Genomic DNA, 70,104 nt, shown 5'->3' with positions numbered 1-70,104 from the left:
TAAGTAAAGAAATAAAAAAAAGTAGAAAAAATTATGAAAAATGTTATCAATACCCTTTTACTGTAATTTTACTATGATTTCTAATAAAAATCAGTAAGTTTTCCTTGTAGTTTTTTTTTTTTTGGGTAAGATATTTATTTAGTTATAAGTTATAAATTTCCTCTTTTATCCTGGTCCGAAACCCATGGCCCATGCCACTACGAGGAGCATTTCAGTTTTTTCTTCCCTAGGCCCTAGGCCCAACCTGTCACAAGAAAAAATAAAACAAATTTCACTCTTATCTCTCCTTGCCTAGACTGTGTTACTCATCAATCTCCTCGGTCATATTGATATACACGGTGACACGCAACCCATAGTGATTATGCTGCTGGAACTTATTTTTGTTGTGGTACCAAAAAACATTTTGAATTCGTATTTGATTGTTGTTATGAATTGTTCGTCATTGGAAATTGCTAATTGTACTCCTATTTTTACTTAGCACACCCCTTTCTTCTTTTTAAAAAATATTTCTCTTAAATTATCCTCCATGTTGCATCTTCTCCTCTTAAAACACCCCCATCCTCCCGTTTTTTTGGTAAAATAGGGTAAAAAGAAAAGACATTGGTTGCTTGGTAGGAAGGCAATGAGTGAGGAATGAAAAATAAAGTGGTGGAGATCATCTAAAATAATTTCTCTCTTAAAATGGGTAGAAAGAGAAGAAATGAGATATTTTTCCTAGAATATCCCATGTTTATTACTTCCTTATTTATACATGAGGATAATATGGTCTTTTTACCTACACCTCATATTTCTCTCTGCCCTATTATTTTTTTCTTATTTCTCTCAAACCAAACACTCCTACAATGTCTATTGTATTTCTCACTTAATTTCATCCATTCCATTTCTCTCCCCTCTGTTTCTATACACCTTATTTCTTTTTATCCTGCCAATCAGACCCTAAGGAATACTTCATTTAACTTGACATGTTGCACAAATATCTTCAAAATGAAAACCGGGTTACAATGCATAACATTAAATTTGTTAAGGTAAAGTGACATAAGGGTTAGCTTGAAAGGGTGTTTAAAAGAACTTGGGACTCAACGAAAATTTTGAAAATTTTCTTTATGACTAATGACAGGGACGCAACCAAAAATAAACAAAGAGAAACAAAAAACTATTAAGTGATATAATAGTAAAATTCAATAAAAACAAGTTTTTTTTTTCGGGGGGAGGGAATTGAGGGTGAGTAATGATAGAGAAGGGACAAGTAACATCCCAAGGTATCTCAAATTTCAATGTTTTTGGAAGAAGAACCTAATAAAAGAAATCAATGCATAACTCACATTTTCCCTTATCATATATAATGAGAAATTTAACTTAATTGATTAAATGCTTAAGTGTTATAAACTTCTTGATATTATTTTATATTCTTATGGATAAAAAAAATTACAACATTATACTACTACATCAAACATGAGTAATTTTTAAAGTTACCATATTTACATGCTAAATTGGAATTTAAGATATTTGAAAAGCATGTCAAAGTGTTCATCAACGCAAGAATAAATGAAATATGAAAGTCAAGAATAAGGCTATAAAGTGATGTAGTCATTCAGAACACTATAATTTAGAGACATGATTAAATCAAACCTGTTTCAGTTTATGGACCCTTCCATTTCGATTACCCAAAAAATGTATCCACCACCACACACACAGAAACACACAAATTATCAAACCCATTGGTCATTTAAATTTTGGTAATAAGAAAAAAAAAGTGACCAAAAAAATAATCTAGTAATGAGCTATCGCCATGCATAAAAACCACAATTGTAGATCATAAAACTCAAAAATTAATTAGAAAAAAGAAGATATATCAAACAATACATGATACATCGTTTCCTACTCGCTCATTCCTTTTCCTCATATGAAAACATTATTAAAATATAAAAATAGGAATAAAAAATACAACCCATGGTACCACTTGAAAACTTTATTTTTAGATGTAGATGTACAAAATTGACATTAACTAAAAAAAATTCCAAGGTCTCCTCCTCTTTTTTCTTACATAAAAAGAGGAAAGAATTTGTTTCTTTAAGTATAGCTATAGGGATTCAATTTTCTCATCTTGCATATAAAAAAAATCTTGCAATTTTCTGCTATTCAGATATCTTGCTTCAACAAAGGAGAAAAAAAGAAGAAAAAAAAACTATTATAGGAGTACGTATGTTGTAAGGTTTGAAGTAAAACTTTATTGGTATTTTTGGATTGACATAAATGATATACGTTGGAGTCATTAATTGCTCTTTACTCATACGTTACCAAGAAAATTTCGCAAACAATGTGCTACACATTCGACCCTCATCTGCAAAGGCTCTATTAGATTAATTAGCTTCACGGATTAGGTGCAAAAGCGAAGATACAAACCATTTGTAAGACACTCAATTTTGGTGTAATCTGTAAGATATTGTTCAGAAAGGTAAAAATAAAAATAAAAAAGCCAGAAAAGATCTGTCAAGACAATGATGTAAAACTGGATTTTACCATCACTTCTAAAAAAATACATGAAATTAATATGACCATGTTTTTTTTGTTTCTTTATCATTGTTGGATGATAGCAGCTCCTCCAAAACACTATCCACTGTGAGGTCGAGAACTTAAATACAGCAATGAACAAAACGCCATAGTCAATTTTCATTCTCATTCTTAAATTGGCCTTTTTTCGGCTGTTTCTTTACTTAAAGAAAGAAAAAAAAAAACCTACAGAAAATCATAATTCATGCACCACAAAAAGTGTCCATAATCATATAATTAAAAAATGAATTTAATAATAAAAACATGGAAATCGCGATCTAAGGTTCTGTTTGGTGGGCCAAACGCGGATGCCTGCAGTTCTTGAACTTCATCTGCATCATGAGGCAGCAGGCCAACTGGCCACCAGGGCATGAGTGATGGATGGTGGTCCTATAATCACTCGTCCATTTGTTAATGTCACTTACACTTAGTGGGTCCCACTTTCTCTCTCACCCTTCCCACCACCTCGTTTCCCTCAACACCCTCTCTTCATAGATAATACTAACAAACACACCCCACTCTCTCTCACGTCACCCACTTGCTCCGCAGAAACACACTCTCTGCACACCACATTCCCAGAAACATCCTCAACAACACATCCGAAAACAAACACAAAACGCAAAACCAGAGCCTCTCTCTCTCTCTCGCTCTGTTTCTCTCCACAGAAGCAGAGAATGCATCGCTTCATCGTCCTCACCATTCTCCTCTCCCTCACCCTCGCAGGCAATGCTCACCTCTACAAGTTCATTTCTCTCTTTCTTTTCTTTCATTTTTTTCATAATAAAGTTAACACTTTTATCCTACATTGTTTGTTTGTTTCAGATGGAGGTTCCATTGGAGTTAACTACGGTCGAATAGCGAACAACCTTCCCTCCGCGGTTAAGGTCGTTCACCTCCTCAAATCGCAAGGACTGACACGTGTCAAAGTCTACGACACCGACCCAGCAGTGCTCCGGGCACTATCCGGATCCGGAATCAGAGTGACGGTTGATCTTCCAAACCAGCAACTCTTCGCAGCAGCCAAAGCTCCCTCCTTTGCATCCTCATGGGTCGAAAGGAACGTCGCCGCATACTACCCACACACCCAAATCGAAGCCATTGCGGTCGGCAACGAGGTTTTCGTGGACCCACACAACACCACCAAGTTCCTCGTACCCGCCATGAAGAACATCCAAAAAGCCCTCACCAAACACAACCTCGACAAAGACATTAAGGTTTCCTCCCCCATTGCACTTTCCGCACTAGCAAACTCTTACCCTTCCTCCGCCGGGTCGTTCCGACCCGAACTTGTTGAACCCGTTTTCAAGCCCATGCTAGACTTCCTCCGCGAAACCGGGTCATACCTTATGGTTAACGTGTACCCGTTCTTCGCGTATGAGTCCAACGCTGACGTCATCTCTTTAGACTACGCTCTGTTCCGTGATAACCCCGGAGTGGTGGATCCCGGTAACGGGTTGAGATATTATAACCTATTTGACGCCCAAATTGACGCCGTTTTCTCCGCGCTAAGTGCTTTGAAATACGACGACGTTAAGATCGTGGTTACCGAAACAGGTTGGCCTTCTAAGGGAGATAGTAATGAGGTGGGTGCGAGTGTAGACAACGCTGCTGCGTACAACGGGAATCTCGTCCGTAAGATCTTGACCGCTGGTGGGACCCCTCTCAGGCCCAAAGCGGATCTCATCGTTTTTCTGTTCGCGCTTTTTAATGAGAACCAGAAGCCCGGGCCTACTTCCGAGAGAAACTTTGGGCTTTTCTACCCTGACGAGAGGAGGGTTTACAATGTTCCGTTAACGACGGAGGAACTCAAGGACTACCACGATCGTCCGGCGCCGGTGAGCGGCGGCGGACAGCAGAAGGGAACGCCGGCGCCGGCGCCGGTTGTGAGCGGCGGGGTCTCCAAGAGTACCACTGGAAACACGTGGTGCGTTGCAAACCCGGATGCGGATAAGGTTAAGCTGCAGGCGGCTCTAGATTTCGCTTGTGGTGAGGGAGGTGCTGATTGCCGTCCGATTCAGCGCGGTTCCACGTGTTACGATCCTAACACGCTTGTGGCCCACGCTTCTTTCGCGTTCAACAGTTATTACCAGAAGCAGTCGCGCAAGGGTGGTAGCTGCTATTTCGGGGGTACGTCGTACGTTGTCACGCAGGAGCCGAGTAAGTATTCTATAAAAACCCCTTTTTAATATTTTTTCAATTATGTTGTAATTGGGTGTAGTTTAGAATAGTGTTATGTTGGGCTGCTAACTTGAGCGGGTGAGAGAAATGGTGCACGACAGGACAGGTCAGTGGAAAGACATAAAAGAGGCACGTGATAGGGTTGACAAGGGGGAATCTTTTCTGATAACGACGTGGCGTAACTTTATTGGGTAGAGTGTACTATAGGGGTCCATTATAATTACGGTGCTATAGTGTTGTGTTACTTGGTCTATGAAAAAAATGCCTTTTTTTAATCACAATTTTGGTGAACCCTATTCCCGAAGGGACAACCCATAAAGACGGTCAATGAGTCAAACATTGGATTCTAATGACGCCTTTTAAAAATCCTAGTTTGTGGGTGGGGGCTTTAACAATTGTACTTTGTGTTTTTTATTTCTTAATTCATACGAGTATTATGTTTTTGTGAGCATAATTAACCAAAGTTATTATTGTGCAGAGTATGGTAGCTGCGAGTTTCCTACTGGATACTAAAAGCTGAAGAGGACAGAGATATTCCCGCATGAGAATATGCGTCTGGCTGATTTTGCTTTGTGTAAAGTATGTTATGAGGTGTCTGGAAGTGTGAAACTAGGAAGAGAAGATAAATTACTTCTTGGTGGTTATATTAGTTTTAAGATTTTTTGGGGTTATGGATTATGTTAGTTAATAAATGTTGACTTTTCTTCCAGTTGGTGGGAACTGGGAATGGGGTAGCTAAATTAATTTAACGGTTGGGACTAAAGTAATTTGTATCTAAGTTTTTTTTTTTTTTTTTACTTTGCAGTAGACTTTATCTTTATGATTCCTGAAGTGGTCATAGTTGTTCTTCAGGTTTCGTCATATTTTAAGCCAATAGTTTAAGAGAAGTACCTTTTTCTTCCACTGCATCCCATGACCTTTTTAAATTTTTGTTCCGAAGGATTATATGAAAGAAATATTAACTTCCAGCATTTCACTTCGAAAGAAAGTTTAAATTGAAGTAAAACATGTCTAAGAATTATACAAGAGGAGATTCTTTTCTTATTTTTAATCCCGTACATGACTAATGTTATTTAACCACGCATAGGTTGAGACTATTTTTCTCCGTTTAGTTGAACTAGAGTGTATCCTCTAATTGACTAATTGCTTGTGAAGTTAAGTGGCAGCTCTTATAATTATAGGACAGTATACCTACAAATCTACTTATTATTCAGTATATTTAGCTTTATTTGGACTGTGGGGTGAGTCATCCTCGTGGGACCAAAATTCACAACTTGCAGCCTTTTTTCATCCAAGAAAAGAAGTGAGTAGGGTTTGTGAGATAAAAACTAAGTGGTGATCACATGCAGTGTTGCTGAAATTTTAAAATGAAAAATGATTTCCATAACGAATAGCACAAAAGCAAATAAAGCAATAGCATGGAGAGTAGAGACTTCTCACACATGACTGTTTTTTTCTTCTTTTTTCTTTAGTAAATACTTAATTTTTGTTAATGGTTAAAATTGTTTTTAAAATATATTAGGTAACAGTTTTCATAGTTAACAATGCCGTCTGAAGTATTTGTGATGACATATTTGAATCTTAGCTATAATGTATTATAGGTGATATGAAAATCGAAACTGTTGCTTACTGTGATAGTTTAGGCAATGTTTTTTTTTATTATTATTATTATTGTGGTGTGGTTATAAGAGGAAAAATTGTTGCATATAGAAAAAGGCAATGGTTACTTAGAATACACTTGAAAAATTATTATTTATATTTTTAATGATGCTGCAATTTAATTTTAATGATTTTAACTTTTAGCAAAGACTTTGTATTTTTTTTCATGAATTTAAAAAAAAAATGCTGTAGTGATATTACTGTGACTTCGTGCTTTTTCTATACTTGAATTCTTTTATTATGGCTATTTATGGTTGAAGAGACAGAAGCTATAATGATTAATGAATAGCCAGAATACCACTACCTGATTTGTCAGCAGACATGGAAATACGAGACGAAAATAACATAAACAAATCACATTACAAATAAGAATGGTGAAATGTAATTTGGAAATAATATAATACATTTAAATATTCTCATTCTTCTTTTCTTTGTCTCTGTTGGGAACAGGACCATGATAAAATATCGAGAGATTTTTGTTAATAAATCACAAATAAATTATATAAATAAATTTCACATCAGTTAAAAATATTAAAATTGTGGATGATTCTCATTTATATATAACCCAATCTGTCTACTTTTATACGATCTGAAAGTTCATATTCACATTTACAATACTTCAACAGTATTATAATTTCTCTCAATCTCCTATCTTAATTAATAATTTCTAATAAAAAAATTTAACTCGAAATTATTTACTTCTGACCATCTTTATATAACTTAATTATTTTCATGTTAAAAGACTCGTATTTTCTAACATTTATAAATAAAATAATTATAAATAAAAAAAAACTAGGTTAAGAGAATCATGAATTGAATAATCAGGGTTGCAGTGCCTGTACAAACGGCGAGGGAGACAAAGTCAATGGGATGGGAAGCTTTCAAACCAGCCTAACGGCCATAAAAAAGAAAGCAAAAGACAACTCCCATAATATAAGGTAACAGTGAAAGGTAATAGACTGATAATAGCTAATAGTTTCTGTTTTCAATTTAATGATTTGCAGAGTTCATTTTCAACAAATACTGCTAAAAGTAACTATGAATCTCGATTATATCAATTCCCTCTTTCATTTACACAATGAACATGTAGAATATCCGAACCCAGTTCAATCCAACGGATGCAATTGACGAGTTCGAGTGTGCAATGTCCCATATATCATGATTTACCCAAAAGTTTTTTTTTTTTTTTTTTCTGTTTTTACTAGTATAATCTTTAAACTTTTCACTCAAATTATGACTTTAAGTTTTTTTCGAGTGAAATCCAAACACATTAATTGTTTTATCATTTCTTAAAGTATTTTCTCCGGTTCTTTTTTATAAAAATAAATAAAAGTATTATGAATAAAATGCTAGAGATAATTTATAAATGTATAAATTTAAGATAAATTCAATAAGGCTAACTAAATTAATTAATTAATTGAGTCATGTAAAAATGAGGAGAAAGGGTATTAAAATAGTTTATTGTACCAAACAAGAAATCAATTAGTTACTATTTAATTTATTAGTTGAAGGAAGAACTAAACTGAAATCCTCATCATCTTCGGCCTCCTGCAGTAGCTAATGGCAAAAAAAGAAAAGAAAAAGAAACAAAGACGTCAAAAGTTGGCCATAAATTATATACATGACATTCTCTGCATATACTAGCAATTACACAACCAAAAGTGCATCTTCTTTTATATAAGATTTTTCCCTATATGTTTTCGGCTGGGCCCGGGAGCTTGAATCCATGTGAGTAAAGATACATACAGTTAACTTTTGACATTATGTTATGTATGCATCTATGCTATTTCATTTGTGAAATGTGCTAACTTTTTCATGCCTTTTTTTAAAGGGAACTGTGTTACATGTTTGATGGATCATCGTCGTCATCACGTAGATGAATTAAAATGAAATTATTTGTTTAATTGATAATCTTAAATTCATGTCTTAAGTATGTTGTTAATAATGAACATTTAAAAGAAATCTTTTATTGTTTATGCTGATCTCATCAACTCAAACAAAATTAACTTCAGTTAAAAAAAATACACATAGTCTCTAAAAAAAATATTTGGTGGATCCTCATGTTCTGGTTTGTGAAAAAGCCTTCATTGGATGATTATTTACATTTCAATATAGTCTTCAACGTGATGACATAATCCTCTTGACACAGTCTTTTATAATTCTCAAATGAGAAATTAAAATCAAAAGTGTCAATGGGAAGAGAAGCTTTCAAAGTGGCCGTTAGAAAAGAAAAAAGCCAACTTCCAGCAGATAAGGTAACAGTGAAAGGTTACAGCGAATAATTCCTGTTTACAATGTTAATGATTTGCAGAGTTCATTGTCAACAAATCCTGCTAAAAAGTTATTATGAATCTCGATTGAATCAATTTCCTCTTTCATTTATACGATAAACATGTAGAATATCCTAACTCCTAACATACACCGGATGCAATTGACGAGTTAGTACTTAGTATGTGCAATGTTTCCATATATATGATTTGAACACAAGTTTTGTTTTGCTTTGTTTAAGTTTTCACTCAAATTATGATTTTAAATTTTTTAAAGGGAAATCCAAACACATTATTATTAGTTTAACCATTTCTTAAAGTATTAAAATACAGTTTATTGTACTAATTAAGAAGCCAGTTTGTTACAATTATTTATCAGATGACGAAAGAATTAAACTGAAATTCGCATCTTCGACATGCTGCAGTGGCTAATGGCAACAAGTTTTAGAAACAGAGACGTCCAAAAGTTGGCCATAAATTATACATGACATTCTCTGCATCATGCTAACAATTTGTGACAACCTAAAAGTGCACCTTCTTTCATATAATAGTTTTCCCACCCAATATGTCCTTGGCTGGGCCAGGGAACTTGAACCCATGTGAATAAAGATTCATATAGTTAACTTGTGACATTATGTTGTGTATGCATCTATGCTAGTTTATGTCCAAAAAAACTAAAAAGTGCCAACTTTTTAATGCAAATTCCTATTTACCGTTTGATGGGAAATAGATCCTCACATTCTGCTTAGGTAGATCCTCACGTTCTGGTCTGTGATAAAAGCCTTCATTGCATGATTATAATTTAGTACATTTGTATATACATGATGTCTTCAACATGATGACGCAATCCTATTGACATAGTCTTCTATAGTTCTCAAATGAGAAATTATCTTTTTACATCAAAACTATGCAAAAGTTTGTATATTGATCAGAGAGAAAAAAAAAAAAAGAGAAAAGAGAAAGCGAAATATGTTAAATGGTATAATGAAAAGAGATAAATCAAATAATATTATAAAATTTTTGTAAGAAAATTAATATAAATAGTATAACTCTTCTATTTAAGATGCGCATATCATTTAGGTCAATTTAGATTAACTTTTGCTCACAAAAAAATAGTTAACCTTTTAATTTATGAGAAGTTTCTAAACAAAATAAATTTTTTACTTTTAATGTACAATTTTATAAATTTATAACTATGTAAGTGCTTTGTGCTAATAAATAATATTAAAATATATAAATTAATTTTAATTTATATAAGAAATTTAAATTATTTTATTTCATTAATTGATTTTTTTCTATATTAATACTCCTGTTAAAAGCTTTATCTTAATTAATTCTCAACACCATCGGACAAACAACATACTCCTGCCAATTAAGGAGGACTTAATCATTTTCTCCTTTTATTTATCGTGTTAGATTTTTACTGTCACATTTAGTCAGTAATATTGAGTCTTAGGAATGTTAGGTTATTTGCCGAAAGAACTGTTATTCATAATAATAATAATAATAATAATAATAATAATAATAATATCTTAATAAACTCGAATATGATTATTCCCATGAAATATATTTGTGTGTTTTTTTTTTTTCAAACAAAGGGTATGCAGTTGCTATAGCATCACTATAGAAATATGTGTGATGATTCTTTAAAAAAAAAAAAGATTTTTAATGGATCAAAACAAAAGGAGTTCCAACATATCCTAGTTTAACAGTTTTCATTTTCAACAATATGACTCAATTAGAGTGTAAAAAACACTGAGGAAAGTCCACATTCCATTAAAAGTGGACAAATAGAGTAGGTGGTGCGCCACCTGGTGTGTCTTGAAGCTTCAACCACGAGCTCTGTTACAGAAGTCGGTTTCTCTCTCCACCTGCAACCCCAAATTGTCATTTAGCTCTAAGTCACATGCCATGTTCTTCCTCACAGAGATTCCAATTTCCAAACCATTCATTCTTGTTCCATAGTTTCTTGCTCTGAGTCCAATTAGAGTGTACGTATATTGATAAAAAAAAAAAAAAAATCATATTGGGAACTATATACATTGATATTCTACTTCGCATGATCACTTTGACAGCAACAACTCTTTGATGTCATCTTGTGGTTTCGGATTCTATCACTGTCTTGGTATGATGTTTCGAGCATTGGTCATATGACATTTTGTCTACTATGCTCTCCGTCTCTTCTATTCGGTGCGTCCATGCATGTGCTTTTTACATTTTAATTAATCCCCAGGATATTTTTATATTTTGACCTTTTAATATCAATAATAATATTTTTATTATTAATTTTACATTTTTTTTTTGTTGAACATTAATTTTACATTTTAGACTTTCTTCCTTCGCCTTCTTTATAGACAGCAACAGTAGATTACTCAAGAACCAACATCGACATACCACATCATATTTTAACATGCAGACAACAGCAGGCTGAAATTACAGTAAACTTTTTTTTGTTTAGCACTAATAGGAAATGAATCAGTTTTTTTCATAAATTAAAATTAATTTATACTCATCAGCTTCTGGAAAATTAGATGAGATCTTTGTAGTACTAGAGTATTTGAATTGACTGATACATTGCATTATTCCGGAGACCCAGCATAAATTTTGTTCTCTTGCTAGCTCATGATTTTAATTCAAAAGATATTTATAGAAGTATCGACTATGAAGCAGAGAATAAACCCAATTCCTGTTGCCAAGGGATTTATAAATCTACAAAACACACGTACTAATTAGTCTGAAATAAAAAAAAAAAAAATCACATGACATAGAAATCACCAATTGTAGATTGACGACTACTTTTGTGCTGAGTGGCAAAAACAGCACCAATTTGATAATTAGTTTGAAAAGGACCCTCTTTTAGTAAATTGTTAAAATGGCCCTAATCCAGAAAATGACTCTTAACAACTAAATACATTAAGAAGGTGGGGAAGGAACTTCAAAAATAAAACAAAACAAATCCTTACACATACAATTTTGTGGAGAAAACAAAGACCAACAGAAAGTCAGACACTGGTCATACTAAGCCAAGTAGCCATAATCTGTTCCATCCGTTGGGTGTGCATATTGAGAGTGTTTAGTTCCATCTAAAATTCTTTAAAATTATTTTGAAAGATTACTCAACATGATTTTGAATAAATTTTCACAATTTTAGTTTCATGTTAAAGAATTAGTTCTGGATTCATTATTGATTCTAAGTTAACGTAGTGCATGTTTGGATACATAGTTGAATTGATTCCAGCTTCAAAGATTGCGGTGGATAATTGAAAAATTAGAAGCAACTAAGACTTGCTTTACTATGAATTTGAAAAAACAATTGAGTTGGCACCAATGCACCGCGTTCCAAACATACATATAGTTTTAATTTTAGTTTTTGTGTTGGATAAATTTTTTTATAATGAGTTTTGCCGTTAATTTGCTTTTATAATATAAACACTCAAATTACAACACTTCAAAATGAATTCTATAAAATCAATTTTATTAGGACTCATCCAAACACTCACTGAATTGTTACATTTCATCATGGATTTAAGTAAACAGGGTTGCAGCTGGTTAATAAATTTTGACCCAATATATACTAGTATTTGACTCACTATCACAGGAATATAAAGATTTAATTCTATGATCTTTAAAAGCAACATTACTGTACAATGGGAGATACATAATTTGACTTATGTATCCCTGATGGCATGTGAATATACCAATATCTAACATCTATATTGGAACTATACTGTATAATTATTCTGCTTAATTGGCTATTTATATTTATGGCGAAAGGAGAAGGTTATACATAAGATTCAGGGAAAACAGAGGAGGATCCTTCAACCAAAACAACAAAAATGTAGCCAAGAAGTAGAACTTTCTTTGAAAGGTTTTCTATGGCAGAACTAAACATGTAAGCAACGCAAAACTACAGAAACTGAACAAAACGTAAGTGAAGTAAGATCAGCAACAGATCTATGAACACATATGTCATTAAAGACTGATACCGTGAAAATTGACAAGTCTCTCTAGCTTCCCAGAAGGCGTATCCAAATCCATGCCATTATGCATTATCACAATCTAAATATTGACAGTCCAAAAGGTTAGTAATTGGCAAACTGCATGTATATAAAATGTTACAAAGTAGCAAGTAGCACTTATATATGTTTGGTTGGGGATCATGGGATGGTTCAAGTTGCAGTTTCTGTGGACAAAACCCCCGATTTTTTTTGTAGAGTTCCATGAAAGTGCATGGATAAAGCATAATTTAATGTCCCATCCTAGATAAAAGCTTAAATAAGAATTGTATTTAACAAAAAATTATCAGCATCTTCCAGTATGTTTCCAAACTTATTCAACATTTTTAACTGTTGATTGCCAGTTATATCTGTGCATTATGGAAAAGTCTTTCTGCAAAACGTAATCGACACATCCTTATTATCATATCATGTTGTCGTGAACCTTTCTATACCATATTATCCTGTTTTCTTTGAATAATTTAATATTCGTACGTTATGCATATAGCAGAAAGTAAATGGTATAAATATGCTGATATATCGACTTTCCAGCTAGTTATTAAGGTTATTTTCTTGAGAATATCCACTTAATGTAACATTTTTTAACCAGCTTGTAGGAAGTTACCGAAGAATATTTTTAATATTGGGCAATTATAGTATTTTAGATTCATGAAGTCAGGAATCACATGTGATATTATGTAATTTGAAAGATTAAATTTTACATTTTTTTCTTCTTCAGATGAAAAGAATGTATACTAACAGAATGTATTATATATATATAAACCAAAAGAATTATATTGTATGGTCAGATCATTTTACCAAGGGCAGTGTTTACTGCTGTTTTGTCCGTTGAAGAGAATGTATTTGGAGAAGTAGGCTCTTCCACCACCAATTCACGACGAAATTCCTCATCATCATTCACTTCTGTTAATCTTGATATATTAAGACCATCTGAGTGCTTGCGCCATTCTTCAATTTTTTCCTTACATACCACACGGCACCCGCACTTCTTTATTGTTGCCTTACATGACTTAGAACAATTCTCCACAAAAAATATCAATTGGAGTTGGATTTGCTCCCCACTTAGATAATGCTGAATATATACATGATCAGCACTCAAGAATATAATATGGATGTAAGGGTCATTGAGTTTGTAAACCAAGTGTCCAAACTTGGATGCTATAGGAAACTTTGGGTCAGGGTCTCGATCAGGAGCTTTACAGACCCAATAATAAATGCACATTTCCTCATTTCCTGTAGAAGTTGGTCTCACATAAGATCGAGATGAGTCCTCCTCCTCCATATTTGAAGGTTCTAATACTAGGCATACTGCAATTCCCCACCATTTACTTAACTGGCAATCCTTAGGTACATCCACTGTTATTGATGTAACTGAATCACAACCCAACTTGTCATATGGATGATGTGATGAATCAATTGCAAGGCAGTTTTGATTGTCAAACCAACATGGAATTTCATTCCCTGGTATGATGAACCAAACCTCGGGCCCTTCAATCTGTTACAAGGATTTTTTTTTATATAAATTTAACTAGTTAATAAAAAAAGGTTTAACTATTCATTTTGGTTCCTACTGTTGCTCTTTTTTCTTTTTATCTCTGTATAAGAAAACTGTTAGTTTTAGTCCTTTGGTCCATTATTAATATTAATATAAGAGAACAACACTTCATGGTGGTGTAAAACTGGTATATAATTTTTCTAGCAATGATAAACTATTATTACAACAATTGTTCAAGAATTAAATCTTCAATTTTCTTGTACAGGGCTAAAACTTAAAATAATGGCAACTATAGGGACCAAATAAATAGTTTAACCTAATAAAAATAAGACAGAAACATTGGAGATAGAGGAAAGGAGGATGGAGTGTATAACAAACATACCGGATCCATACGTGATTGTGTCTCATATATCTTCCATAGCATTTCTTCATCCAAATTAAATGGTTTCAATTTAGGACAATTATTTGCATACAAGCCTTGTAAATTTGGTGGAAGCACTGGCAAGGATTCAAGTCTTGGGCAATCATTGAAGGACAAATTCTGCAACATAGAAAGATTAATAATGCACTGGGCAGGTGGGTTAACAAAATTGTTACCACTTAGATCTAAATCCTGCAACAATGATAGAGAACCAAGGTGGCTAGGAAATGATTCATCGTTAAGGTCGCAGTAACTTAAATCCAAGGACACCAAGGCAAGTAAGCTGGAAAGAGGAGGCATGGTTGACTCCTTCAGATTTGGTTGCCTCATAAACTTTGAGATCCATAGAAGCAAGTTTTGTGAGTTGGGTGCTAGTTCTTTCCTTCCACCAAAGGAGAGCTCTTTAAGTTTTTCTAAACGAACTTTTGATAAAGTAATTTCTCTTATAGCTGTGCCACTCACATCAAGCTCCTCCAAAGACTCATTTTCATTCAAACCATTAGGCAGTGTTGACAATCTTGAGCAGCCAGAAATGTTGAGTTTTCTAAGAGATTTCAAATTGCAAATAGAATTTGGTAGGCAAAGAAGATTTATGCAATTCTCCACACTAAGCAGTGATAAAGATTTCATATTCTTTCCAAATTCTGGGAGTTTTTTAACCTTTGAGCAGCCAGAAAGAATCAATTCCTCCAAAGAATCCATTTCCAATTTTCTTGGCATGATTTGAAGATTTTTGCAGTTCTTCATGCACAATACAACAAGTCTCTTGTGCTGTCCAACTGAAGGGTGAACCTCAACAAGGTTTATACAACCTATAAGAAGCATTCTTTCAAGACATGGAGCCCCAGAAACTATTGGAGTTTGAATTAGATCTTCAGAATAGCTCAAATCAATGAACTTCAGCTTTGCAAAAGCCTGACCAATCAGAACAAAAAGTAAATGATTATGAGAGAGTATGAAAAATTAATTAGCTTTTCAAGACATTATATATACTAGTATTAAGTTAAAACAAGATCTTAATTGAACTACTGACTTGATTTCCATTCCAAATATTTTTTATTTTGCTGGAATACATTTTCAACTCTACAAGTTCATCTAGCTGCACACCAAGCGGCAGAGTTTCCAAAGAAAAGTCATTCCACTGAAGAAATTTCAATGAACTGCAAAGACATTTGAGGCCACGAGCAAGTTTTATAGGAAAACTTATGATAAGTAGCCGAAGATTATACATCCTTGAGAATGCTTCAGGATCCCAGTTTGCTTCGTCCTTTTCGGGTGAGTTCAAAGCTATGCCTTCAATCGATTCATTTTCCTAGCAGAGGATAATGTAGATAAAATTGAGACATATGATAAGGAATTGAAATATAGAGTAAATAGTGAATGTAGTATAATGGATTTTTACATTATCATTCAATCACAAACCACTAAGATTATTGATTCTATTATAATTACCTTCAATTTCATGGCAATGATCTAACTAATTAAGAATGTAAAATTATGCAGACAATACATAATAATTAAACTCTACAATATAAATGAATTGAAATTTAGTTAAAAAAAAATAATCTTACCCTACTGTATTTTAATACTTGATTTGTGTCCTCTAGAGACCATAACCTACTACGTTTTCCAGCATCTACATGAGATTCTTCTATAACAATTTCCCTTGCTGTTTCTTGAAGCAAGTCATGCATCCCTATAGTAAAGCCATCGTAAGTTGCCAATGATTTTTCAACTAGAAGTTCAATTCCAACTGCTGGATAGCGGTCACAAATTTCTAGAGTTTGTGTTGCAAGCTCTTTTACCCTCCCTTTGAAGAAGCATGCAATATCAAGAAACAAAGCTTTATGACATCGTGGTAACCCATTGTAGCTTATTCTAAGCGATTTCATCACAATATGACTGGCAGAGACTTCTTTTATCATATCCACAACTTCTCTCCATTGGAATTCACTTCTTCCACAAAGAAATGAACCTAAAAGCTCCAAGGCCAAAGGAAGGCCTCCAGCATGTTTGGCTACAACTTTTGACAACTCCAAATAATGCTCTAGAGGTTCATCTCTTTTGAAGGCTTTCTGACTCAAGAGTTGAAGGGATTCATCCGAATTTAAGAACTCAATGTTGTAATTTTCAACTACTCCATGTGATATTAATACTTGTGTGTCTCTTGTTGTGATTATAACTCTGCTCCCACGTCCAAACCATTCTACCCTCTTAGCCAAATTACCTAGTTGGCTAGTGTCATCAACATCATCAAGGACAAGTAAAACTTTCTTCTCGGATAAAAGGTTTATTATTGTGTTCTTTCCTTCGTCCAAATCGATAATTTCTAAGCCTTTTATTGCCAAATGAGACAGAAGTTTTGTTTGCAAGCGAAGCATGCCATTGGTTTCTCTAGAAATCTCTCTAACGTTGTCAAGGAAGCAGCTAACATCAAACTGATCCTTGATTTTCTGGAAGACAACTCTCGCTACTGTTGTCTTTCCAATGCCACCCATGCCCCATATTCCGATAAAGCGAACGTCCTCCGATTCTATGCTTAGAAGTGAATCCATTTTCTTAACTCTAGAGCCAATTCCAATTAGCCCATCATTGAAAGATGGCATTTTAGGACGAAGTTTTGTCCATACCGATTCAACAATATTTTCAATGAGCTCTGTTTGATGCCTGCAGAGTGTGGATGAAGTTTTCATATGTATGTTTCACTAAAACAATGTATATATACAACAGACATCTATCAAGGTTGTGACTGAGACAAATACTAAAATTAAATTATTTCAATAATCGATGTATAATTGATTGTAAGTAGAATAAATATTTATTTAAGAAATTTTACTAAAGATATATTTGGTTCGTTCAAAAGTATGTATTTTATAATGTAAACTAATAATAAGAGATGAAGTTTGCTGAATTTTAAAAATAGAAAGACTTAATTTGCTGGAGAAAAAATTGAAGAGACTAATATTTTACATTATCAAAATTAAAATGAAAAAAAATGTAATTAAGCAAAAGGAAACAGAAGAAGTATAGTTGCTAAAAGAAAAAATAATGCAGGAAAAACTTACTGATAATGTTTGGACTCCCAACCAGGAATTTGGCCAAGTTCCTTCAAGGAATCTCTCCATTTTTGCACCTTTTCTGTGTCTTTCCCAGATCTTCTTTCATGTTTCTTAAAAGCCTCATAAAAACTCTGGGTCTTCTGGTGTTGAACCTCACCAGGACTAACCCCATAGAAGACAGGAAAAACTTCCCTCCCCAGAACTCTATTTGATTCAAGAATTTTGTTGAGCTCATCCAAACACCAAGAGGAAGAAGCATAGTTCTCAGAGAGAATGACTATGGCACCAAGGGACTCCTCAATTGCTTTAGGGAGTTCTTCTGCAATCGCATCTCCTTTCTCGAGTTGTTTGTCATCTCGAAAAGCTATGATTCCCTTTCGCACCAACGCAGCGTACAAGTGATCTGTAAAATCTAAACGGGTGTCTTCTCCTCTAAAACTCAAGAAAACATGGTATGTCCATCGCCAAGAGTTTGAGGAAGATTCTCCACGTAACATGTTGAAGCTTTCACGTTCACAACCTACTCAAGAACAATACTTTGCAGCTTTGGTAACATGTTTTTTGCAGAAAGAAGATGCATGCTTCCCTTTGGCCTGGATTCATCAAGTGTTGTTTAGGTTCACGGCGCGTTGTTCGAATTATATGGTTCTCTAATGTGCACTTAGTCTTCTTCGCCAGAAGAAGAAGACACTAAGCAAGCTTTAAATTTTGTTCAAGAGGGTGGTTAGGTGATGAACAAAAACAACCAGCTTAACTAAACCATTTGATAAGGTCAAATCTATTGATGGACGGCTCATCATATTCTATATCTGAATTTCTTCTTAAAATATTTCTCACATTATTATTGTTATTCTTTTAGTTTATAACTTTGTTATGCGGTTGTACGAGTCTGTATGTTGATGTAGGCACATATCAATGAAAATAAATCTCCATATAAAAATGTTACATGATACTCAGTATTGTTATTTGACATCAAGAGCAAGAAAGAAGAAAAAAAAATATAAAATATAAAATATAATAGAATTTATAATGTGATAAAAAGAGATAAAAATAAATAAAAAAGTATTTTAAAAAATAAAATATTTGTATTATTATTCATTTATGAATTTAACTACCATATTATAGTGAGATGAGGGAATATATAGGTAAAAAGGTAAACGGTGGTTATGTAAGGAAGTTATCAACTGAGAATTCTATTAAATTGATTGAATTGAAGATAATCTCTTGTCTTTTTACTTTGAACCTTGCTTAGAATGCTCGGGAATAGATTGAATTCTATAAATAATATAAATAAATGTGTCTAAATACTTCTATTTAGCTATACTTATTACATTTTTTTTCTTCTTAAAAAGCCATACTTATTACGATACTAGACTACTAGAGGATGAAAGTTTGACTTCTATCACAATTAGTTACAGTAGTTTTTGCAGAGTCGGCAAATGTACTTGGTTGTGTAAGAGTGCCGTCTTCACGAAGTTTAACAACTCGTACTCTTTCGGAAATTATGAGACGATCGATTAATATTAGGTTTTTACTAAAATAAATAAAAAATTATGAGAAAATTCGATAGAAGAAAATGGGTTGGTATTGGAATATCTTTAACTTTCCCCTAAAGTAATTTCTTTCTCATCTAACTATCTTCTTATTACATGATTAACATCCAATTCTCTTGTTTAGCTTATCCTTAATTTCTTGCCAGGCTTTATTCTTAGTTATGAACCAGAATTTCTTAGACGAATAAATTAGTAATTGTACAGTTATTGAATTATAACATTTTAAATACCAATTTAGCATTTGCAAATTTAAATTTAAATTACTAAACAATCCTGAAGAGAGCTCGTCACAAGAGAGCATTACAAACAAATTCAACAATTCAATTCATGTAAAAGAAAACAGAATTTTTTTTATATCTATAAATTTACATTTCAATCACACCATAAACTCATAAAAATAAAAATAAAAACCACACCATAAACCAAATTAATATTTAATCTGTACAATTTATTTCCTCTTGGCTAAAGCTGGTGCCTATATGTACCCCCAGCACCAGAGAGGAGCCAAAGTCACAGCTGAAAATGCTAAATTCATTTTTGTCTTAAGAGCAATCTCATGGGAATATTATGCTTCATAGCTAAAGTTATATAAGTAGTTATTATTATTATTACTTCGGCTAAGGAGGGGGCTACACAGCCAGCTTCAACAATCAACAGAAAATCTTTAATCTGTTAGGATCATCGCCATTCGCTGATGATTCATCGGTAGATACATATATTTCATGACCATAAACCATTGCAAGACAAATGGTAAGAGATTTACAAATATGAAGAGTATAATATGGGCAGGGCAACTGTCGATTCAGTGATAGTGTAATTACTTAGAAACAAACTTAAGATAGATGTTGTAACAGCACAGACCAAAATAGAGTCGAAGTCATCAGAAAAACAAGCTACCCCAAGCTGCTATAAATGCAAAGCCGCCAAATGGAGCCATGGTTGAATATTTTCTGTCTTCAAGAAATGCGACAGTATAACACCTAAAAAATCAACATTTACTTCAATATCATAAAGATGAATACAGCTTAATGGTCATTCGAAATTTTTTACCCATATTTCCTACCAAAAATCAGCATGCAGCAAGACAATATTGTTGTAGGCAATATTGTTGTAGGCTAGTCTAATTTATAGGACAAATGTATTCTATATGCAACAGCTGAAAATCACAGCAGACCACATTCTAAGTGAATTGCTGAACCATCTGACATAAGATACTTCAAAATCTGACACAAAACATGAAAAACCCTTAGAGTGTCATGTTTTTGGTTTCCTAGAGAGATTCAAAGAATAAATTCTTCTTCTTCTCAAGTTAAAAACCATCCAACCTGCTCATCATCAAGTCAAGTAAAAACACTACTGTTGGATAATTCATAACTGCTTCAAACAATGGGATGTAAATTCTAGAACTTTGCACTCCTTGTGGCAGGAAGATAATGAAAGTCAGATCACAGATAAATATGTTAGTATTTTCCAAACTTCAATCAACAAATAATTCTCACTCTGATCTGTGTATTTCATGGGATTACTGGGACTGGGACTCACCAATCATAAATAGGGAGCAAAGAAATGTCCTAGATCTGTTTGCAAACAGCTGCATTCTTCAGTTTGGGCAGTCAATAACTCAAATTGCTAGTTTTTCTATTTCCTTTTCCCCACTAAAAAGCATGCCTTAAGAATCTTAGAACACACTCACATCACCCTTCTACCTAAGTAGACAACCTAACTTTGTTGAGGTATTATAGGGTTGTAAGTCCCTGTAATAATATTTACGAAGTCACATCCCACAGCATTGTCAACCATTTGATATGATATAATTTGAGCATAACTCTGTGAAGATAGCAGGTGCCCTGCTCATCTTCTGAAGCACCAGGTTAACCATCCCTTGGTTGACATCCCAGACTCTGAAGTTAGTGATTTGATTTTTATAGAGTTTGGACCCAGACTTTGATTTAGTAAAAGCAATTATACCTGATTCCATCATTAACATAAATAACTTAGTTTTCCCTTCAGTTCTGAGGACAAAATTATGCAGCAATTCCCTTCCCATGTTGAAATGAATGTCTCACTTCTAATCACTTTGCCATGGATCCCTTGGACCAACAGCTCAAACCTAATACTTCAGACAATATCTGTGATACCCAACCTAGCTTGTATACGTGCAACCAAGACAATGAAATAAACTCTTCATCCTCAACATCAATGTGGCAATGGCTCACCCTTTTCAAAAAATAATCCCCTTATCCCCCTAAATAAATAAATATAACTAGTTCCAAAATAAGCATCACAAATAGTTGGAAGAGAATTCCATGGCACAATAGAAACGTAGTCATTTAAATAGCAAAGGTTGAGATAGCACTTACGTCCCAGAGAAGGCCAAGATACCAGCGGTCAGAAGGCCTCCAAACTGCAAAAAAGAAAATGATGAATTGATTACTGAAAAAAAAATGTTGTTTTTATTTCAAAAACACTCTACACTCTACAGTGACCATATAATAGCAAAAGGGACAAAAAGGGAAGAAAAAGTAGGAAAACTGAGAAATGGGAACTTACAACATTGGGGTGTTTTGTAATTGGGGCGGCAACTAAGGCAGCAGTGTGAACCAAATGGTAAAGCGAAGCTGTGTGCCAAACCTTCAGACAGATTCCAATTAAAACAAGAACAAAAAATAAAGCTTTATGATGTAATAGAAATGAAAATGAATTGGGAAAAAGGGAGGGGTAGAAAGAAAGAGACATCATTGTAAGCAGGGTTTTGGGGCTTGAAGACGTGGGCACCATAGGTTCCCAATCCAAGTGCTGCCACTCCTGTAATGTTTCAGTTTCCGTTTGAGTAAGTTATTATTGTTTCTGAAGAAAAGGGTATGAATTATTATGAAATTGAAAGAGTGAAGACGATGATGACAAAGAAATTGTACCTGAAATCGCAGCAACTTTGTGCCACAACTGAGGATCCATTGACTTCACCGCAAACGCAAACCAAAGTATAATTATGTACTCTGTATGAATTATTTCTTTCTTAAATTTACTTAAGGCAATGGCGTGCCATTAGCTACGAGGAATAGGATATAACTGTTGCTTATAAGCAGTGTTTTTGTTCCAAGTAAATTTTACAGTAGCTTTTTTTAATCTAAATCTTAGTTTTAATTCTTTAGAGTATTTTTTTATTTTGGTCACTAAAAAATTAAAATTGAAATAAAATTTTTTAATAATATTTTGAAATATAAGTTGTATTTCAATATTTTACTTGAAATAACCTTTTTAATAATATCTTGAAAATTAATATAGATCTTTTATTTTTTTTATTTAACTAAAAAAATTATTACATCAATAATAATATCTTATTTCAATCACTAAGATAATCTTTTTTAATTTTAGTATTATATAAATTTTGCAGTACTAAATTAAAAATATTTTTGCAAATAAATGATTATAGAAGCTTAATTATATTTACAATTTATTTTAGTGACAAAAAAATATTAATTAATAATATTTTATTTCAGTCACTAAAGCATCGAAAGGAAAAAAAGCAATGGTATTTTATGAAAGAAAAGATTATTTAATTTGAAGTGATTAAGTTATAATTAAGATAAATAGTATTATAAAATATATTTTATTATTTATTTAGTTTTACTAATTAGCTTATTTCATATTAAAAATATTTTTTAATTATATGAGAAATTTTAATTAAAAACTTATTAACATATTAAGATTTTAAAAGAATTTATTTTTATTTAATCTTTCCTTTGTGAATCCTTAATTGTCCTAACAATCCTTAATTTCTCATTGTAATTTTCCGTAATTATAATACTCTTTCTTCTCTATTTTCTTTCATTTTTATTTCTCTTATTTATTTTGCATTTTAACTAAGTATTAAAGTTTTAACTCTTGGTGAGTTTACATGCACCAAATACAATGTATCCACTTGTATCCCTCTCCAAATTTTGGTGACTCAATTCCCAAACTAGTTCCTACATTTTTACAGTAAAATTTTCTTTTGGCTGCATATCATCTCTGGGTAAATAACTGGTAAAAGGAGTAATACACAAAGCCATTTGATCAATCAGTCATTACGTTTGGCGCATATCACAAATTAACCAAATCCTAAGAATCCTATGATATGGCCAAATACAAGTGTACATGCAAAGCAAAATAAAAACTAAAAACAGTACACCCTTGGAGAGTTTGAAGGAGGAAAAAGAAAACTAAACAACTAAACAAGAAAGAGAAAGACAAACAAGAGTAGGACCAAAACCCTAGTGTTTAATGAGCAGAGTGGCTTGTGGATGTTTTCTTAAAATCAATCTTGTCAACCTTAACCTCTCCATCAATAAGTTCGTATACATAAACCACAACTCGCAGACCATCGATGTCCATAAGGACAAAGCTTGGGTTCACATCATAAGTGATGCTGCTGTAGGCACCTGTTGCAGAACCTGGATTTATAACCACACCTCCCTCGTGTTTGTAAGCTGTAAATTGATGGGTGTGACCTGTGACAAGGATGTCTACATCGAGCTGCCTCTGTAGCATTGCCAGTGAGTCTAGGTCTCCCCATGGAATAACCTTCACAATCATTAAAGATTCATAACTATCATATACCAATGCATAATATAGCACAGTTTAAGTTTCGACTAAACAGAACCAGTAACAGTTTCATATAAAATCCAATCACAGGAGGAATATAATTGGATGGAAAAAGTTGCAGCTGGAACAAAAAAATAAAACAGATGTAAATTGCACCTGTTAAACACCATCAAGCAAGATAAGAAAGAGAATAAATAAACCTATACAAGCGCAACCTAAAGTGGCAGAATGAAGTAAAACATTCAGCTCAGGTTAAAGAGGTTAGCTGTAGCAAGGCCCAAAGTAATATACAGGAATGACTTGCTACCCAACCCACAAACTTTTTATAGTTGCCTAAAATCATAGACCTTTGATCAGAAAACCCAAAGTGCAGCATCCAACAAGTGCCACAAAATATTATCTAGAAGGGGTTTGGGATGTGGGGGCATGTTGGAATACAGGGTCAATCTTGTGGGTTGTAATTGAAATTTAAAAACCTCTGACTTAATCACAAATAAGTCCCTAGTCATGGATCTTATCCATTCATTTTTGTACTAAGAAAAAAGGTAATTTCCTTATGATTCACCCATGCTCCCAATTTTCTTAGGTCCATTTAAGAAAAAACAGGGCAAATAATATCAGTCTCAAAATCAGACCTGATGACCATGGCATAGTCCCAGCTTAAATTGGCCAATGGTTAGTGTTTTGGTCTCCGGATATTTTGTCTCTTCGTCATACTCACCACGAGTTATATGCAAGTCTGGACAAAGAGTCTTTAAGTAGTCATGAATTTCCTGAAGATGAATGAAGTAAAATTAGCTTATGCGTTCAACCATTAAAAACACATAATTCTATATCATACAAGTTAATGTGAATAAAATAAACAGCATATAAAAATATAAAACCATAACAAATGTACTGAATTATTTTTAGTAGATGCAGATGGATAATTGATGTAACACAGAGGGGGTAGATAATGCATGAAAAGAAGTTGTGCTACAAGAATGTGACAGTATCCATGCTACCAATGGCAGAATAGTAAAACAACATAAATCATTATTTAAACCCCTTCTGTTGTTATAAATAACATGGTTTCCCTGATATTAACGGATTTGGTAACCAGTTTTAAATTCATAAGAAAATGATTTTGGTTACAGAAAAAAAATGTTTCATAATATCAATAAGAAAACAGGATGGGGGGAGACAATGAACAGCTTTCAATTTTCCCTATGGAAATGGTAAATAATGCATGCTACACAAAAATCAAGGAGCATCCCACCAGGCTCTAACATGGCATCACCACCGACCATGGGATTACAAACCTTCCATGCAGACACCCAGGATTACCCAGTTTTACAAATTTTTCAATATTCATCAATCTTCTACCTAAGAAGCATGAACAATGACAAAGACACAGGACACAACACATACAAGGTGAGTGTGACAAAACAAAATTTGATGTTTCCTAATTTCTACAGCTAAATGTTATAGTACACACATTGTAATGAGAGATAACCTTTCTGAATGAACTCAAATCTTACAGCTACGAGGGTTTAAGAGAAAAACATTTCATTGTCAAAAGACAAAAAGGCAAGATAAAAAAAATCTGAACCTTCATACCCATGTCCCCTGTGCTTTCATAATATATAAGTTGAAAACTATAAAGTAGAGACAACTGATTATATTCCAATGCAGCATGACAACAGTCAAAACTGAATCAGAAATAATTATTTCAATAAGCTGGACATACTTTAATACATAAATTTCCAGTACAAATTATGTGCTGGATCTTGCCAGGGACAAGCATGGATTTGAACTTAGCAGGAAGATCAGGCGCCCTGTGGGGTATGTGCAAATCCCCCAGGGCCAAAACCAGCACCATCCTCAACAATCAAAAACAGAAAGTTGACTTAGAGAACCTGCAGAAACAATGTATTTTGCCCATAAACAAAAGAACAACGACTAACAGCTAAAACAGTTTATCCAAGATAAAGTATAACACAGGATATACACAGTACCATGTTCTGTAATCAGATATTCAAATAAAAGTCAGTTTGCCAACATATAACCTGCTTAAAAAATGAAATGAAAATTGTATACTATATGCATATAACATTCTATTAATCTTAGAATTCCTGCACATAAACAGCTTTCTTGCTTGAAAAGAAAAAAGAATCCGACCCTCAGCATACCTGGTTAGAAAGAGCAACCCAGTTGGTGATTTCTGGCAAGTCTAATAATAGTCTATTACTTGTACAGCAAGAAGCTGAACTTGAGAAACAAAATTAAAACATTTCCTCCAATTTATACAAAATAGCCCGCTTCACCAATTTTCCATTTACCTACGAACATAATAAAGGCATATTTCACAATTACAAATCCACCTTTGTCAGCACAGAAACTATGTGCGTCTCAATTTGAATTCACACGAAATTCATTTTGTCACCAAAAGTGAGGAGCAACCTAATTACCCAATTCTCGGAAACCCAAAACAAGCTTTAGAGTTAGGCCACCTGGTAGTACAGTACAGTTATTACTTATTACTAATTGGTTTGTTCCATTTTCTGGGGTAAGATTCGTGAAGAATCTCAACGATCCGAAAAAACAAAAACAAAAGTATAATGTGATCAAAACGATTAGAAACATGAGTAATTTAAGCTAATCGAAAAAAGCGAAAAATGGATCGGAGTCAAACAAACGCATCAGATCCCTAAACAACCCACAGTCATAACAAGTTGCACACTCAACAAACGAAATTAAAATCAACAAATAAAATAAAAACAATCAGTGTAATATAAAGAAGAAGAAAAAAATTATAAGAAGCGAAAGGGTATAGAAAGAAGATCAAAGAATGATCGAAGCAAGAGAGAGAACCTGAGGAGAAGAAGCCACGTTGGTTGGTGATCGGTGAGATCGAGAGTGAGTCCACCCTAAGTTGGCCGGTACAATCCAAACCCAAACCCAAACCCCAAAATACGTCAATTCACAATTTCATTCTATTCATTATTAATTAATTGACAAAACCAAAGAGAAATTAGATTGACAAGTTTAATTTTACCCCTGTTTACAATTAATAAAATAAAAAATAAAAAAGTTGAATATAAAAAGTTTAAAAGGGACTTTTATTATTATTTACTAGGGAAAAAAGACGCTGTGACTAATTTTTTCCCATGTTTTTTAAATAAAAATAAAGATATTAGAAATTAGTAAATGGTTTACTAAGATAATTGTAGAAATAAAATAATAACTTGTGAATGTAATTATGAGAATAAAATAATTATAAAAATGCATAAATTAAAATAGTTTATTCTTTTTATATATAGTTATAGATAAAAAAAAAAAGTATGATGGCATATGATAACTTTTTTTTAATAAGTAATAGAAAGAGAGAGAGAGAGAGAAAGTTGAGAGAAAATAAGTTGAAAGTGTTAAAATAGCCTTATAATTTTTATTAGTTGATAGTATTTTTTTAAGTGAATAACTATTAAATCCAAAAATTAAAGCTCAAATATTTCAAGTAAATGTCTAAGCATATTAGTGTTAAAATTATTAATCATTATTATTATTAGTTGAAAAATAGACATTATGTGTCTTGTGTGCCTGTGATCTTAATTTTATTTTTTTTAGTTAGATGTAGTTGAAATAATTGTTATGTTAAAAAGGTATGAGACAATAATTACTTGTAATTGTTGGGGGTTTTAATAGTAGTTAAAGGATAAATTTGGAATAATAAATGTTACGAAATAAGGTAATTTTTTTATATTAATAGCTATTGATTTATTAATTAAATTTATTTTAAAGATTTTTAAAGATGATTTTTTTAAATACTTATATTTTCTTTTAATTTTTACTTTTATAATGTTAATAATATTTTTTATTAATTCAATATTTTAAAATTTACTTTTTTTACACAATTGGAACATCCTCTCTTTCTTTAGTTTCTCCAATATGAAAATATAGTATTATTTTAATAATTAATACTAGTATCAGTGTCTGTAATTGTTTTCAAGATTATATTTTAATAAGATAAAATCGTGAAAGAACTTTTATTAATTTAAACTAGAAAAAAATTATAAACTTAAATAAATTGAAAATTATACATAAGATTAAATTAATGTTTTCTTTTATAATTCTACTACTGCGTAGCACGGATAATACCGTTTGCTACGCGTTTATTGTATTAATTAACAAACGATAGACACACACACATATATATATATATATATATATATATATAATGAACAAAACAACATATATGTATTTGAATGTGTTCTATTGCATATATAATTATACAATCGTGGTTGAATTTATTATAGTCAAATGATACGACAAGTTATATTTTATGTAATCAAAAATTTAAATATTGACTGATTAATGTCAACACAAATATATATTTCTAAAAATATTTAGTGTAAACTATATAATATAAATATTAAAATAGCCTGCATTGGTTGCGTTCTGTCTATATGCATGTTTAGAAAAGAATTTATGTGTATGATTATTTTTCTTAAAGAATAAATAATAAATTATGAGACAAAATAATCACTTATGAAACAATTTGAAAATTTTGCTTATATTTATAATTTTTAAATAACAGATTAGATGAGGTAGAATCAATTACTTCTATCACAATAAAACAATTTAAAAATTCTACTTATATTTATTAAAACATTAAAAATGATCTTATTATGGACAAGAAGAAGAGAGATTATAATTCCAAAAAAGTTTGAAAAAAAATAGATTACGGTGTGATAAGTTTAAACTATCACAAAATGGTGTTAGTTCAAATTAGATGAAAAAATAACATTAATTTTTTTTTATAAAAAATTAAAAAAACCAAATTGATAATTTTAAAAAGAGAGGAACCAAATTAAAATTTTAAAACTAATAAAGGAAAAAAAAAAAATATATATATATATATATATATATATATATATATATATATTAACCTTATTTATTTTATTCTTACTCGGTTTAAAGATGCCAAAGCCAAACATAATTTGGCCACTCAATTTAAATGAATAACATAACAAGTGCTAAACTACTTCTCTCGTTGGTCTCCGAACTCACTTGGAATTAGTTACACTCTCTTCGACTTCGTAGTTACTTTGGCACAAGGTTCCTATTGGTCAAGTGGTCAAAAGAAAAGAAGGAGAGTAATAGTTATGTTCTTGACTTTCTACCTTCAATCAATCATATCAAGTGGACTTCTTAAGTAAAATTATATCAAGGATTAAGAAGAAGAAAAGGAAAAAAAGAGTGAGTGATTTTGATGTGATAAGTGTGGATTGATGGCACTACTAGAAAAGCAAGATTTTACCATTGCAATAGGACGTTGGTCCTTCGGGGATTTACGTACAATATACGTGATGATATTTTTGTAAATACCATTGAAAAGAGTATTAAGTCATTGTTGACGTCTACCCCGTATTCGAAAGCCACCTTTCTACGTCGGTGATTTGGATAATACAAATGTAGAAATTAATGTAATTCTACAATGGACAATTGTTAACCGTTGTTGAAATTTTTTACTTTCAACAATGTTACAATAAAAAACGGTTAACCACCATTTTTAAATAACCATTTTGATCGATGTAGAAATATGTTTTCTAATAGTGTGACGTTCAGTAATCCAATTTAAACGATGCTAAGTTGTCTAAACTATGACTCTATTATTTTGTTAGGGGCTTTAAAAATGTTTTTCATTTCTGTAAATATATGAATTTTTTCACAAAATATTTTTATTGGCTTAATTTTCATAGCTTAATTTTTTTTATAAAACTTTATAATCATAATAATAACATAGCATGCATTTTAATATATAACACCAATTGTTTTTTTGAAATGGCATGTGGTATATTATATCTAAATACATATCATATTAAAGAAATTACGGTAAAACATCGTGTGGACGGTGTACCAAACAAAAATATGCAATAACTTGTTAAGTCAGTCGTTACTTGTTAATTATACCAATAAGCTTTTCACACATTGCAATAATCTTTGTTAATAATCATTTCGTGTGGACAATTGGACCAAAGATAATCCCTGTTACATGCATGGTTTGAATTTTTGTAGTTAGTTAAGACGAGAGGTTGATAACAAAAATAAAATGAATATAACAATTAGATTAAAAATAATTCAATGTTCACGAGAAATTAGGTACTTATCCGTTCTTTTTTACAGAAGATACTTAAAATTAGTAATATTCTATTATTGTGATTTGCATATAATGATTCATTTTATGATAAATTTTTATTAAAATAATTAATATATATTTTAGCTTCCAGGCATTATTCTCGTGTTCTTAAGCAAAGATATATTTACATAATTTCTTTTGAAATAATTCTTTACCCAAGTTTCTTAAAATCCTAAGTTTTTTATATTTCATCAAGATTAAGTCTTTTTATTCTTATTCTATAATATCTAAAAAGCCTAAATATAACATCTTATAACTTGTAAAATTTTAATGGACAGCAATAGCGAGGATGCGATAAAGAAAAAACTGTCGACATAAGAAAAGGAAGTAAATGAAAAATTATATTTCACCCGTGAGCCGATAATAGTTGTGGAATTAATCAAAAGTTGCAACTGTGATGATGATGTCCAGCAATATCATCATCACAATGGATGCTATTATGATTGCAACTGGAAGTATGCTATAGTGAAGGAGATGAATGAATGAAGAAGAAAATTCAAATTTATATTATGCCAATCATTTCCGCAATTCCGTGCTTAATTAGCAAAGAATTTTTCTCTTAATGAAACAATGAAAAGTTACAATTCAGTGGTTGGTACTTGGTAGGTTCTACCTCTACATGTAGAAGCTGATGGTTAAGTTTGCCACCTTCTATGAAACCACATGAAGAAATTCCAACATGGGGAAAGGCTTCGATGGCAGATAAAAGTAGACAATTCAATGACGCAAATTTCATGATTCATATGCCTTAAAACTAGTCAAACACGATTTGGAATACTACTATTTATCAACTGTAGTGTACACTTAAATTTCTATAAATAGCACACACGTTGTTTCCCTATCTGCACAAACAAACAAAATCTAAGATAGTTTTACTCGGAGGGACAAGAGAAAGAAAAGGAGTGAGAGATGGAGAACTTCCCTGTGATCAACTTGAAGAATATCAATGGTGAGGAGAGAAAGACTATCTTGGAGCAAATTCAAGATGCTTGTCAGAACTGGGGATTTTTTGAGGTACCCCACAACCACAAACTTCTTTACAAAACCTTTGTCATACTCACTCAAATTTATTTATATCTATACATTTGCACCTAAAGTTTTCTTAATCTTGTTCATTTTAATCATGTTGTTAACTGTGCTGGTTTCCTGATTGTAGTTGGTGAATCATGGAATACCCCTTGAACTTTTGGATGCGGTGGAAAGGTTAACAAAAGAGCATTATAGGAAATGCATGGAGAAGAGGTTCAAGGAGGCAGTGGAAAGCAAGGGGTTAGAAGCTGAAGTAAAGGACATGGATTGGGAGAGCACATTCTTCTTGCGCCAACATCTCTGAAATCCCTGATCTCAGCCAAGAGTACCAGTAAGACAAATTTGAAAACTAACAGATACATAAGCATGGGCATCACTAATTGTTGATGGCATATATATATATAACAGTGTAATTTGGGTGTCAAATTTGATAATGTGATATACCATTGTTTACACATGATGTAGGGATGCAATGAAGGAATTTGCAAAGAAATTGGAGAAGCTTGCAGAGGAGTTGCTAGACTTGTTATGTGAAAATCTTGGATTAGAGAAAGGGTACCTGAAGAATGCATTTTATGGATCAAAGGGTCCAAATTTTGGGACAAAGGTAGCAAACTACCCTGCATGCCCAAAGCCAGAGTTGGTGAAGGGTCTTCGTGCACATACGGATGCGGGTGGGATTATCCTTCTCTTGCAAGATGACAAGGTCAGTGGCCTTCAGCTTCTCAAAGATGGCCAATGGGTGGATGTGCCTCCTATGCGCCATTCCATTGTTGTTAACCTTGGTGACCAAATTGAGGTACGTAACTTTTTCTTTCAATAATGGTTATGTCCCTAAAGCATAACCCTGTACTTTATTGTAATTCTCATCCAACATTTTGGTCTAATACCATAGGTCATTACCAATGGGAGATACAAGAGTGTGGAGCATCGTGTGATTGCCCAAACGAATGGGACCAGAATGTCCGTAGCCTCATTCTACAACCCTGCCAGTGATGCTGTTATCTACCCTGCACCAGCATTGTTGGAGAAAGAGGCACAGGAGACAGAGCAAGTGTACCCAAAATTTGTATTTGAGGATTACATGAAGCTCTATGCTACGCTAAAGTTCCATCCAAAGGAGCCCAGATTCCAAGCCATGAAGGCAGTGAACTCATTTTAGATTACTTCCAACTCCATCACACCTTAACTGGAGCTATACCTATATAATATACTGCCAGAAGAAATTTTATTGATTTGGAAAATTGAAGAGAAAAAAATCAGCAATTAGGAAACCATTATTTGTATTCTAATTATTCAATTGCTTTTTACAACAGGTGATTTGAATACTTCCATTTTAATAAATAATGAATTATTCTTATAATAAACAATTAAGCATTGTTTTTCCCCTTCTCTCATCTTTGTTGGGTCTAGTATCTTTTATTTTCTCCATTATTTTGGAAAATAAAAACTGAGGTTCCAAATTACTTGCTGCGACCAAAGAGTGTTTGTACATTGTAGCAATGGTTTAACTAGTGGATTACGGTTTGAGAAATTCTTGCTTAAAACAGAAACTCTTTACTCTTGCTGCTGCAAACCAAACCATATAATTTACTTTCTTTTTTTATTTGCACTGAGATGTCCTTTAACTGATAGTGAGACTACTTTCTTTTGACATATAAAGACCATCAAAGTAAGATTTGTCTCTCCTAACAAAGTTTTCTTTGTTCCCATGATGTCCTTTAACAAAGTTTTCTTTTGAAATCAAGATCATTAGAGGCATTACACAAATAATGTCCAGAAACTTTTCTCCTTAAACTACAAACATTTCACAATACCACAACCAACACAGTTTCTAAAATTCAAAAGCTGTTCCGTAGCTCATAATATGTGTTTATTACAAAAATGCACACCACACAGAATTAAGAACCATATAGATCTAACAATGATTTGGTAGAATTGAAGCTCCTCCTATAAACTGTCTCCTTCACTAGTTGCCTTTGGCACCTTAAATAAAATGAATGTTAGAAGATCTAAGTAGAGTGGCAACTGAGCTACGGCATAGAAAGTGACAGGTAAACAAGTGGCTACATAAATGGGGAATATAACTGTCTTGTATTTGTGAGTGAACAGAAAAGAATGGCTGGTGCAGAAAGAAAGAATCAATGCAACAATGGATACGAAAAGAGAACTTAAGCCAAGAAGAAGTTTGAGTGGCAAATCTATGCGAAACGCTCGGTATAGCTTTCGAGAAGTGAGTATAGTGAGGAACATAATGAGTCCAGTGAGTGAGAAGCCAAGTCCAACTACTGAAGAAATAACAAATGCGTGGAATGCAGGCTTGTCTTCTAGATGAGGATACCCTTTATCGTCGTTGCCACCGGGGATGGTGGCTGCCGTAGCAAAGGAAACACCGGCAACAAGGGCAGCCACAACAGAGCAAGATTCAGATGTCTCCTTCAGCCACTCGCTACTCTCCTTCCTAAGTTCTTTATGTTCTTCCTTGAAGATTTCATCTGCGGTTTGATTGTTCTTGTCGCTTCTAAGATGATAGTGTTCTGGCACAAGGCTCTTAATATACTGCTTCAAGGTAAAATAAAAGCATCAACTTATGTACATAGGGTGGTTATTTTGTGGCATAGTTACAAAATTGTCACATTCTTTTAATCTGATTCTTATTTTTAAAGGTTTGTACTAAGATAGATGATTTTTTTTCTCGATTCGTATACAAATATTTTGTGATTGATAACAATATAAAATTATAGGTGTTGTACATGTTGTTGTCCAATTAGAATTTGAGTTTCATCTTGGTAATATGTATAATTTTTTTAATACAACTCTAATTGGAGAATAGCACATATAACACCTAAAGAACTGTGTGTAAGTTTTTTTCAATGTAAAAATCTCTACTGCGAAAGTCCATGGAAATTAAACTTAAAATATTATACCTGAAACCAATTTACGTCCCACATCAACTGTAAGGCGGAACCAGATATTTGCCAAGGCTTATACTCTTCTGAAGCATATGCTGCCATGTGCAACATGGTCTTCCCATCCTTGTTTACTGCCAGAGTTAAGGTATTCCAAACTTCTGGGTATTCCTTTTGAAATTTCTTTCTCAAATTTTCAACTACAAGAGGTTTCTTGTTCCTCACTGCGACAAGCAAAATATTTTCTTCCTGTGAGTTAGTTGTATAGAAGACACTTATAAATTGAGTTAAAATTTCATTCACTATTTCAACTATGCCATTTCTTGCTGCAACCAAAACTGTGTCATCATCTAGTATGTCACTTGAAGTTTTTGCTTTTGGTTTTCTTTCTTCTTCCAACAATTCCAAGCATTTGGTTTCTCCTGCCAATGCCAAGTAAAACAATGAGAGATAAATGTTACTCCTCTTCTTCATACATGTCGAACATATATAATCCAGGAAAATAGATTCTAACAACACACTCTTTATAATTAGTTAAAATTTATTTAAAAACACAAAATTTTATGAGTCTCACTTCTTATTATGAAAATGTTCTTCTCATCAGCATGTTGTTCAACTTCCTTCCTTGCTTCACTTTGACATAGAGTTTCTATTCTGCCATCAACCTTTGGTTTTCTTTTTTCTTCCAACACTTCCGAGCGAGTGATTTCTCCTACCAGTGTCAAGTCAAACAAAGAGAGAGGTAAATGTTGATTCGCTTCTTCATAGTGATTCACACACACGCAGACACACAAATTATGGATCTCACTTCTTATTATGACAATGTTCTGCTCATCAAAATGTTGATCAGTTTCATTCTTTGTGTCATTTTGACTTAAAGTATCTGTGTTGCCATCAACCTGTGGTCTTGTTTCTTCTTCCAACTCTTGTGAGTGGCTACATTCTCCTGCCATTGCCATGTCAAAAGACAGGTAAATCTTGTACATCTTTTTCATATACATCGAACATAGTTAATTAAACTGATTAACACATTATTAGTTGTTAAAATTTAATTAAAATACAATTTTTTTATTCTTACTTAATATTTAATATTTAAGGAACTCCACTAATAATTTTGTAGTTTTTAAAAAGATACTTTCTTTAAACAAAAAAAAGACTTAACTTCAAGTAAATATTAACTAATTTTATTTTATTTAATAATAATATTCTTATTATGTCCTTTATTTATTTAAATCTTGTTTCTCATGTATCATTTAAGGCTACCAAACTCCCGTAGAATCATAAAAATTTTATATTCTCGACTCGTAATAGTCCACTTCATATAAAAATAATAATAAAATATCTATAAATAATATATCAATTAAACATTTTAACAATATAATAAAATAAAATAATAAATCATAAATTTTATAATACTTAAATAACTAATTCTAGTAATGCATCACTATTGGATAATAACTTACATATGTTATAGTACTGGTAAATTATTTTCATGAAAAATTTGATGTTATTAGAGAACAAGTATTTGATATTATTAAATATGAAAATTTTTGTATTTGATAATAACACACTAAACAAAGGTATCTTGAATACTAAATAGAAAATGACTTACATTTTTGTCTAAATTTTTTAACTTGCTGACTCATTAACTTGATAATAAACTCAAGAGTCTACCAAATTTATTTAGAGTTTATAAAATTTATCAAGAATTTACTAAAAAAAATTTATTCAAGAGTCAACTCAAAAAAAAATGAACTCGTAAGAATTAACAAGTTAGTTCGAGAATTTAATCACCGATTTATTTTTATTGTACAAGAAATACTATGAAAGATATTTTAAAAAGATTTTTTGAATTAAATGTTATGAATAAAGTATATTTAAGTGGAGAGTGTATTAATCAATAATGAAGTGTCTTGAAACATGTGCATTAGATTGAGAGTATATTGTCAGCAGAGTTAACTTTAGTTATTTTGTCACTTTCCATTGTAACTATAGTTAGTTAGTGCGTTAGATTCTCTTTAGTTTTATGTGCAACTTTTTTCTGTGTATATAAACCGGTTTTCTTTTCAATTAGAGTATAGTGAGTTCAGTTTCCATCTCTTAGTACTCCGAGACATTAATCATTGGGAGTTAAAAAAGAGAGTATATCTTACTACCCGTTCTCACCTAAAAAAGTACACTGATTCAAGTTTTGCTCACAAAAAACAGAGCTTATGTACAAAGGGGAAATAAGAAGCTTCTAGAAAGAAATTCTACAATTTAAAAAAATAAGAGAAAAAAAATAAAGGTATCAAAATTGAAATTAATGGAATACGTACAAAGAGAAACAAAAGAAAATGTAGAGAAAAATATTGCGGGAAACAATTAATAACTTTCATTAATATTAATATAATAAATCAATTAAATATTGTGTGTGTATAATTAGATTAAGTTACATACATATCTGCACAAATTAATTAGCTTAGGACATCGCCACAAGTCTTGTTGATTTTCTTAATTATGTCATGCAACCTAGCTTAATTAATGTTATATTAAAAAATTAAAATAATAATTATTTTGAAACATTTTTTTTTCTTTTAACGTAATAATAATAGAATAGAGAGTAAGAGTAAGTACCTTGTTCTGGTGTGTATTCGCTATACATATTAAATATGGCTGGGTCAAATTCCCTATCAGGCAGTAAATCCCCTTCTGCAATCATTTTCATCATTAGCTCCTCAAAGAGTTGATAACCCCATTGATGCCTCTCTTTTGTCTTCTTTACTTCGTTTATGTCTTAAAAAGCAAGTGCGCAATGAAACCGGCCAGAAGAATTGTGTTAATCATTTAACAAGTACTAGTAGATAGCAATAAATCAAGACTATATATACTAGCTAGTGCAAACAATACATACCCACTCCCGATCCTGAAAGGCCAAGAATATGTACAAATCCAGACCTAACAAACTGTTGAAAGGTGTTATAATTAGGTGGCAAAAGTCCAAATCCAAACTGTTCATTGATTGGTGGGTTTTCTGTGTCAACCTGTTTGTTTTGCCAAGACATTTTGCCTGACCAAAAGAAAGATGTGTGAGATCGAAGTACGTACGTAGTAGTAGTAGTAGATGATTTTGAGTTTTGATAAACTATCTCCAAAAACAAAACAAAACAAATAATTACTTCTGTATCTAGCTATCATCTATGAAGACATATAATAAAATAAGTTTCAGTAAGTATAGTTAAGTATTAATAAAGAAAAACGGGACTGCCATGAGAAGCTGTTCACATATAGTATACCAATAGCGAGACTCAACGATCGAGCAAAGAATTCATATAATGTGGCGTAGTTCTTTGGATAATTCAGTTCATCAGACTCTGTAGGCTTATCCATCTCTGCCAAATTCGCCTCTATTTGCCTTTCAACGTCCAGACGTGGTTCTACAAGTATACCTTTTTGACAAAAGAAGAATACAGTAAATAGATTTTTTTACACAAGGACGACCTTGTATTCATGATTCGTGAATGTGCACATTTTAAAAAATTATACTTCTCTAATTCATATCATTTATATACTTGTCTCTTTTCTCTTCATATTTTTTCTGGTTACAATTTTTTTGTTCAAACTTAGTGTATATTATTTATTTATTAAAAATGGTTATACCTGATGATTAATTATAATTTCATAAAATACTGATAGATTGTATCTTACTTACAGTTGTACAGGATTTGCTTCCACAATGAGTGGTGTTTGCTTGCACTTTTGAAGGCCGATGGTCTGGTGGCTAGGACATCGAGAGGAGTCAACTTCTCTTTATTATGCTTGTTGATAAGGAAACCATAATAATGCACTATTATGAGGGCCAAATCTGCATAGCATATGTGTATAGTAATTAAATTATAAAACAAAAAAAAATTAATCCTTAACAACAACAACTGCTCATCATTTCGAACTTTGATGTTAAGGATAGGTCAATATATATATATATATAAGAAAAAAAAATATTGTATGATGTTAGACTAATATATATGTCACCACAATGTGAATTAATCTCTAAGAAATTATTGTATGATGTAAAACTATTACTTGCCTTAAGTGGATCAATCTTTATATTATATGTAACCACATTTTTTACATGATTGGATGTAACATAGAGATTGACAACAACAATAAATATATAAATATATGATGATCAATGACAAATCGAAAAACTTTAAGTTGTAGAAATAATACTTATATATTTAAATTAAAAAATACTAAAAATATCTATTTTAGAGATGTGGGGAAAAATAAATTGATTTTTTTTTCATGTATACTATATTTGGAAGTGTCTAAAAAGTCAGTGGGGTCTAGTCCATGGTGATCGATGACCCTCATTAATTTGCGAGAAAAAGTTAATAAAACTAACTACATGTCATATAGACACTAATTAGCACTATAGGCACATGATAATTTCATACAATATAATTAATTTCAAGCAAGAAGAAGAAGAAATACCGTGTGATTTAGAATTACTAGATGTTCGTAGGCTCCATACCCCACAATATCATCGTGATATAGGTATTAGTAACATTAATTTTTGTATTTATCTTTATCATTATTATGACATATAATAAATGACTACAAGAAACAGATAGACAAAAGAAAAAAACATTATAGCACGTATTTATTGTTGTACAAATTAGGATTTTGGATAAGGCTCAGAAGAAAATATAGGTATAAGTATTAGATACCGAAATATTCGTTGCTGATAGCACAGTGAAGAATAGTATCTTTGTTGTCTCGCACAAGATCTGCCATGTTGTCGTGGGAAATGCTAGACAGATAGCAAAATGCCTGGCTGTGGCCGTTGATAACAGCTTGAAAGAGAGGTGTCTCCCCACGGTTGTTTCTTTGACTCACCAAACTCTTCCTCTCATTATGCTTTCCAATGATTATCTTACATATTTTGGCGAACCCCCTCGATGCCGCAACATGTAGAGGGGTGTCACCGCTCTTGTTCTTCACTTCCAGAGGATTGGTTTCTGCATGATGGCTGATAAAGATACAAGGTGTGTTTGATGATTAAATCGACCGAGAAGAAAAGAAGAAAACTAACATTCTTAATAAATTAACATTTGCCGATAAAAAAAAAATATTACAGATGTTCGATGATTTGGTTCACGAGGGCTTCAACCGCATCTTCTTTGTTCATGTCTACGGCCACGTGCAGTGCAGTGCCCAGGGACTCGGTGATCTTTGTGATCTGACACGTTGGGAAATTACGGTACATGTCGATAACCCCTTCCCATTTACCTGCCAACGTGCACTTAATCAGAAGGGTTGTGACTCTTCCTCTTCCTCTTCCTCTTCCTGCTCCCTCCAAACCTCTAGGATTCATAGTACTCGATCAAATTACTAGAGCTAACTTCAAATAATGAGGATATAAAGTACTCACAATGCAATGCATGCGTTATTGTATACTATTAATTAGTTGCATGCATCTATCTTATATTAATACCAAAAAGGGAATTGATTTGAAACTTCAACTTCACATGTTACGCTATCGTCACTTTTTCTAGGTCACACGGGAAGAATAATGTTAGTTAGTAGTCATCTTCGTTCGAGACTGCTATGAATTATGACACCAATGAAACTGTAGCTAATAACCAGCAAAGAAAAATAAAAAGCATAATTACTTTGCTTGTTTTTCATTCAATTCGGTAGCTAGCTATATATCATGTCGTGCAACACACCTTCAGTTATCTTTTTTTTTTTTTTTTCCTTTTTTGAAATGTTGCATTCGTAGCTGTGGCATTTCCTTTCTCTTTTTTGCGCCTTGTCACTCTCTGTAACTGAACTAAAGCGGGGGGAAAAAGATAAAGCAGAAAAAGAGCTAAAGTTTTTGTTCCATACTTCATGCGTTGCAGTTGCAGAAAAAGACCATGCAGACATGTTATTTCAGGTTTCCCTACTCCTTGGTGATTCTCAATCTGGGGTTAAACCGCTGCAGAGTATGTTTTGTTAGATTGAGTTAGATTAGGCTCATCAATTATGTGCTTAGAGTTGCAGTTTTTGTTATTAGGAATTTCAAAATTAAACTTTGAGCAAAAGCTACCATAATACGAACAGATTTAGGGCTCAATTAACGTTAATGACCAAATAGAAAAACTGCTTTGTTGGTTTGAAATTTGTGATGGAGAAAATGTCATTAAGATAAGAGATCACTCTAATTAAGATGATAAATAGACCTTCAATAACACATAATATGATAACTTGACATTCTAATTGCCATGTAGTTTTTTGGCACTAGAAAAGCAAAATGACCAAATTACATAGACTAAAAAAATTAGCCTAAATAAAATAATATAATATTTTTTAACGATAAAAATTACAATAATTAAAATGTCATTTTACAGGTTTAATTTTTAACGTTCAAAGTATAAATAAAACAAACAAATCATATTTCTTAAGTTTAAATTTTAATAAAATGAAATAATTTCCATTAATAATAAAAAATTTACATCTAAAATAAATAATATAATGACAAATTAAAACAATATAAAATCTTAGGAAATTAAGATATAAAAATTATAAATTCATATAAATAAGTAAATTATATGTTTTATAAAAAGAAACAAATAAATATTTTAAAAATAATTTATATCTATTTGTATTTTTATCAAATATGTAATTTTGTTTGTCTTTAATTAATTTTTAATTTTTAAAAATAATAAAAATTGAAAATGCATCTGTATCGATTCTTGACCTTTTTTCCCCACCAAGAGACCAGTTTAATCAATTTTTGACAGATTCTCACCAGTTTTGAAATCTTTCCCATTTTTTTTTATCAAATTCAATTTTAAAAATTATGATTTCCACGGTCACAACAATTAATAACGTACAAGGTACGCAAACCCGTGGCATGCAGCCTCCCATTATCCAGTTTTTTTTTTTACAATATTCAATTTACATGTTGGACTTAACACACTTAATAATTTTTTTGTGCTAAGAACAAAAAAACATGATAAAGATGAGGAGGACTCAAGTGACCGCGATGGCCAAGATATATTCTGACCAAAACCAACGTTTGTGTTTTATTAAATATGCAATTATTAAAACTTGGAAATGTAGAACAGAAATGTCCTAGCTATCAGTTAGACGCCACAATTTTTTTTTGCCTCCTATTGCTCAAGTGGTCAAATTAATGGAAAAGAAAAAAGACAACTAATTGGATGAAAAAGAATTTGTCCAGATATAATTTTCAATTAATGGCGTCCAATTACTAAATGTGTGTTTGAAAACTAAGAAATCATATAAAAAAAAATTTACATTAAAATGCAGAAAGTTAATTATAACCTTCTTAAATATGAAAAATTAATCAAATCTGAAATATAAAATCAAATAAGCTAATAAAATTGTTGAAACGCAGCTTAGAACCTGAGACTCCAATAATATGAATTATTTCTTCGTGCTTTTGACTTGTAAGCTATTGGTTCTAATAAATTCCAGGATTGTCTTACTTATTCAATTAATGGCATCCAATTATTAAATGTGAGTTGGGAAACACCTTAGAAATTAAGAAATCGTTTTAAAAACTATAACGATAAACGTCTTAGTATAAATGTGAAAAAATCACATTGAAATATAAAACCGAATACGCTATATATGCAAAATTGTTGAAAGACAATTAAATGGTAGAACCTCAGCCCCAAACAATATGAATTTGTTCTCGTGCTTGTAAGTTGTAGGTTATAGTAATTAGATGGAGGTAAATTTTGAGGGTATAAAAACTTCGTACCCCATCGCATATGCAAAAAGGCTGTTTCCGGATTCGAACCCATGACCAACAGGCACAACTTTACCGCTGCACCAGGGCTCGCCCAAATTTTGAGGGTATCAAATACATAATAATACCATGGCAGATCTATGGTTGTTAGACGTCTGAATAAGTCGTTCACAAGCTTGCATAATAAATACAATAATAAATTTTAGAACTTCATTTGCAAGTGCCACCTACTGAAGAAACCACGTGCTTAGTACTACAATTTAAGGGAAAATGCAAGGAAGTTTGGTTTCGCCTCCAGATGAGTCCAACGATGCCCAAAGTAGACAATTCAACGACGCAAAATGATTCGTAAGGAACACAGGAGAATTTTTAATTTGTCATGTTGTCTTCACTTAACTCTTTGCATTCCTATAAATGGCACACAATATGCATCAACAAACACATCAAGATTTGTCATAAGAAAAAAAGAAAGAAAAGAAGTGCGAGAGATGGAGAACTTCCCCGTGATCAACTTAGACAATCTCAACGGTGAGGAGAGGAAAGCTACACTAGACCAGATTGAAGACGCTTGCCAGAACTGGGGATTTTTTGAGGTATCGCACAAACCAAATCACAAAAAGCTTTGTTATATATATCTGTTCATTTGCAAGTGTACATCCCAAAATTTTCTTCATGTTATTCATTTGAACTATATTAATTATGCTGCTATATATCCGAATTGTAGTTGGTGAATCATGGAATACCCCTTGAGCTTTTGGATACTGTGGAAAGGTTGACAAAAGAGCATTATAGGAAATGCATGGAGAACAGGTTCAAGGAGGCAGTCGCAAGCAAGGCCTTAGAAGTTGAAGTGAAGGACATGGATTGGGAGAGTACCTTCTTCTTGCGCCATCTTCCAACCTCCAACATCTCTGAAATCCCTGATCTCTGCCAAGAGTATAGGTATGACAAAGTGAAACTAAGAAATGCATATACATGAATCATGAAATATATTGTTGATGGCATTATATAATAATGTTTTCATCACCAATAATAACAAACCAATGATGCATTTAACTGTGATTTGGGTGACAAATTTGATGATATGATGCATATCTACACATGACATGGTCTGAACTGGATGAGTTAATGATTCAGGGATGCAATGAAGGAATTTGCAAAGAAATTGGAGGAGCTTGCAGAGGAGTTGCTAGACCTGTTATGTGAAAATCTTGGATTAGAGAAAGGGTACCTGAAGAATGCATTTTATGGATCAAAGGGTCCAAATTTTGGGACAAAGGTAGCAAACTACCCTGCATGCCCAAAGCCAGAGTTGGTGAAGGGTCTTCGTGCACATACGGATGCGGGTGGGATTATCCTTCTCTTGCAAGATGACAAGGTCAGTGGCCTTCAGCTTCTCAAAGATGGCCAATGGGTGGATGTGCCTCCTATGCGCCATTCCATTGTTGTTAACCTTGGTGACCAAATTGAGGTATGTAACTTGGTACGTTTTTTTTTTTGTTTTCACTAATATGTCTTAAAAGCATAACTCTTTTAGTTAAAATTATTCTCATCCAACAATTTGGTAACACATCATAGGTAATCACGAATGGGAGATATAAGAGTGTGGAGCATCGTGTGGTTGCTCGAACTGATGGGACCAGAATGTCCGTAGCCTCATTCTACAATCCAGCCAATGATGCTGTTATCTACCCTGCACCAGCATTGTTGGAGAAAGAGGCACAGGAGACAGAGCAAGTGTACCCAAAATTTGTATTTGAGGATTACATGAAGCTCTATGCTACGCTAAAGTTCCAGCCAAAGGAGCCAAGATTTCAAGCCATAAAGGCAGTGAACTCATTTTAGATTACTTCCAATTACAACACACCTTAACTGGAGCTATACCTATACAATACTGCCAGAAGAAATTTTATCAATTTGGAAAATTGAAGGAAAAAAAAACAGCAAGGAGGCAACCATTATTTGTTTTCAAATTATTCAATTGCTTATTTCAAAAGGTGATTTGATTACCTTCATTTCAATAAATAATGAATTATTTCAATAATAAGCATTTCCCCGCCTTCTCTCATATCTTTGTTGGGTTAGTTGATATATTGTATCCTTTATTTACTTCATTATTTTGGAAAATAAAAACTGAGGTTCCAAGTTGGCTGCTGTGACCCAAGACTGTTTGTAGCACTTGCTTAAACGAGAAACTCTTGCATACTCTTGCTGCTGCAATGCAGACCAACACGGCTATAATGTTATATGTGGATGTGACATAAAGATAAAGTATACAGCACAACATTAACTTGAATGTTGAAATTAAGATTATTTGAGGCATTACACGAAGAATGCCCAGAAACTTTTCTCCTCAATCACAACCAACACAAAAGCTGTTTTTTTTTCTTTGTAGCTCATAAGTCATAATGTATGTTTATTACAAAGATGCACACCACACTCTATTGTTAAACACAAACGTGACATGAAATGGAAAAGCAACAAACTGAATCAAATCAATTAATGCGCGAAGCTGATGATATGATATGATAATTGCATGAACTGAATAGCACACTGAATTAATTTCCTCTCCTCCTATAAACTGTCTCCTTCATCTGTTGCCCGTGGCACCGTTACTAAAATGGCTGTTAGAAGATCAAAGTAGAGTGGCAACTGTGCTACGGCATAGAAAGTGACCGGTAAACAAGTGGCTACATAAATGGGCAATATGAGCATCTTGTATTCGTGAGTGAACAGAAAAGAATGGCCGGTGCAGAAAGAAACAAGCAATGCAACAATGGATACGAAAAGAGAACTCAAGCCAAAAAGAAGTTTGCGTGGCAAATCTTTGCGAAAATCTCTGTGAAGCTTTCGAGAAGTGAGTATAGTAAGGAACATTATGAGTCCAGTGACAGAGAAGCAAAGTCCAATTAGCGAAGCAATAACAAATGCTTCGAATGTAGGATAGTCTTCTAAATGAGGCTTGCCTTTATCATCGGTGCCACCGGGGATGGTGGCGGCTGTAGCAAAGGAAGCGCCGGCAACAAGCGCTGCCACAACAGAACAAGATTCAGATGTCTCCCTCAGCCACTCACTACTCTCATTTGTAAGGCAGCACCAGATATTTGCCAACCAGGTGTAACAAGGTCTTCCCATACTTATTTACTGCCAAAGTTGTCGTTTTCGCCGCAATTTTGTTTCCAAACTTTTCACTACAAGGGATTTCCTATTCCTCACAGCGACATGCAACACATTATCTCCCCACGAGTTTGTTTCACGGATCACCATAGGTTTTTGAGACAAAATTTCATTCACCATTTCAACTATGCCATTTCTTGCTGCAACAAAAAATGCTGTCTCCCTTTTGTCATTGTTCTTCTTCTCGGCGGCTTCTACATCATTTTTCTTCCCAATTGTGTCACTTGGGCCGCTTAAAGGTAAAATTTTCTCGTCAACCTCTGTGTTTTTACCTTCTTTTTCTTTTTTCAACCATCCCAAATCGCTCGTTTCACCTGCCATGCCAAGTGATCAAGCAAGGAAAGTAAATGCTATAATAACTAATATGATCCAATAATAGCTAATAATAAAATTTATATTTTTTTAATTGAACAAAATATTATAATAATTAATATGAAAAAATAGATATATTAGAAGGATTAAAATAAAATAATAAGATCCAATAATAAAATTTTTATTTCATTAATAATTTAACAAAAAAAATAAAAATTATTATAGATCTAAAATAAAAATTATCAGTTTATCCGGAAGTAAAAATATATTTAAGTCATATATATTTTTATTTTTTTATGGTTTGAAAAGTCCAAACTCTCTATTTAAATGAAAACATTACAATTTTCTATTGGATATAAGGACTATGCGTTTGAATGAACTTTTATCGGTCCTAAGCTTAATTGAGCCTTATTAAGAGGGTGATACTAGTTGTTGCATATACATAAGTTTGTACTTTTTTGCCTTTGGAGAGATTTGAATTAAATTAGAGTTTCATTCCTTTTGTGAATTTAAGAGTTATGTCACTTGAGGATTTTTAGATTGAAACTTTTTTGGTTTTAATCAAAGATTTTCATACTTTGGTAGCAAATCTTTGTTGAACTTATCACTCTCTATAAAATGTTGCATCTTTTGTCATCTTCTTTCTTTTTTAACTTTAATTATTTATTTCTTTACTTCCATGTTTCCTAGTTCTTTTGTCATTGCTATATATGTCTTTATGATTGTGCAAATTTTCTTTTTATTTTTTATTTTTTATCTCTAATTCCTTTAAACACGATAATCAACTAAATCAAGGACTATTCGTAAAAATAATATGATTTCTAACTAGGATTATATCAGGTTAAGATGAATCTTGGTTTAAAATTTTTTAAATGATTTCCTTCCTAATCCTTCTTTGCTTTGTTAATTTAGTTATTGAATTTATTTGCAATGTTTTTTTTTTTGTGATTAATACTCATTGATAATTCAATATAATTGTACAACACTAGCCTATGGATAAGGATAGATTGTATGCTTATATGTAAATTACTAATTCCTATTGCTTATGATTAATTTTGCTTACCTAAGGGATTAAGGTTCATAATTGGGAATGAAGAGTTTATCACCTAAAGAATTAGGGTTAAACTAAGCTATAGAGAAATTGGTTGTGAATTATATAATTGAAGGGAAGAAATTACTTTAAGAGTGGAAGGTTTAAGGTAATTTGCAAAAAAAATCTTAGATTTTAACATTGTTGTTATCATTGTACACAAAAGACTAAATTTGAATTTTGTTCTCCCTTTTAATTCTTGATCCATAATTTTTGTCCCTCTTTTTTTTTGTGATTTTTGTTTTCTATTTTAAAAAATTCATAATTTTAGTTTAATTCTCAATTTTGTATATGTTTATTTGTTTCATTTTTATATTTTAATTAAATTAATTATTTTTTTACTTTAAATTAATATGTTAGGTATAAAGTTTGACTGGACCAAAATAAAAGATAAAAAAAATATATAGAAAATTAAAAATTAAATTAAAATTATGAATTTTTTAAAATAATATGACTAAAATTGTAAAAAAAAAATAAGGAAACTTAAATTGCATATCAAATATTAAAGAGGAAATTGCAATTTAGAAAATAAAAAAATCATTACTCTTTAAAAAATTATAGTAGAAATGTCACTAATTAAAATTTCGAAAGCTGCTAACAGTGGGACAAATTGGCTTAAGTGGGCGGGTAATACGTTTTTCATGTTTACATACTTTATGGTATTTAGTGGAGTTTTTTCTGGTTCTTGTAGAGAGGCCAAGATATTTTGTTTCACAGAACTGTATCATTTGCACGATTTGTATGGGTTGGGTATCCCTTGTACCCTGTATCGTCTTTATTTATATAAAATATATTTTATTTGCTGATCAAAATAAGACAAATTTAGTAAGTTGAAAAAAGTGTTATATAGATGCATACCTTGCTGCCACTGGCTATAAACATTATACATATCCGGATCAATTTCTACATCAGTCGGTACACCCCCGCTTCCCGTCAATGCTTCATCAGCTCTTTGCATTAGTGCTTTAAAGACTTGACGACTACATTCATGCTTCTTTTTTGTATTCCTTACTTCCTTTATGTCTTAAAAAACACAGGCAATGAAACCAGAGCAATCATGTTAAAATAAACCACATTTCCCAAGACATATAATATATGACTAATGTGATAACACTGTTTTTACGTGGAAAATGAAAATAATTAACAACAATCATTAAATTATGATTAGAAATAATATATGGTTGAGATTAAAATAAATTAAAATTAAAATCTAATATAATCTTTATATCATTAAAAAATTTATCACACAAATCATATCTTAAAATATCTCAATTATTATTAACTCATTATTATTATGATTATTATCATTTTGGTCACATGACTTTTGTCATTATCACTATCCTTGTCATTATCATTAGGGAGAGGAATTGTGACGATAGTGATAACGACGACTATCAATTCATGATCATTAAATACTATTTAACTAGTAGATAATAATAAATAAAAAAACATGAAGAATACATACCTTGTCCTAAAAGCCCTAGTATCAATACAAAATGATACTTGACAAATTGGAGAATGGTTTGATGATTTGGTGGCAAAAATCCAACCTGCCGAGTACCTAATCCAATTCTATTTGAGAGGTTTTCTAGGTCACCTTGATTCTTCCTTTGCATACGTAGTTTGCCTGACAAAAGTAAATATGTGAAAGGAGCAAATTTTGAGAAACTATTCCCCCCCCGGCCCAGAACAAAACAAAAGAACAGGCAATTCATGCACACAAAAAAACCTGCATGTTTCAACCAATATCTGTAATAGTGTTGTCCACCCTAATATCTTCCGACAACAATTCAAAATCTAAGAGAATCGTAACATAAATACAAGTTTTGTTCAAAAGCTTCTAATAATTTATTCTTTTGGATTTCTTTATTTTTCTCGGCAGAACATTCCTCTAGTTCGTTTTATTTTTACAAGATTGATAATCTTTTATTACTACATGCCCTTTTACCAATCTCCTATAGCTTTGTCCATACGCATGAAGGATGCAAAAGACATGGGTTGAAGGAATAGCAAATTGAATGACATATTCCCATTTTATGTTTCCTTAATTTTGATTAAAAAGTGACACGTGATAAGAAAAACTTAAATATATGTTTTTGGTTTCATGATAAATAATTAAATTTTTTTTTTAGTTCCTAATAAAAAAAATTCATCATTGATCCTTGATAAATTTAATTTTTTTTTTTTACTATAAGTGCTATCTAGATGACTTATTTCACAATTTAAAGTGTTGTCTAAATAAATTTAGTGACTAGAAACATGATTATAAATTTACTGAGATCAATAACGAAAAAAATTATTAGAAATAAAAAATTTAGTCACTTATAAAGGATAAAAATATATTTAAGTCTAAAAAAGAATAAAATATAATTTTTATCGCTCAACTTTTTGTGATTGATGTTTTCCCTAAATATTTTTTTTATTAGTCTTAGTGTCTATGATTTTCTTCATTAATTTATGTTTTGAGTCATCATTGTAAAATATCACTATGACATATTTAGGAACTAAAATAAAAAATAAAAATTTCTATAGAATAATCAAAAGGAAAAAATTTATAAGGACTAAAATCTCAATTTCAAATTTTTTGAAGAACTGAAAATGTTGTCCAAAACATTATGTCATGTGGGCATGACATAAAGGTGCCACATGGAACAACCATGAGGTAGATATATAATTTTTCGAAAAAGTAAGTCTTTTTTTTTACAGATTCGAATAAGTAAGTTAGGAAGCTATATTTATAATTATTTTTAAATATATATATATATATATATATATATATATATATAATTTTTATTTTTGAAGACATATACTAAGGAAACCGGGATGGCATAAAAAAAACATTGACATACCTATACCGCATAGAATTGTAAAAAACTGGTCTTTTAGTAGTGTAAACACAGCAATTAACACGGTGTAGTTCTTTGGATAATTCACTTCATCAGAATTATGATGATTCTTCGTCTTTTCTAAAAGGGCTTCCATTGAGCTTCTAGCGTCCAGTTGTTCCACATGTATACCTTTAACAAGACAAGTATAAAGTATAGATTTAATTGTGATAAATGCTTTTGGAGTGTATATATGAATGTTCGTTACAAAACTTAATTGACTTAGTTATAAGATGTTCGTTACAAAACTTTTCGTATATAAATGTTATTTAATGAAATCTCGTTACTACAACATGTGTGAATTAATGTAGTTGTTTTGATGAATGTTACTCAAGAACTTCATTTTTTTTTCACATGTAGTCTACATCTGCCTTTAAACTCTCTCTGTCACTCACTGTCTAATATAAGGAAAAAAAAAATACTATTATAATCATATGTGATATGTCTAAGCATGAGTTGCTGAGCTATATTGCATGAGTAGTTTATCAATAAAATATTATTTTAATATGTTTTTGTAATTTTATACTTTGCTTTAGATTAAAAAGGGTTAGTTGCTTATACGATCTCTTTGATCCTTTTTAGGTCATATTTAACAATCCAAGTTAAAATTTAAATAGTTAACTAATAGTTTGAAATTTGGTGTAAATGGCAGTTGAAAATGATTAAATTAGTTTATTGTTAATTTATAAGTATTCCATAAAATTATCAGATGAAATATAAGTTGTCAAAAATATAGAAATTTTTATATAAATTTTAATTTTATTTTACGGATAAAAATATATTTTGTGGTGTTATAATCTTATTTTTAATTAATTTTAAATTTCTATAGTTTTTTATTTAGAGATAATTAAATTATTTCAATTATACTTTTGGTTTCAATTATTATATTGTTTAATATTTTGTATTCTACTGTCAATCGTATATTATATCTTAAAATATTTTATTCAAGTTTAAAATGAAGGAAAAAAATACATATAAGTAGATATTATATTTTTATCATGTGCAAGTTGGTGTAATAATTAAAATAAATGATTTTAATTACTCTTAAAAGAATGCTAGCCACACTACACTCTCCTTCAATGATTTTCTTTAAGATTAATTAAAATTATTATTTTTTTATAAATTTTGTTTCTCATTTAATATAAATAAGTAGAGAAAAACAATGCATATACATTACTTACAGGGGTAGAGGATTCGCTCCCAGAATGAAAGATAGGTTGAACTTTTAAAGGCGGAGGGTCTAGTAGCAAGGACATGGAGAGGATACTCTCCATCCTTATTCATAAATATGCTAAGGAAATCATAATAATGCAATATTATGACAGCCAAATCTGCAGCATATATAACAATTGTAACAATGATAATAATATAAAGATACTAGCTAGATAGCATGCATGCGTACGTACCGAAATATTCATTCCTGATAGCGCAATGAAGAATAGTGTCCCCATCGTTTCCTACAAGATCTTGCAAGGGGGCGCTGTTGTCGGAGATGTTAGAGAGATAAGCAAAGGCCTCTTTCCTGCCGTTTATAGCAGCTTGAAAGAGAGGTGTCTCCCCGTGTTTGTTCTTTCGACTCGCCAAATACATCCTCTCATTTTCCCTTCCAATAATCTCCACACACATTTTGGTGATATCCCTCGATGCTGCATAGTGCAGAGGGGTATCCCCGTCCTCGTTCCCCTTCTCCAGAGCCTTGATCTGTTAAAGAATTATAATTTGATTTGGTGGTTGAAGGAAGAAGGAAGAAAGAGAGGTCGTGGTGGTTCCAACTTCAAATCTCTTCCACTAACAAATTAACAAGTAGCATTCTCACCTTCTCATTCTTTGATATTTCTTGTGGCTTCAGAATTGCCCGCAGAAGATATTGAGCGACATCTACTTCGTCCATATCTACGGCCACGTGCAGTGCAGTGCCCTGGTATTCTTCAATCGTGTGGATGTGAGACGTTGGGTTATTCTCATACATCTCGATTACCTTCTCCCAGTTGCCTTCCGATATGAACCTGGCCATGGCCTGATTCTCTGGGACGACTTCTCTCGAAAGGAACGTCGACACTTCGGCGCCCATATTCGATCAAACTGCAATGGAACGGAATGTAGACCATTCAATAGATAAGTATGTGAGATGAAGCTTTAAAATCAAAGTAAGTTGAGGTTGTGATTCAATAAATCAAACACACTATAATTCTTGGGTGACAACCTATATAGCCTAGGACTAGGAGAGTGCCTTGCTCAAAATGTGTTATATATTATCATCCATTTTATACCTCTTAAGCAATTTTGATAGTTCAACTTCACATGTCATATGTTACTTTCTCTAGGTCACACGGAAAGAATAATTTTAGAGTTAGTAATCCTGTTATGCATGGATGCAACCAATGTCAATTAGCTAGCTAGCAAGCTATCATGTCGTGCAACACGACTTCCGTTATCTTCTTCCTTTTCTGGAACTGTTGATTCGCTGCTAGCTAGCTGTGTCACTTTCTGACTGAGCAAAAGTGAGAAAAAGAGATAAAACAGAAAAATTAATATGTTTTGCTCCATATATATTCCATCTAATGCAGCAGCTTGCAGAGAATGATCGATGTTTTTCGTAGGCATTTTTCCTGAGCAAAAGAAAAATGCTTAAGAAATAGATAGAGTTATAGAGAGTTAAAATGGAATAAGGTTTTGAATTATTTTTTATTAATTTGTAACTTAAAATTTGTTCTATTAGATGTATTTATATGAAAATTGTATAACCCAACTTATTTTTAACAAAAAGCATATATGATGAAAATTGCGTACAAAAACAAGTATCATGAGCAACACAAAAAAAAGTTGATATTAGATTTTTCAACGTAGTTATTACTCCAATTGTCATTTTCTCCAACATCCTCCAACAGTTATTACTGTCTTAAGATAGTAAGATTCCTACTTTATGATCAAGTTAAATTGATATTCCTTTTGCAGAACCAACGTGTTTTACGACATATATAAACTATGTTTCAGTAAATTTGAAGTATTAATAAAGAAAGAATATAGTGAATTAAAGGAAAAAGAAGAAGAAAGACAGGATAGCATGAGAACCCCTTCACATACCAATTAGAGCAGTAACACTTGACGATCCAGCAAAGAAATCATATAATGTGGCGTAGTCCTTTGGATAATTCAATTTGTCAGATTCTGGTTGCTTCTCCATCTTTGCCAAATTTTCCTTCATTTGTCTTTCAGTATCCAGTGGTTCTACAAGTATACCTTTTTTGACAAAAGAAGAAAGTATGCATTCGTATATCCTTAATTGTAAACAAAACAAAACCTATTTATCTGTCACCTGATATTACTTACAGTGGTACAAGATTTGCTTCCACCATGAAAGTTTGCTAGCACTTCTGAAGGCCGAAGGCCTTAGTGGCAAGGACTGTGAGAGGAGTGAGTCCCTCTTTATTCTTATGCGTGTGCTAAGAAAATCATAATAATGCACTATTATCACAGCCAAATCTGCAACATATATAGCAATGTAGTAATCAGCATTAATAGTGTTTAATAAAATTACGTTTTTAATTTACATGTTATGCCACTTTTTCTAGGACAAATTTGCATGCAACTTATACCTTGGAATTTCATACTTCAGCTTCACATGTTATGCCACTTTTTCTAGGTCACACGGGAAGAATAATTTGGAGTTACTAATGAACAATGATCCTTGAGGCTGTCATGGATGGACCAAGAGAAAATATCCAACGAGAATCGGCTATGATCGATAAATCCAGAAATCCTAAGCAGTGTCCATGTTCCTAAAATATTTTAATTAATCTTTCTTTTTTGTCTCCTTTTTGTAGCATTATAGTTGAAGAAATCAAAAGAAGAAAATAATTGATATATTTATTAAGGTTAAGTTTAAGAAAAATTAGATAAAAAATTAACTAAAAGTTAAAAAGTTATCTGCTAGTTTAAAACAGAAAAATTAATCTATCAAATTATAAATATTTACTAAAATTAATCATTAAAACAGCTAAAAAGAAGCTAAAAAATATAAAAAAATATTGATTTAATTAAAAAAATCAATAGTAAAATGAATAAATATAATAAACATGAATTGGACAAAAATATCAAAATTCAGAAACTAACATTTAAAAAAAAATACTTCTTCAATTAACGTTTTAAAAGATATTAAAAACTATTAAGAAAATATTTATCAAACAGTTAAACAGGTATTTCATATAAAATACGTTAAAAAAATATTTACCGAATATAAGTTTAGTTGACATTGACAAACTATTACTTTAAAATTTGATCTAAAAAGTAACATGAAATATTATTGTACTAGTACATACGAGTCCTTACACTTAATTAACTGATATATTAACCATTTTAATTTGTCATAAGTACAATAATCAAATAAATAATGAGAATGTTTAATTTTTTTTGTTATTTTTTATTTAATTTTTACAAACATAATTTTTTTTTGGTCAACATAAAATTCAAAAATATGAATGCACTTTTTTATATTTTTTTTAGATCATATTTCAAAATGTTAAATTCTGAATTTAAAAGTTAAATAAAACATTCCTATGAATTTCGAGCTTTTGGAAGTTAGATATTTATCAAATATATATAACTATCACCAAATTAATTATTCAAAATGTATGATAAATTTAATACGGCTAAAATAAGATAAATTATAAAATCTCGTTCTCAATTGCGTTTGGAGATATCGCAGGGCAATCAACCATAAAAAATGTAACAGGGCATTTACCTCATTAAAAAAATGTATGATATACTCTTTTGGTTTAATTACTTTTTCTCACATCATTTTTTTAAAAGTTTAATTTAATTCTTTTATTACTTAAAATTTATTTAGGTCATGTAATTTTTAAAAATTATTCAATTAGGTTCTTCGTTTTAAAAATACTTAATTAAGTTCCTTATTTTTTTAAAAATTAATATCAAATTGAATATATTTTAAATAATAAAAAACTTAATTGAATCTCTTAAGAGTAAAGAATCGAACTGAACCATTTTTTAAAAAAAAAACACGGTATATAATCGAACCTATAAATAATAATAATAATAATAATAATAATAATAATAATAATAATAATAATAATAATAGAATCAAATTGAGCCCAAAAATAAATTAAAGGATAAAAAAGTAATTAAAAATTATTTTTTAATTTTCATTAGTAATTAAAAAAACTGACGAAAACTAATTGACCCTAATTATCAACATTTTAGTGGATTTGTACCAACCAAATGTTTGGCTTTTTCTAATATGTACGTAGGAATACTTATGACTTATCCATCTTTCGGAAGCAAAAAATGTCAGCCATACGTAAATATATATAACACAAGACAAAGGCAAAACACATACATTTTAATATTTTATGATCAAGATATGGATAAAAAAATAGTAGCCATTCATGCACCTGCCTCTGTTCTTAGCTGAAAGAAACAAAAGCATAAGTTATTCGTGTGAATATCAAATTTTATTAATGTGTTCACAACTGAAATATATTAACCAGTTTGTTTAGGCATTTTGGTTTCCGTTAAAATTGATAGACGCAAAAACTTTCAAAATATACTTCAGTTGATTAATGAATCATTAAAGGCAACGCGTGCCACGCTTGTTGAATAAGGCCTATTAACGCCTCATATATATGTCCACTATTGATCCTATTAACTATTAGTGGGATATAATTTGTTACTAATAAATCAGAAGTTAGTTAAAATTTATTTTTTAAAATTTTCATTAGTAACTAAGATTTTCATTCCAGAGGTGAGGGTCAGTTCGCCTATTAAAAAAAAAAAAAAAAAACTCCTGGTACCTTCTCTTTTTGTTTATAAGAATACTAAAAAATTAATTAATTATGGGGATAAACTCCCAAGGGCCTTTTGAATTTTTTTAAATGAAAATGAATAGGAGGCTTTGTCATAAAGATCGTATGTTTGATGACTATTTTTAGCTATAAGAATTTTTAGGGTTGATCACAAGGCCAATGCATGACCAACTGTAAATAAGCGATTTTTTTTGCATGCAGCGTCAAATTGTACATTACCAACAGCCATCAGTAACTTTCCTGCCATTTTGTGCAAAGTAAAGACACACACATTAAGGTGAGATCCCCAAAAGACTTACTTGAAAACTATTTTAACACCTGTAAGGTAAATTTAATATATTTAAATTTGTCATATATTTATTTCTTTGCACAAACATTTTAATTTAATATTTATTTCTTTGTCATATATTTATTTCTTTGCACAAACATTTTAATTCAATATTTGATTTAATACCATGCATGGGACATGTTTTGAATAGGCTATGAACCTTCCATTTGGAGGATCTTCAATTATACATAGGCTTTAGTAAAACTAAAAACTTGTTTATAATTATGATTTTTTTGTAAGCAGATATATTCATTACAGTACCAAAAATTATCAGAAAATTGAAAAATCTATTATCATATTTTTTTTTCAGTTATTTGTAAGACTCATTCTTCATACAATTTTTATCATATATATGTAAATTTTTTGTTTGAAATCCAATTTGATATCAATTTTTATATAAGTAAATCTAACAAGACGAATACCATGTCTCGAATTAGCTAGTTAAAAGGATTTAAAAATCATGTCCTAAAATAAGAAACAATAATTTTTTCAATGATTATTGTAACTCACTCTAAAATCATAAATAACTCAATTGAACTTCGTAAAAAATAAGGAATCAAAATGTAATAAAAAAATATAAAGAACTGTAACAATTTTAGTTAATTTTAAATTTTAAATAATTTAGTGAGCACAAAAAATATGAAAGACTAATCATAAAACACACGCAATTCAAAAATTAAAGGAATTAAAAGTGTAATTGAATAATTAAGAAAAAGGATTCATATAAAATTAATTGATACTTATAAAGCCTAAAAAATCATTGGATCAGCAATGTCCTTACCATCCTTAGTCCTCACAATACTAGGTTCCTAATGCCCACGGAGATTTACATCAACCAAGTGCTCTGATTCAGAATCATTAACAATTTCAATTAGTTATTCATATTATTTCATCTGCGAGCGAGAGAAAACAGTTAATATTTAATTGCTCAACGCAAGCAGTAAGTGATTCAGGACTCAAGCTCTTAAGCAGCAATATTCTGCACGCATTACGGATTTTAATAATTCAACAAAATTCACATTTATTATTTAAAAGATTATCCTCATCTATTACTTTACCTGACCAAACTAAAATGCTAATTATATGCTGTTTTATCTCCTCATCCATTTTTACTTCCATGAAACCGTAGGAGGAAATAAATAAAGTTACCTTAAGATTCCAATATAAAATGGAAAAAAAAAATTAACAAATGACTAAGTTAAAATTATGGATAGGAATGACACGGAAGCTCTTAAGAATAGAAAGACCCCAACTTGTGTGTGTGTGTGTGTGTTTTGTACATATGCACCATGAAGAATGAATTTGCTTGATTGAGTAAAATGGACGCCAAAACATTTTATAATCCCGAGCCTCCTTTAATTAATTAGAAATTTCTAATCAAGATGAAATATTAATCCAATATTTTGCATACACACCACATCCTTAGTAAGTATTCCATATCACACCAAATTTTGGAGCTCAAGCAACTCCTTATTAGGAAACATATGCATGCAAGTAATTAATTAAGTGGAGAGGAATACAAATTCATCTTCCAAACTTATTGCAAAACTTGGATGCCAAAATCTTGGAATTCAAGTGGCTAAGCTCCTTCCTAGAAATCACGTTCATATGACCCAAAACTAAAGGTCAAGTAAAAATTAAGAATTGATAGGAGGTGGTGGCAGTTTGTAAAGTCCTGGTCAAATTGTCAAGAGGTCAAATCAGCCACCAAGTGGGTCCAACCTATATACCAAAGTGGCAAGACAATTCAACTACGGAACCAAAAAGAAACGTTTGCTATGTGATTTGTAGTGTGCTATAGGCTAGAAAGCATAGATTTAAACAAGGGTGAATAGAAAGCAAATTACAAACAGATTCTTTTTATTATTTATCGAGATTTTTTTTTTTCTTTTTTTGTGGTTGATCTTATATTCTCAAGGTCTATAAGTACCACCCTAGCAAACTCTAATCTTCACAGAACAATACTGCAATAGAGAAAGAGGCAGATAGAAAAAAAGAGCGACTTTTGAGTTCAAAAGATGACTAACTTCCCATTGATCAACTTGGAGAAGCTCAGTGGTGAGGAAAGAAACGATACCATGGAAAAAATTAAAGATGCTTGTGAAAACTGGGGATTCTTTGAGGTATCTCAAGAACCTTTTCTAACCTCATTCATTTATACATTGCCCTCCAAATGCATGTCCTTGTTAGTTCTTGTAATTTTCTTCGTACTTATGATGTGTTTGTTTTACCGTTTAAATCCATTGGCATGCGTTCCAATGCACCGTTTTCTCCTTGAACGTACATTTGGAACTTCCCCAACGGAAAAAATAACACACACTTACTTAATGTCTCTTACTGTTTGATTGCTTTCAAAATTGTTATAGCTGGTGAATCATGGCATTCCTCATGACATATTGGACACTGTGGAGAGGTTGACCAAAGAGCACTACAGGAAATGCATGGAAGAGAGGTTCAAGGAATTAGTGGCAAGCAAAGGTCTAGATGCTGTCCAAACTGAGGTCAAGGATATGGACTGGGAGAGCACCTTCCACTTGCGTCACCTCCCTGAATCAAACATCTCAGAGATCCCTGATCTCATTGATGAGTACAGGTTACAATAAAACAAAACATTTATAATAACATTACACAATATTGCATGTGGATGACATGAAGTATTTTACAAATACAAGTTAGCACAAAGTCCCAAAAAACAGATACAGAATTTGCACCTTGATTTTGACTTGACATAATGGATACAGGAACAAGTCCTTAAGATTGAACATTATTTCTTACAAGCAGCTGTATATATCTCTTTTACAAGATTCTAAGATGAGGTAATGGTGCAGGAAGGTGATGAAGGATTTTGCTTTGAGGTTAGAGAAATTAGCAGAGCAGCTGCTGGACTTGTTGTGTGAGAATCTTGGCCTAGAGAAAGGGTACCTCAAGAAGGCTTTCTATGGATCAAGAGGACCAACTTTTGGCACCAAGGTTGCCAACTACCCTCCATGCCCCAACCCAGAGCTGGTGAAGGGTCTTCGTCCCCACACTGATGCCGGTGGAATTATCCTTCTCTTCCAGGATGACAAGGTCAGTGGACTGCAGCTTCTCAAAGATGGCCAGTGGGTTGATGTGCCTCCTATGCGCCACTCCATTGTTGTTAACATTGGTGATCAGCTTGAGGTAAATTTATTTCATTAGACTACACTGATAATGTAAAAGTTTTTTATGCTATCGTTTAATCATAAATTGTGATGTATTCCAAAATTGTTGACTCTTGTAATAACGCCCGGTAGACATTTTTACAAACAATTTAGATGCAACAAAATTACTCATATCAAACACTACTTGGTGCAAAAACAGGTTATCACCAATGGTAAGTACAAGAGTGTGGAGCACCGTGTGATAGCACAAACAGATGGGACCAGAATGTCCATTGCCTCATTCTATAACCCTGGCAGTGATGCTGTCATCTACCCTGCTCCAGAATTGTTGGAGAAAGAGGCAGAAGAGAAAAACCAGCTCTACCCAAAATTTGTGTTTGAAGACTACATGAAGCTATATGCTAAGTTGAAGTTCCAGGCCAAGGAGCCAAGATTTGAAGCCTTTAAAGCATCAAATTTTGGTCCAATTGCAACTGTTTAAATATTTTTACTATAGTCTACCACATGCTTGACTTGGGAAGAGTGTAACAAAGTACCTGATGCATGTGTTTACTAAAAGAATATATGTATGTGTGTTTTTGTTTTCAACTTTGGTTTTATGTAATAAATTGATTTTGAGTTTGTAATTGATCATTGAAGTAATTTTATGTAATTTTTACTTTAGATAAAAAAAAAACTTACAATAAATTTTATTATTTTAGAATAATAAATATTTAAATATAATTCATGTTAATTCAAAATCAATTTTGATCAAAAATAAATTTTGTAAAATCAATTTTGCCCAACATTCACACAGAGTTGAAGTGATTCATGACACTGCGAAATGGTCAACAAAAATATCATATTTCACAATAAAATATAACTATTTTAATTAACAAAAATATTGATTGCCTTTTGGCTCTATATGCATTATTTTCTTTTCCTCTTTCTTGCTTTTGGTTTCATATGAGTTCCAAATGGGCTAGTTGGGTTTTGGACCACCAATGATAGTGTCTTAGTGATGTAGAACACACGAGAATGTTAATGCCCCGATGGTGCTTCGGGAAGACTATGCAAGTCAAACACACTTACTTGAAAAAATGTGTAGGCCAAACGATGTGTGCAACGAAATGAAGATATTCAATTCCAATGAAGCATATTTAGTCAGGATAAAATTCAAATGATAATAAAAAATACGCGGTTGTGACGTTATTTTCTAATTAATGTTTTTTGTATTTTTAACACCGAGTCAACAAAGAACCCAAATGAATAGTTGTTACCCCATAAATCTGGTCATTACTGGTGTGAGATCAAGAAAGGAAATATGGCTATGACTCCATAAAGACATGCTAGCTTGAAAGATACATTCCAGTATTTAAAATTTGGTAATAATTATAATAATTTTAATTTTAAGTCGTTAAATGTTATTAAAAATTGCTTTTAAATCAACCAGTTTGCTTATTAAAAAAAAACCTTAATTGTAGATTTACATTAAAACATATGTCACCTCGTATAAAATTGATTTTAAATTATGAAAAAGAAACACTAACTCCCTACACGTAGTATGCTTTTAGTGAATGTCCATTACATCTTTACTTTCTTTCTACTCCTTATTATTAATTTTGTCTCCTCTCCCACCACCCTGATCAGCACTCTCCATAACTGAGAATTACTGTTAGTATCAGTAACAGTATACTTGTTCTTATCATTTTCCTATCTCTATTGGTAAGAAAAAAATTGATATATATGTCCCTTATTTAGTTATCAGATTATTAACAATATCTTATCACTTGTACAAAAATATTAATTTAAAAATCATCAACGCAAAGTCACAAACTTTAAATTATTTTTTGATGTAATATATATATGTGTGTGTGTGTGTGATTTTAATCAATCTTCATGACATGTAATTGAGATTTTTAATTTATAAAAAGATAATAAAGCTCGATTACGTATGTAAAAATCGTTAAGACGATCGACAATAATCCTGAACATGTAATAATTTTAAAGAAGAGACTAGAACCACAAATTAAAGATTGAACATATTGAACGATAGACGTTGGTCGTAACATCACATCAAGAGGAAGAGAAAAGAAAATTATTAATTTGATTCTACAAAATTAACGATGGATCAGTCACAATAATTCACAGTACATGAACTCTTATAAGACACAGAATCTTGGCATCCACGTAAGCGTTCAACTTGGGGAAATTGGAGAACCCACCTTTTTATAGCATACTTTTGAAGTAGAAAGCTAGCACTTAATAAAGTGGAAGAATGTGAAGATATGGTGAAACCTGTTACCGTCTATTATCATACATTAACAAGGAAATGTCTCGGCCAAAACAGGCAGATAGAAAGGAATTGAAACACGTAACATGCATATACTCCTATTTTAAGGGATGCATTCACACAGTTTAGGTTTGCTTCATTGCTTGTGCTAAGTATATATCTATGTGCCAAAGCAACCTTTCCGTCATTTAAAAAGAGGTGGGGATGACAGAAGCAGACAAAAATATATAAATGTTGATAACGATGTTAGAACATAATTTTTAACACATTTTTTTATATATTTCTTTTAAAAGTTGCATAGAGTTTTTTCATAAATAAATTACGATGAAAAAAAGATAAGATTAATATTACATTTATTTATCTCTTTGACAAAGCTTAACTGTTAAACTTTTACTGATAACTTATGCAAGTTGATCTCTTACCATAAAATATATATAATAATTATTCAACGCTTATTGAATTCTATCTTATTCAACCTCACAACCTTCATCTTGTTCTCCTTCTTATCTTTATGGTTGCGGAAACATTATTCTTAAAGCAGCCTTTCTAAAAGGGTGATGAATAAACCCTAACACTTTAAGATTGGACCCTCCCTCAATTATGCGTGCCTTTTTAGGCCATGTAGCCTACCTCGCATTTGCACAAATACAGAGTACATAGTGTTAGATCCACCAGTGTCCAGTGGTCCTTTTTTGTGCATGTGCCCTTAGATCTTGGGAGTCGATTTGGACCACTTCCTCTAGTCTATATATGAATCACTTGCAACTTGGTACAGTTATATTAGGGATGCCAATATATGTTATTCGGCACCAGAATTTCTTTAATTAATATTTTAATGATAAAAAATTACTAATGTTGTAAGGAGAAAATGTTTTAATATAAAAAATACCAAGTTAATATTTATTTAAGTCAATGAGTAATTTTTACTCAAAGTGCATATTCAATTTTCAAACAATATATGTAAAACGAAAAATATCACAGAGAAATTAGTACTGATCATTCCTTTATAAATGACTATTTTTTTATCAACTTCGTACCCCATTGTCCAGAGGCTCTTCGCTATGCGAAGGTATGGGAGAGGGATATTGTACGCAGTCTTACCCTTGCATATGCAAAGAGGCTGATTCCGGATTCGAACCCATGACCAACAAGTAGAAAATTATTGATATAAGTAGAAAATTTTCAAAATAATATTAAAGCAAAAAATACCTATTTACTTGTTTTTTTACATATCTAAATTATATTGTCTTTCACTTTCACATTCAAATTCAAATAATTAAATTCATACAACACACAGATATTATATGTAATATACTAATACACGAGAATAGACACTCAAATAATCGATACCAACGCATGAAAGGTGTTTTTTCTTTCTTTCTTAAACACAAATATGGGAGGGAATGAATAATATATATCCGATACCCCTATACCTTACCCATTTTGATCCGTATGAGTGCTCCCTACTGGTAGACTCAACTAAAATATTAATTGCTAGTCTGACATTGCATGGCCACTACCATACCATATGAGTATTTTCACTCATCGAATACTTCAACCCGTGTTTTTATGGTACAAAGGACTAAGGAGTTATGACTAAAACAAGAAAAGATGTTGAAAGGGCCATGCTTCCAAAACGATAAGAAAACCAGCTCTGTGACAACTATGCATATCTACTCAAATATTCCAGCACAGGATGATTCATATATAAGAAAATGAGCCTATGAACAGTTGAAAATTGAGATTAATCAATGGTCCAAGTCTTCAGCTATCTTCCCTAGATGCAAATCCAACCTTTAAATTCAGTGCTTTGGGATGAATTTGCATAAGGAGACACCAAAATTTGAATCTGACTCTCATGTATGGAAAAAAAAATTGAGTAACTCACTTTTAAGCACCTTCAAATTAAAAATATTAATATCAGTAACCTTAAATATGATTTTCATCTCTAAAAAATAGAATCATTTTAATTTTGATTTTTTTTTAAATTGTTTTGATTCTAGTATCCATAAAATTTAATATTTTTTATTTTAATTTTCTTGTTGTCAAGTAACATTATCTAATGACATAACATCAACCTTGATAGCTTAATGATTTATCAGGCCATTAACAAATGGATAAGACTTTAAAAACATACTTTACTAAGAAAATACACATAACTAATATGTCAAATATGTTTTTAGTAAATTATATTTTGAATTTGTCATACTCTTGAATGATATGACAATTCGCTAGGTTGCAAACATCATTATGTCACCCATTAATGTTATTACTTGATATCATGAAATAAAACCAAAAATATTAAATTTTATAGGGACTAAAATTAAAAGAAAAAAAATAAATGACTAAAATCAAAATGACCCTACTTTTCAGATATCAAAATCTATATTTAAGTTTTCTTTAATTAGTTTAATTTAATGACTCTTTATTGATTATCAATAATGATCTTATCCACGATGTTGCTGAGAAGAGAAAGGAAGCTGCAAATTGTACCCTGCCAACCAAAGTGTTAGAGCATAAAGAAAATTAATTAAAATAACTATATTGTATGTATGCAGCCCAATAGTAATAAAAGCAAACCCAATATAAGCCCAAAACTGTAGATTTCAGTCTTAACGTCTAGGAGGCAGTGCCCGATTTCCAAAAATATTCTGTTTCAAAAAATACACTCCTCCCCTATTATATTAATATTAAATCAATAGGTTGTAACCTGTTATTCCATATTACTACCAGAAGAGAAAAATAAACCTTTGTAGCAACGTATTTATGCAACTCCAAATATTCATCCAAACCTCATAATCGTTATTCCAAAACTGATAGCATAGGCACCATTAAAATTCCTTAACTCAATACCGTCGGAATTTGAGAACCAAGTCAATCATAAAAAGTTTGGTATGTCGTGTTTTGGATTATCTGGAGATCTCATAATGCTTTGATATTCTCAGAAATTGAAAGCGGAATAGACGACATGGGAATGGAATAAGGCTGCTGGTGATTTCTAATATTCTTTGTCCAAATCCAAAGGACTGCATCTGAATCACTCCATGCAGGGTGTTGAGGTTCTTTATAGCTATATGCTATTCGTTCATTTCTAATCCCCTGATTATGGTGTTTCTTTTTTGGTTTTGGCACTGCTTGTGCTAAAATATATGTTTTAATAAAAGTTGCCGTGAAATTTACCTTTTTAGCTTCAATCCAAGATCAAGCCTTGCGTTTGACAAATTCTAAATGTGCTACATATTATCTTTTTTTTGGTACAATTGCTCTGTATTTCTTTTTAGCTTTTTCGGACCTATTAATAGGGGAGTATATTTTTTTTAAAAGAGGATATTTTTGGAAAACAAATCAAAAAAGGGGAGTGTCTAAGCAAAGAGGATGAGTGGATATAGTAACTGACTAAGAAAAACAGAAACATAGTCTCGGATCCAGTCCAATGTATGTCCAGCAAAATGCAAATAAAACCCAAAACACTCACAACAATAATAACATAAAAATGTAAAGATGATTGCTCGAGGTACGTTGGAGATGGTGGGCTTGGGGCATGATTGTGGCCACCGAAATGAATAGAAACAAGGCATTTGCTATATCCACTCCAATTTTTCCTAAGTACACTTCCCTTTATCAGTTCTTTAAATTTTTACTTATTAATACTCTCTATACCCAAAATATCCTCGTACACTCCTCTTATATATTATAAAAATATATAAACCCTATTCTATGTATTCTATCTCATTGCTCTCTAAACCCTTCTCATTGGTTCTCATCAATTTTTCCTCCTTCCCTCTTTTGCATATCAAAGGTATTAAAATTTTACCTAAGCATCCTTCTATTATATTGACTTTGATTGTAAAAAAAAAAAATACAAACAATTGAAACCGTGAGAAATCAGGTACGTGCATGAAACTTTGTTTCTTTCCTTTTCAATTTTTTTTTTGTTTTGGAACGGCAAAGGCTATTTAATCGTTACTATGGAAAGTCGTTTCGGAATGCTAGTTTAGATGAATTCCAGAAAATACTTTCTGAAATACAAAATATCTAAAAAATATTCTGAAAACCACTTTCCACATCATAATGATACCATTCCGGAAAGTAGTTTCTGGATCGTTTAGAAACTACTTTTTGCAAAATTGAGTTCTCATTGCCATCACTGGACGCCCATAAAAAAAATAAGTTTAGAAAACAATCTTTATAGCAAATGCTAATTTCAGATACAAATGCCGATTTCAGAAAACAATCCAGCCCCCGCCCAAAGAAAAAATAAAATAATAAAACAAAACTAAGCATCAAGAGCACTTGCAATTGGTCTCCCAAAACATGAAAAACCAAACAAAAAAACGTAAGAAACCTCATAAGTTACAATCGCATATCTGCATTGCTAATTACATTATAATGCGATCCATTTTAGTCACACAAAAATGTTCAAAATGTCCTACACTGTAAGATTGAACGTTCAATGTGCGAATTTTGTTTTTATTTTTACTACTATGGAAACAAAAAGTGAAATAGGAACCAGAATTTGGAGGTACAAACGGCGAATATTGTAGAAATCTTCGAGCCCTAAGCAAATCAAATTGAAATCCAATGTGCTAGGGTTTAAGACGACTTTCAGCACGACACAAAACAACTTTAAAGAGAGGGGGGAGTGTCTCTTCCATAGTGTCTTGAGAGAGCAAACAATTTGGGGAAGACAAATGAGATAAAAAAAAAAAAATTAAAAGTGAAAGAGAGGAGGGAGTGTCTCTACTGTGAGAGGAGTGGATTCTTGTGCGGGGAGTGTGCGACAATATGAGGGAAACGAGAGGTTTTTTGAAAGAAAAAGCTCATTTAAGTAATTTGACTTTTAAAAAAAGGAAAAGGAAGTGTACTTAGAAAAAAAAAAAGGAGGGGATATAGCAAATGCCTAGCAACAGAGAGCTTAAAAGAAAAGGTCAGACCCAGTGTGAGAGAATATGTGAAGATCTTACCAAGAAAAGAGAGTGGCATGAGATGATGAAGAGTGTTTGTGCTACGTGAATGAGAAAGATGAAGATGTGTGTGTAAGTGAATGCTTTTGAATTTTGATAGTTATATGTGGTCTTAACTCTTGATTAGTCTCCACATGAAATATAATTACATTCTTTAACTTTCAAAAGAAAAAAGAAAAAAGCCACATGCACGTTAGTCGAGCTTACATGGTCTTGAACCATAGTAGTATAATCCCAAATCACATAATAATTACTTGGAAGGAACCATAATAATATTGGGTGAAAGCATGTGAAAGTATATGTTTATTAAAAGAGAATTTTTGGATGAGGGCCAAGAATGTCCCTAAATTTTAGAAGCTATTGGAAACGTCTAGAATTTTGCTATTTTTATTTTATTAATAAATTAAATCATTTTTTATGCATCATTTTTAAATTGAATCGCAAACTCAAAATAAAAGAAATAAAGGTTCAAAGCTAGTGGATCTGATAAACCTTTTAAGTCATCTATATTTATCAAAAGTTTGTTTAAAGGTTCTTCCAATTTCACTATTGGTATTGAGTTCTAATTTTAAGTAAGTAATTATTAAAAAGAAAATTTTGCACCTATACATATTATTTTTGTCTACTATGAGCAAAAATGCTTTTTTTATTGGGTAACTAATATATAATGAAAATAATACTATCCCTTGATTTCCAAACTTTTCCATCGTCAATTTTAAGATATAGAATCCTTATGACGTTAATTTTTTTATAGAAATATTTTTGCACTTTTTTCTATACACTTTAAACTACTTTTCTATAGTATTTTTTTTCCTTTTTTATCTTGAAAGGTATGAGCGTAAAAATTAATATAAAATGAAAATATTAATATTTTATTCTTTTAAACCATTCAACTCAATATGACATGTGTAAAAGTTATGCCCTACATATCTAAATTTCGATTACACATGTCAACTATATGCTAAAAATCAATATCATACACGGTGTAAATTTATGGGACACCCAACTACATAAGCAAGAAGAGTAAAAATTTTCAACTCCAACGTAGGCTAGAGAGACATCCTTAAACCCATGATCCTGCAAAAGATGGTAGTTGCATTGGTCTTGGTCAATGAATCCGAACAAAACTTTCCTTCACATTTTCACAGCAAAGTGAATCTTACTTGGGTCCAGATAAATGTCACAATGCTTAGGTCAAGAGTGAAAGATGAGCACACACCATGTCTATTTTAATTGTGTCGGTGTTTACACTCTTTACATAGCAATTGCAGGCATTCCTTAGTAGTTTTAGTCCAACCTATAAAGAAATTACATACCAAAAAAGAAAAATCAGTTCATTTGTCAATTAGACCAGTGGCCATAGAGAATTTCAGAAAAAGGAAAAGGAAACAAGTAAACAACTAAGCAAAAATGGTAGTTTATGCCTGCGAGAAGAAATAATTTGAGATCATTATATATACTTTAATGTAATGCTCATTATTGTTACTCTAAATTTTTCCTTTAGGCTATTCTTGCATATTTTTTTTAACGAAAATCTAGCCGTTTTAATTTTTGCTTTATCGTTCTTCTAATTGTACAAGACGAAACAAATAGAGAGAATTTATTCATAAGGAGTTAAAATAGATGAAAAAAAGTTTGATTTTCTCTTTAGAGTTTAATTTTAACAAGTGTCAAGTTATAAAAATTATATTTTTATTGACTTATATATTAACATTATATTTAATAACTCGATAGTGTTATTAATTTAATAATTTGTCAACTTAATAACAATAATAATAATACAGTACGTAATTAATAGATCGTATGATGTAGGTGTAAAATTATTAACACTGAAATTACATTAGAATTAAATTCTTTTCTTTTTCTATAAAGTTCAACGCCGAGAAGTTTCTTACTGATATTACAATATGGACAGAAGGATATAAAAAATATCAAATATTGAATAATAATTAAAATTTCAATTATAAGAACAAATCATCGTTTTAACAATATCATGAACATGTTCAACTTTTCATTCTAGTTTATTTATGAATTTGATAAATTGGGAGGTTTAACTTAAAACGAAAATAAAGGATCATATCATAATTATTAATGAGAAAATTAGAACATAAAACTATGATAAAGTCGTTAAGATGCATTTCAATTATTTTATCGTCATGAGAAAAGTATAACTCATCATAAAAAACTGACACTAGCTTCAGACCAAGTCCAAAATGTGCTTATATATGCTGCCACGACTATGTTTATGCTAACCGATTGAAGTCTAAAATATAAGGATGAAGACTGTTTAGTTAACAATTACAAGATAGGGTGGTCAGGATGTAAGTTTATCTGCCACTAAATCTAATCCAATTATATTCGATTGACTAAATCTAATTTAATATGCATCTAATTATATTTGGGTTGGGTAACGGATTGTAAATTGTCAATTCATGATTAAATCCAACCTAATCGTATAATAAAAATATTAATATTATTAATAAAAATATAATAAAAGGCTAATATATAATTTTGGTTCTCCTAATTTTTTAAACCTACGATTTTAATTTTCCTAATTTTTAATTATAATATTTGGTCTCTTGATTATAAAAATTAGCGATTTTGATACTCTAGATAAATTATTAACAAATAATTTCGATTAACAGAATTATTGAATTAATTAAAAATTTTAATAAAAAATTATTAACTCTAATTCTTCTAATTCTTCACAGCAATGTACTTTTTTTTCCTCCTTAAATACATCTTCTACCTCTACCACCCCACGTGAGTCCACATACAACAATACCACATAATTTTTTATTAAAGTTTTTAAATGATTAATAATTTTATTTAATTTATAATTAATTTAGTAACTCTATCAATCATAATTATTAGTTAATTTTCCAAGAGACCAAAATTGTTAATTTATAAAACTAGAAAACCAAATGTTACAATTAAAAATAAAAAGAATCAAAATGATGAATTTAAAAAATTAAGATAAATATTATAATTTAATCTATAAAAAATACAAAAAATTAAAAATAATGAAAATTTGAAAATTTTTTATGCAACAAATTTGTATATTTTATGTAATTATATTGTATATCTTAAAGAAAATTATTTTAAACAATCTATTCTAAAAATGTTAATTTTTAAATTTTATAATCTAATTAAGTCAATCCGATCCAGTCATGATCGATTCGGATTGGATTTAATAACAAAATCATTAAAATCCGACCAAACCCAAACTTATGTACACCACTATTACATGATCCATTTATTCTTTAATATAGAGAATATATTTATTTACAAGATAAAATAAAATATAAAAATCTGTATACATGTATGTACATAACATTATGGTAGTTTGCCACAAATTATTTCATGTTAATAAAATATATCCATAAAAACATCCCACGGAATTAGTAAAAGAAAATCAAGGCTTACCCATTTTACGATGTTAATAAAACGCACACATGTCTATTGAGAAATTAGAACATTAGAATGAAAAGGGGGAAGAAAAATGGTAAAGAACAAAGCAGTATGATAAATAAATAAAAAACAAAGCAGTATAATCTGTCAAAAAACAAAGCAGTATAACATTGATATAAGTTGAGTTGATCCAGATTACACGTTATAATATCACTTCAAACATCAATATTTGTCGCTTCCTTTTTAAACTTCTATTTTAAAAGGAAACAATGTTAAACTTATAAAAGAGAATTAAGGAATTTATTTAGTCTCTTTCATTTATTGCTATTTTGACACTCAATTTTAATACGTTCATAACAAATTTTCTCACCTTAATTTTTTTTCATAATATTCTCATGCAAAATATCTACATTAAAAAAAACATTTTTCATACTATAAAAATTCTTGTCTGTTTAGATTTTACTTCCCTTCGACCTTTATATATATCTTCTTACAAAAACATGACAAACTTAATCCTCCAAATATTTTGCAAAAAAATAAAATAAATAAGACACGGTCTTTATAATAATATCTTTATAACATGAATTTTTTTCTGCTTACAACGTTCATAAATTTTCCACTTACATCTATGGTAGTCAGACACGGTCTTTATAATAATCTTTATAATATATGAAAGTACCTACAAAACACTGTCACGTTTTCCACCAGCATGCAATTAGCGCAAGAGAATAACCACCACACTGAACAATATCAATCAAGAAAAAATAAAATTTTATAAGTTTCTCTGCTTTACTACCCACCAAGATTTTGGGTAGACAAACAAGGCATTTTCTAGCCTTCTTGAATTTCTCTGAGCCTCGAGAAAAAATCAAGACATATCTACACTCATTGTTGATGAATGGGAGAGCAGCAAAGAAAAACATAAAAACAAAGAGAAAGAAAATAGAACAAAAGGTGGTGAGATACACTAAGGGCCAAGTAGGGATAGAAGGTAAATATAGGGCTAAATTATAACACATACAAATACAGGTAATGCTCTACTTTTCCTAGAATTTTTC

At 31.4% G+C, this 70,104-nt stretch overlaps 9 protein-coding genes, 1 long non-coding RNA gene and 1 pseudogene across 16 annotated transcripts in view; 5 read left to right on the top strand and 6 right to left on the bottom strand.

The window, feature by feature from the left end:
• The first annotated feature begins 2,820 nt into the window (after positions 1–2,820).
• LOC100800383 (glucan endo-1,3-beta-glucosidase 12) lies at positions 2,821–5,631 on the top strand. Its single transcript, XM_006575518.4, has 3 exons — positions 2,821–3,273; positions 3,373–4,707; positions 5,207–5,631. The coding sequence occupies exons 1-3, from the start codon at positions 3,225–3,227 to the stop codon at positions 5,239–5,241; spliced, it is 1,419 nt and encodes a 472-aa protein (XP_006575581.1). The 5' UTR covers positions 2,821–3,224; the 3' UTR covers positions 5,242–5,631.
• Positions 5,632–6,995: 1,364 nt separating this feature from the next.
• LOC121173470 (uncharacterized) lies at positions 6,996–8,839 on the top strand. The gene is made up of 2 exons (XR_005888394.1): positions 6,996–8,115; positions 8,537–8,839. It is a non-coding gene; the product is annotated as an uncharacterized lncRNA (long non-coding RNA).
• Positions 8,840–11,003: 2,164 nt separating this feature from the next.
• On the bottom strand, positions 11,004–18,425 carry LOC100799850 (TMV resistance protein N). Of its 2 annotated transcripts, XR_001385899.3 has the most exons (7): positions 17,652–18,425; positions 16,158–17,253; positions 15,620–15,898; positions 14,548–15,501; positions 13,469–14,165; positions 12,641–12,713; positions 11,004–11,363 (listed from the first exon to the last, which is right to left on the bottom strand). XR_001385899.3 is itself a non-coding variant. In XM_003518400.5 (6 exons), the coding sequence occupies exons 1-6, from the start codon at positions 18,140–18,142 to the stop codon at positions 12,697–12,699; spliced, it is 3,534 nt and encodes a 1,177-aa protein (XP_003518448.2). In that variant the 5' UTR covers positions 18,143–18,425; the 3' UTR covers positions 11,378–12,696. The 2 variants fall into 2 exon arrangements, 1 of the variants encoding a protein (XP_003518448.2); XM_003518400.5 differs by lacking the exon at positions 11,004–11,363 and having other exon boundaries at positions 11,378–12,713.
• A 1,238-nt stretch (positions 18,426–19,663) lies between these two features.
• LOC100816932 (uncharacterized) lies at positions 19,664–22,237 on the bottom strand. Its single transcript, NM_001255087.2, has 5 exons — positions 22,114–22,237; positions 21,933–22,003; positions 21,749–21,829; positions 21,559–21,602; positions 19,664–20,178 (listed from the first exon to the last, which is right to left on the bottom strand). The coding sequence occupies exons 1-5, from the start codon at positions 22,151–22,153 to the stop codon at positions 20,079–20,081; spliced, it is 336 nt and encodes a 111-aa protein (NP_001242016.2). The 5' UTR covers positions 22,154–22,237; the 3' UTR covers positions 19,664–20,078.
• A 988-nt stretch (positions 22,238–23,225) lies between these two features.
• On the bottom strand, positions 23,226–26,800 carry LOC100816408 (vacuolar protein sorting-associated protein 29). Of its 2 annotated transcripts, XM_006575517.3 has the most exons (5): positions 26,636–26,788; positions 25,954–26,103; positions 25,512–25,680; positions 24,418–24,555; positions 23,226–23,761 (listed from the first exon to the last, which is right to left on the bottom strand). In XM_006575517.3, exons 3-5 carry the CDS (start codon positions 25,641–25,643, stop codon positions 23,459–23,461), a joined length of 573 nt encoding a protein of 190 aa, XP_006575580.1. In that variant the 5' UTR covers positions 25,644–25,680; positions 25,954–26,103; positions 26,636–26,788; the 3' UTR covers positions 23,226–23,458. The 2 variants fall into 2 exon arrangements, with proteins under 2 accessions (XP_006575580.1, XP_006575579.1); XM_006575516.4 differs by lacking the exon at positions 25,954–26,103 and having other exon boundaries at positions 26,636–26,800.
• A 4,007-nt stretch (positions 26,801–30,807) lies between these two features.
• Positions 30,808–32,376, top strand: LOC100815872 (1-aminocyclopropane-1-carboxylate oxidase-like; annotated as a pseudogene).
• Positions 32,377–32,764: 388 nt separating this feature from the next.
• On the bottom strand, positions 32,765–39,335 carry LOC100799322 (uncharacterized). 3 transcript variants are annotated; one of them, XM_041009144.1, is made up of 11 exons: positions 39,016–39,322; positions 38,608–38,909; positions 37,590–37,742; positions 37,174–37,326; positions 36,922–36,947; positions 36,792–36,843; positions 36,515–36,673; positions 34,707–34,844; positions 34,473–34,610; positions 33,917–34,320; positions 32,765–33,551 (listed from the first exon to the last, which is right to left on the bottom strand). In XM_041009144.1, exons 1-11 carry the CDS (start codon positions 39,252–39,254, stop codon positions 32,940–32,942), a joined length of 2,376 nt encoding a protein of 791 aa, XP_040865078.1. In that variant the 5' UTR covers positions 39,255–39,322; the 3' UTR covers positions 32,765–32,939. The 3 variants fall into 3 exon arrangements, with proteins under 3 accessions (XP_040865078.1, XP_006575577.1, XP_006575578.1); XM_006575514.4 differs by having other exon boundaries at positions 36,792–36,947; positions 39,016–39,335; XM_006575515.4 differs by having other exon boundaries at positions 32,765–33,548; positions 36,792–36,947.
• Positions 39,336–41,908: 2,573 nt separating this feature from the next.
• LOC100815336 (1-aminocyclopropane-1-carboxylate oxidase-like) lies at positions 41,909–44,028 on the top strand. The gene is made up of 4 exons (NM_001254580.3): positions 41,909–42,235; positions 42,367–42,584; positions 42,780–43,113; positions 43,221–44,028. Exons 1-4 carry the CDS (start codon positions 41,984–41,986, stop codon positions 43,485–43,487), a joined length of 1,071 nt encoding a protein of 356 aa, NP_001241509.2. The 5' UTR covers positions 41,909–41,983; the 3' UTR covers positions 43,488–44,028.
• Positions 44,029–44,128: 100 nt separating this feature from the next.
• On the bottom strand, positions 44,129–51,343 carry LOC102665151 (uncharacterized). The gene is made up of 7 exons (XM_041009145.1): positions 50,923–51,343; positions 50,513–50,807; positions 50,288–50,437; positions 49,071–49,238; positions 47,687–47,848; positions 47,080–47,244; positions 44,129–45,133 (listed from the first exon to the last, which is right to left on the bottom strand). Exons 1-7 carry the CDS (start codon positions 51,175–51,177, stop codon positions 44,784–44,786), a joined length of 1,545 nt encoding a protein of 514 aa, XP_040865079.1. The 5' UTR covers positions 51,178–51,343; the 3' UTR covers positions 44,129–44,783.
• A 5,671-nt stretch (positions 51,344–57,014) lies between these two features.
• On the top strand, positions 57,015–59,025 carry LOC100814810 (1-aminocyclopropane-1-carboxylate oxidase). Its single transcript, XM_003519400.4, has 4 exons — positions 57,015–57,379; positions 57,623–57,849; positions 58,085–58,418; positions 58,599–59,025. The coding sequence occupies exons 1-4, from the start codon at positions 57,275–57,277 to the stop codon at positions 58,878–58,880; spliced, it is 948 nt and encodes a 315-aa protein (XP_003519448.1). The 5' UTR covers positions 57,015–57,274; the 3' UTR covers positions 58,881–59,025.
• A 7,458-nt stretch (positions 59,026–66,483) lies between these two features.
• The window catches only part of LOC100814279 (probable tyrosine-protein phosphatase DSP4), a 7,285-nt gene continuing 3,664 nt past the window's right edge, over positions 66,484–70,104 (bottom strand). For 2 of the 3 annotated variants that reach the window (XM_006575513.4, XM_026126561.2), the window contains one exon: positions 69,801–70,104. This exon is cut by the window's right edge. Coding sequence is in view for 1 of the 3 variants with exons in the window: in XM_026126560.2 (XP_025982345.1) it covers positions 66,923–66,932 (10 nt within the window). In the remaining 2 variants the exon portion in view is untranslated. Of the gene's footprint in view, positions 66,933–69,800 lie in introns of those variants that run through there. The other variant, XM_026126560.2, reaches the window with a different exon arrangement.

This window comes from Glycine max, chromosome 2, assembly GCF_000004515.6.
Source record: "Glycine max cultivar Williams 82 chromosome 2, Glycine_max_v4.0, whole genome shotgun sequence".
Taxonomy (NCBI): Eukaryota; Viridiplantae; Streptophyta; class Magnoliopsida; order Fabales; family Fabaceae; genus Glycine; species Glycine max.
This window is presented reverse-complemented; position numbering and strand designations above follow the sequence as displayed.

Bases quoted from the DNA above. Each gene is read 5' to 3' on its own strand.
- LOC100800383 (XM_006575518.4), top strand. From the start codon at position 3,225: ATGCATCGCTTCATCGTCCTCACCATTCTCCTCTCCCTCACCCTCGCA. The intron at 3,274-3,372 runs GCAATGCTCACC...TGTTTGTTTCAG, and splicing joins CCTCTCCCTCACCCTCGCAG to ATGGAGGTTCCATTGGAGTT. The intron at 4,708-5,206 runs GTAAGTATTCTA...ATTATTGTGCAG, and splicing joins CGTTGTCACGCAGGAGCCGA to AGTATGGTAGCTGCGAGTTT.
- LOC100799850 (XM_003518400.5), bottom strand. From the start codon at position 18,142: ATGTTACGTGGAGAATCTTCCTCAAACTCTTGGCGATGGACATACCAT. The intron at 17,254-17,651 runs GTAAGTTTTTCC...CACACTCTGCAG, and splicing joins TGGGAGTCCAAACATTATCA to GCATCAAACAGAGCTCATTG. The intron at 14,166-14,547 runs GTATGTTTGTTA...TCCTTGTAACAG, and splicing joins CACAATCACGTATGGATCCG to ATTGAAGGGCCCGAGGTTTG.
- LOC100816932 (NM_001255087.2), bottom strand. From the start codon at position 22,153: ATGGATCCTCAGTTGTGGCACAAAGTTGCTGCGATTTCAG. The intron at 22,004-22,113 runs GTACAATTTCTT...GAAACATTACAG, and splicing joins CAAAGTTGCTGCGATTTCAG to GAGTGGCAGCACTTGGATTG. The intron at 21,603-21,748 runs GTAAGTTCCCAT...TCTTTTTTGCAG, and splicing joins TTACAAAACACCCCAATGTT to TTTGGAGGCCTTCTGACCGC.
- LOC100816408 (XM_006575516.4), bottom strand. From the start codon at position 25,643: ATGGTGCTGGTTTTGGCCCTGGGGGATTTGCACATACCCCACAGGGCG. The intron at 24,556-25,511 runs GTATGTCCAGCT...ATTCATCTTCAG, and splicing joins CTGGAAATTTATGTATTAAA to GAAATTCATGACTACTTAAA. The intron at 23,762-24,417 runs GTCTGATTTTGA...ATGATTGTGAAG, and splicing joins GACTATGCCATGGTCATCAG to GTTATTCCATGGGGAGACCT.
- LOC100799322 (XM_006575514.4), bottom strand. From the start codon at position 39,254: ATGAATCCTAGAGGTTTGGAGGGAGCAGGAAGAGGAAGAGGAAGAGGA. The intron at 37,743-38,607 runs GTATCTAATACT...TATGCTATGCAG, and splicing joins TATCAGCAACGAATATTTCG to ATTTGGCCCTCATAATAGTG. The intron at 34,845-36,514 runs GTACTTACTCTT...TGGCAATGGCAG, and splicing joins CGAATACACACCAGAACAAG to GAGAATGTAGCCACTCACAA.
- LOC100815336 (NM_001254580.3), top strand. From the start codon at position 41,984: ATGATTCGTAAGGAACACAGGAGAATTTTTAATTTGTCATGTTGTCTT. The intron at 42,236-42,366 runs GTATCGCACAAA...TCCGAATTGTAG, and splicing joins AGAACTGGGGATTTTTTGAG to TTGGTGAATCATGGAATACC. The intron at 43,114-43,220 runs GTATGTAACTTG...AACACATCATAG, and splicing joins ACCTTGGTGACCAAATTGAG to GTAATCACGAATGGGAGATA.
- LOC102665151 (XM_041009145.1), bottom strand. From the start codon at position 51,177: ATGGGCGCCGAAGTGTCGACGTTCCTTTCGAGAGAAGTCGTCCCAGAG. The intron at 50,438-50,512 runs GTACGTACGCAT...TATATGCTGCAG, and splicing joins TATCAGGAATGAATATTTCG to ATTTGGCTGTCATAATATTG. The intron at 49,239-50,287 runs GTAAGTAATGTA...GTCTTGTTAAAG, and splicing joins GGAGCGAATCCTCTACCCCT to GTATACATGTGGAACAACTG.
- LOC100814810 (XM_003519400.4), top strand. From the start codon at position 57,275: ATGACTAACTTCCCATTGATCAACTTGGAGAAGCTCAGTGGTGAGGAA. The intron at 57,380-57,622 runs GTATCTCAAGAA...AAATTGTTATAG, and splicing joins AAAACTGGGGATTCTTTGAG to CTGGTGAATCATGGCATTCC. The intron at 58,419-58,598 runs GTAAATTTATTT...GTGCAAAAACAG, and splicing joins ACATTGGTGATCAGCTTGAG to GTTATCACCAATGGTAAGTA.